General features: G+C 39.8%; 1 protein-coding gene across 9 annotated transcripts; it reads right to left on the reverse strand.

Annotated features, from left to right (window-relative positions):
• Positions 1-1,876: 1,876 nt before the first annotated feature.
• Positions 1,877-60,608, reverse strand: USP28 (ubiquitin specific peptidase 28). Of its 9 annotated transcripts, XM_079930022.1 has the most exons (28): positions 51,622-59,663; positions 50,369-50,430; positions 50,124-50,206; positions 48,936-49,010; positions 47,137-47,214; positions 45,992-46,124; positions 39,060-39,165; positions 37,984-38,143; positions 32,528-32,614; positions 31,682-31,819; positions 30,668-30,741; positions 29,052-29,131; positions 27,639-27,787; positions 25,767-25,894; positions 22,895-22,990; positions 19,700-19,879; positions 17,462-17,679; positions 16,198-16,268; positions 14,575-14,803; positions 12,516-12,710; positions 11,783-11,922; positions 11,436-11,621; positions 9,475-9,653; positions 9,294-9,372; positions 8,407-8,486; positions 7,718-7,841; positions 6,073-6,268; positions 1,877-4,940 (listed from the first exon to the last, which is right to left on the reverse strand). In XM_079930022.1, the coding sequence occupies exons 5-28, from the start codon at positions 47,203-47,205 to the stop codon at positions 4,765-4,767; spliced, it is 3,273 nt and encodes a 1,090-aa protein (XP_079786148.1). In that variant the 5' UTR covers positions 47,206-47,214; positions 48,936-49,010; positions 50,124-50,206; positions 50,369-50,430; positions 51,622-59,663; the 3' UTR covers positions 1,877-4,764. The 9 variants fall into 9 exon arrangements, with proteins under 9 accessions (XP_079786148.1, XP_079786147.1, XP_079786152.1 ...); XM_079930021.1 differs by lacking the exon at positions 51,622-59,663 and having other exon boundaries at positions 48,936-49,028; positions 50,143-50,206; XM_079930026.1 differs by lacking the exons at positions 48,936-49,010; positions 50,124-50,206; positions 50,369-50,430; positions 51,622-59,663 and adding exons at positions 10,338-10,433; positions 60,391-60,608.
• Between the last annotated feature and the right edge of the window lie 340 nt (positions 60,609-60,948).

The following is a 60,948-nucleotide window of genomic DNA, read 5'->3' on the forward strand; positions in this document are numbered from 1 at the left end:
AAAAAAACAACTCTGGGATCAGATGGCTTCAACAATGAATTCTGCCAGAAATTAAGGAATCCTATCTTATACAAACTCTTTCAGAGCATAGAAATTGAGAGAACATCCCAACTCATGCAATAAGGCCAGAATAATCTACAGCAAAACTTTGATAAGAACATTACAAGAAAAGAAAATTAAAGGCCAATCTCTCTCATGAATATACACGCAAAAGTCCTAAATAGAATATGAAAAAATTCCATATGCATATAAAAAATATATCACAATCAAATTCAGTTTCTTCTGGCAACATGGTTGGTTTAAAATTACTAAATGTAATTCACACATGAACAGAGTAAAGGAAAAGACCCATGTAATCATTTCAATAGATAAAGAAAAAGCATTTGATAAATTTCAACACCCATTCATAATTTTAAAAAAACTCAAACTCAGAATAAAAGGAATCTTTCTTTATCTAATAAACGGAATTTATAAAAAGCCTACAGTATGGTGAAATACTGAAAACATTCTCCCTGATATGGGGGGGGGGATAATGACACCCACTATCACCACTTCTATTCAGCATTATACCAGAGGTCCTAGTGTGACCAGTCAAGAAAAAGAAACGTTGTAAGGACTTGAAATAATAGTCATCATTCACAGATAACATAGTATATACAGAAGACCTAAAAAAAACCTGATAAACTATTGGAATTAATAAACTTACAGGCTTGATATAAAAACATCCATTTGTTTCCAGATGTCAGCAACAAACAATTAAAAATGGAATTTAAAAAAATCACAGCATTTACAATAGGTTGAAAAACATCAAAGATCCAGGAATAAATCTTATGAAAGAGGTGGAAGACCTTTATACAGGAACTGAGGAAAACCTAAATAAACAGTATACACAATGTTCATAGATCAGATGTCAATTCTCTTCAAATTATCTATAGTCACTATAAACCACATCAAAATCCCTGGAGATTTGTGTATGCATGTGTGAAATTGACAAACTGATTCTAAAGTTTATATGGAAATATAAAAAAATCAAGAATAGCCAAGATGATATTGAAGATGTCCCAAACTGGACAATTTATTGTACCAGATATCAAGACTTATAAAGCTACACTAATTAGGACAATGTGATATTGGTACAAGCAGACCAACAGGCCGATAGAACAGACAAAAGAGCCCAGAAGCAGAACCCTACGTAGACACCTTATGACAAAGGCATAGCACTGGGAAACACAAAATGTTTTCAATAAATGGTGAGGGTCAGTCCACTAAATGTGAAGGGTAAAACAGTGAAACTTCTGGAAGATAACACAGAATATCTTTATGACCTTGGAAATAATTTCCTCAATAGGGCACAGTAGCACTAACCATGAAGGAAAAGACTGATAAACTAGACAACCTTAACATTAAAAACTTGTTTTCACCCAAAGACATCAAATGAAAGGCCAGAGTGGGAGAAGATATAGGCAATGCATATAACCAAAAAAGCTTCCATAACTGGACTATATTTTCAAAAAACTCCTATAAATCACTAAGGAAAAGAAAAAAAAAAGTGGGCAAAAGACTTATATACGTATTTCAAAAAACAGAATAGCCAAAGGCCAATAAGTATATTAAGAGATGCTGGACATCCTTAGGACACAGATGTGGACAAAGGAATGTTGCCTGCCATCCCAGGAAAAAAAGGAATGTTGCCTACCATCAAGCCATCAGCCACTGCAGCCAGCCCTGATGGTGCACCCTGAGGGGAATTCAGGACAGAGAAAAACAGGATACTGGCCCTAGATAGTTAAAGTACATATCTAAGGAATCATTTCAATGAGGCTCGCATCTTCTCATAGGTAGAAAAGCACTAAAATCATTAACTTGAAATGTCTGGTGTTTTTGAGATTAGTAGCAGTCTTTTAATGTTCAACTACATGTTTTTCCCTCCCTTACCTCTTTGGAACAGTTCCTCAGAGCTATCTGAGAGGATGCCTCCAGGGCCACAGTCCTCAGTAAGGTCCCTAAATAAAACATAACTTGCAACTTGTAGGTTGTGCATTTTTCTTCAGCTGACACAGGGAAGTGCAAATCAAAATGATATCATCACATGTCTACCAGAATGGCTATATTAAAAATACTGACAAAATCAAATCTTAACAAGGATATGGGGCAACTGGAACTCTTATAAACTGCTGGTAGGAGTTTAAATTGGTATAACTGCTTCGGAAAACTGTTTGGTAGAACCTAATAAAGATACATCTACCTATTCCTATGACCCATATATTCTAAGGACCCAGTAATTCCACTCAGAATTACATACCAACAGAAACGCATTCTTGGGCGCATCAAAAGACATGTACATGAACGTTCCTGGTAGCATTATGGGTAGCAACCAAAAACTGGAAACACTCAAATGACAATTAGCATAATAAATTGTAAGGTATATTCATTCAATGAAATATAATAAACCGAGCAAGGAAAATGAGTAAACTACAGCTGCAGTTAATTCTCCCTTCTATCCTACCCCTGCTACATCCCAGCCCTTCATTCAACCCTTGCCTCTTCTTCATTCATTATTTAAATTGTTCTATGTATCCACTTCACACCTCTTTCTTGAAGTGGGTAGGATAACAATGAGTTTATATGCTCCATACTTCTTGAAAGAGCTAATTAACAAATCCAAATGGAAAAGGATTGCCAATTCCAGTTAACCAGGGAAAGGCTAAACCCAGTCTCCAGGGAATTTATGCTGAGGTCAAGTACCCTGCCCAAACTCTTGAAATCACTTCTGGTTAAGGGTCACACTGGTTCTTTCTCCCACCCCACCCCCAACATCCCTTCCCCTCATCCTTCTTTTTCACAACCCTTTAAATAAGTAAAGCCACTCTTAGCTTGAGACAGTTTGCTGACCCTGAAAGAAACTAAGCTGTACCTAAGGCAGCACCAGTACCCGCCATGGTGGTCTGAGTGGATCCAACACTACAGATGTACAGCTGTTCCTTTCTTCACCAACTACAGGTTCTCAAAAGCTCATCAGGAAATAACTAATGTGGAAAGGTACAAAGCAAAAGATTTTACAAGACTCCCAAGGGCAGTCAAGCAGTTGTTAATATAGCACAGGCTATGAAGTGAGACACACCAAGGGTTAGTGTCCTGGCTCCACTACTTAGGACACCTATGACCTTGGACAAACCACAGTCCCCATTTTCATCCCAGGGTTGTTATATAACTGTGCACAGTAATCAGTAATGACAGGTATTTAAAAGCAGAAGGCAAATGGTGCTACTGCCTAGAATTTTAAATAGTAAAAGGTAATCAATGGGTAAGAAAAGTGATTAATTTCCCATGAAACAGATCTTTGCAGTGAGCTTTAAAACACAAAAGCACCCCTGAATATCTGTAAAAGACGGCCTAACCATTAATTTAACCAAAATATAAGAATTTGGTTTCAAGAAAATAATTTTTTTGCCTTCTAAATCAGAAAAATTACAAAGTGGATACACTTACATGCAATACAACTAGCAAATGAGATGAAAAGAGATCAGTCACCACTAGGTGCTGCTCAAGAAGTGACCACTGCCTTTCATCCCCATCAAGCTTCTCAATGCTCTAATCTGCATTTCTCTTTTCAAGAAGAAAAACTGAAACGTGAGAAACGCTTATTGAGTCCATCCATTTCCAAAACAGAAAATATATATTTAAATAAAGGCCATACTGCATACCAAAGGTAAAACAAATACTTTTATTGCACATTTATAAAATCTGCATTGTTGTAGTAAGTGTTTTTCCCTCCCACGATTCCCTCATTAATCTTAAAATTTGGATACCCAATTTGGAGCCTTTTAAAAATTATCAAGAGGGGATATTTCTCTCTCTACATATACATATATATATAGATTTTTTTTTTCTTTTTACAAACCCACATCCCTTATTTTTTAGAAGCAAAAAAGGGGAGGGGCATCAAAATGTTCTTCTGGGCCAGCAGCAGCCTTAGACATGGGTTTTGACAATTTTCAGACACTAGAAATTTTTACCTAAATGGTTAACTATGAAAACGTGATCTTTAGTCAAGTTTCACAATGTTGTTACTCCGTCTGACGTCCTTAATGCCTTCCTTTCTTTCACTCAGGACTGAGTATGAGGTTTTCTGGTTTATTTAAAAATATAAAGTAAAAGAGAGAGAAGAAAGGAAGGAGAGGCAGCTTTCTTTTGACTTTTGAACATCTTACTGCCACATGCATGACCTTATGTTCTACCCACGTGTGAAAGGGTAGTGGTTCATCAACAACCTATCTTGTCATCTCCTGTCAAGAGCCAGGCAAGGTGTATGCTTCTCCTCTCTTGCAGTTAAGAATTTTTTAATGTCATCTGTATTTGATAAAATAACTAGTAGCTGTTCATATGGTTCAGGTTCTGATGAATCACCCTTCTACTCTGCTGTCAAAAACACTTATGCCTGAAGGATAATTTTAAAAGTGTCAAGAGGCTTAGAAAAGCCCAAGCACGCCTGTAGGTACAAGAGGCATTTCAGGTCTTCTGCCATAAATCAATACCTTAATACACTGGTTCCTGCCTTTTTTAGTGAAATCGCTTTTATGATTCTGTACCTAAAAAGTGCAATTTTATTTTCAATCCTTCTTTACATACACAGTATGGTTGGGGTCTGGATCTGAATCTTACTTTTCCACCTAATCCCCTTCCCAAGGTAAACACTGTGACAACAGACTTCTGTGCAACAGGCAGTCAACCAAAGACCAGGATGGGATTTGAACACGTGGGGGCTTATTTCACTGTCACAGTTGACACCCCTTGAATTGACTCCATGACAGCTGCAAACCTGCTACAAAGGTCATAGGGCGAATTGGGTCGAATAGTCGGAGGCTCCTTTAAGACAATGATTTCTGCAGAAGGATCTAGAAGTCTGGGTAGAAACTCCCCTAAGCACAGCTGCAGATTTTCTGTGGAGGAAAAATGGATGGTTACTATACAGCTAAATAAATCTCTGAGTAAAAACTAAGTCTGCAATGATAGGAGACGGTCTTTCATACAGCCATCACCCAACCTGAAAGGTTAAAGCATTGTTCTGGTCAGCTAATGACAAATGATGATTCCTTCAGGCCAAACCAGTAGCAAAGACCTATTTGCCAAATATACCAAAGTTTTAGGTCACTGTTTTAAGCCATGTGACGTGTGGCAGAATAACACTATATATTCACTTCATTATGGACACGTCTTCCAATCAATCATCCTTTAAAATTTGAGAAAGTACCATAAATATAATGTACCGTAAATATACTATTGCCGTAAATAAAATGCTGCTCTTTTCCTTCAAGTAATTAAAATATACTAGTGTGTACACGGCATTATGTAAAGCTATGTATCACACATGGTCTAAGTAAAAACTGAAGACATTAAAACAAAATCATAGCTACTAATTATTATAGAATTTTTCAATAAATATTATGAACTTTAACAAGTCAACAGAATATCTCTACATCAGTGAGAAACTAACAAAGAGGATTCGTATTAGGATACGTAGCAACTTTCTAAATCTATCAAACTCACCTAAAAATACCTAGTTTTAGGCTCCCTCTCCAAAATGCTTTGGACATGCACAGACGTTCCATTTACTAATTTGTTAACCTTGAAGGCATCATAGTTAATAATATGTTTATGTCTTGCAACTTCAAGTCACAGGAAAATTTGATTACGGCACCAACAGGTAATCAAGCTGCATAAATAGATTTTTATTTTTAAACTATAAAATTAAAGTTCAGATTTCGGCAGACGAAAAAGTAAGAGCAGTCTGACATTCCTGGAGAGCAGTGACTTATTTCAAACAGAGCTGGCTGGCTGGCTGTGGAGGTGATTCAGCAGCCCCAGAGGAGGTAAGGGGAGGCTAAGAAGGACAGGGGTGCAGGCTCCCATTCCTTGTTTCAATAGAGTAGATGTACTTTTGACTCTTGTATATTCTAGGGGATTCCAGTGCCTTAAAATGGTTTGACAACCGGTACTACAAACTGAGTCCACTGCAACTTCTAGAATTCTCAAGGGCCTTAGAAATTACTGGAAGTAGCAACAACAGCACACCTGCAATATCTTGCCCGAGGTAAGAGCACCAGTGGTTTCTCATGATCTCAATGGCATCCAAGTCATCCTTGGAGATGTCGTTATTAATGATAAGGTGAATGCAGGGAATGATCAACTCATTCATCACATTAATACCCTCTGTTACAGAGTGCTCATCATTTGTTTCAAAGAGAGAAGCCGCTTTGGCATTCAGCTCCTATAGATAAAAAACAGAGTGAACAAAAATAAAAGTCTGAAAGAGAATATCTATTTTAGAAGAGCCTAAACAAGTACTTCCCAAACTCCACTGTACACTGGAAATGCCTGGGGATCTTTAAAAAGTACCGATGCCCCAACCCAAGCAAGCTGACTGACTGGTATTTGGGTGACCTGGGCGCTGGGATTTTTTTTTTTTAATGCTCCCAAGGTGACCCGAATGCAGCAAAGTCTCTGACCCAGTGGCCTAAACTTACAAGTCAAGGTCATATTTAACACCCGCTTCTATCAAAAGGCCTATTCAATGGTTCTCAATCTTCACTGAACATCAGAATCACCTGCAGAAGGCAAGCTGGTGCCCAGGCGCCTCCCTAGGAGACTGGTTTAACTGTCTGGGGAGACGCCTGGGTCCCAACCTTCTGAAAGCTCCTTAGGCGATTCTGACACACACTGGAGGTTGAGAGCCAGAGGTGGAAAGACTCTAAATCCCTAGTACTGTCTCCCTGTGGCAGCTGAGTGGGATGTTCAAAATGTAATCTGTATTTGGTGATTTAAAAAATAAAATCATGTCTTTACTAAAATTTGGGTCCATCAAATCTACAAGGCCCTTTTTTCAGCTTCAAAGTGCCCTGCCATACCTATAACTGATGCAGGAACCGAAGTCTAATCAGAAAATGAAGCTTCTGAGATAAATACATGTCATGACTTAATCTCCTCCACTTGGTATTAACAGAAGCAGTGGGAGAAATGCTGGCCTGACTCCTCCCGTGAAGGGTGATCCTGCCGGGTGTCAGAGAGGCTAAAGGCAAGCACGTGGGTCTGGGAAAGCCGCCTCTGTAGTTTCTGAAGGACAAGCACCTGCAGGAACCCCTGGGGAGGCAGAGGGGACATGGGTCTCCTTCCCACGTGGCGGCCAAATGCAAAATAGGTCAGGATAGATCTCCAGTGGTGTATGACGAGGATATTAACAGAATGGCAGGACCGATCCTGATGGTTCATACCTTTTAAAAAAAAACTGGAATCTCTTTAGAAGTCACTAAAATGCTCATCTACTAGCTTAGCAGGGAACACAGGAAAAACACACATTTCTTACATGTTTACTCTGGGCCAGACACCAAGTAAACAGCTGAATAAGAAGAGGATCTGTGCTCAGGAACTCACAATCTAGTAGACAGGCCATGTGATAAAAGCTATCATGCAGTACATAGAAAGGGCACCGAAATGGGGATAAGTGATTCTCACCTAACTTCTACCAGGGGTGGAAGAAGAATGACATTCACTGAAGTAACTTAAAATAATTTGTTTCCATGTAAAACTACTCTTCAGAGTTTGGAAAAATCTAAAACCTGTTGGAGATTTTTTTTAAGTTGTATTTCTTCACGGCTTCAAGGAGCAGAGGTAAACACAATAGATAATTAAAAAGTCGTAAGGCTTTACAATCAGTACAAACCAGAAGGCATTTTCTTCGGTATAAAGCGATCACCGACTCTTTCACGCCCCGCCGGGGCCCCTTCATCAGCAGAGCGGCATTGCTCTGGTAGGCGTACACCAGGTAGGAAAGCGCCTCTTGGTACCTTAGAAAGCGGTAGATAAAAAACAGCTCAGTGCTCCTTCCCCGAATCCAGGGCTTAGTCCCCACTGTTCCCTAATACAAGAATGCAACTGGCTGAAATGATGGAAAAGTCTTAATGATGGAGGCAGCATGGAGCACTGGGAAAAGCCTGAGGGCCAAAGACCACAGCCAGTCTCAGCTCCTCTGCAAACTGGCCGAGAAACCCAAGGCAAATCATGGAACTTCCCCGGGCTTCTGTTTCTCCCAACTCTAAAACAAAGAAGTGGACGAGAGGCTCACTAAGGTCCACACCAACTCTTAAAATTCACTTTCTGAGTTCATTTTCATTTATCACAAAGAAAACCTGGCCATTATATCTCTCAACTAAGAAATCTATCATTATGTAAAGGATGAAAAAACATGTGTGATGTTCAGAGCAAAAGTGAAGTGAAACACTGGAAAAAGGTAGAGGCACAGGGTACATGTGAGAAGGGGGGTGAAGGTGCTGTGACCTTCTGAATTCCTGGTAGGCATCAATAAATAAGTGTCCTGACCAGTAATCTCAGTGACATAAGAGGCCAACTTACTTTCCTTTCTGATAGAGTTCCAGGCCTGTCAGGAGATACACAGACACCTTTCGAAACAAACTGTAATCTTCATGCCACTTCTGAAAAGGAATGACAGCCATTCATGATTATGACCACGACTACTTGTACCCTTTCCGCCACAGTAAACTTCAAACTCAGTACAAATACTCATTGAGCACATGTGGCCAGGCACAAAAACAGGAGACACAAAGGCTTTCAGATAATAAAGTATTCGACATTTAGAATTAACGTCTACCGCCGACCTTAATTTTCCATGTCTTGCTCCTTCCACCAAGGAACAGAAATACTCATTTCATATGAGCTTTAGAATTTAGGATCTTAATTTCCAACACCCACGTCAAAGTCATTCAGTTCTGGTATAAATGAACGGCCTCCCGAGTTCTGACAAAACCATCCAGATGACGGAAGACGGAGGGACACGGCCATTCCAACCTCACAGAACAACACTAAGCTCAGTGGGGGTGGTGACATACTTTAGGTGGCACAGGACAGTGTCTTTCCTACAACACGATGCCTTTTTTGAAAATCTGTAGTCATGCATGCATTTTAATGTGTAAAAATCTAATTTCAGATATAGAAATGTTAGAGAACTAAATTATTTAAAGCAAACCAAAGCCATGAATTCAAGAATTTTACTGCCCAGAACAGGGCTAAAGTGGGTATTTAAGAGAAATGAAGTGCTGATTCAGTCTAACAGAACAATGGAATAAAGAAACTGGCCATTCTAAGGGTAAGAAAAGATCATTCATTCATTCTCACCCAGCTTTCTTTGGGGGGTGGGCGGCGGGTGGTCAGTCTGTGATAATATAAAATTGTTGGTTTGGCCTTAATGTGTTTGCTTTGTAGACGTAAAGAGAAGATCTCACCTTGTACTCCTCCATATTCATGTCATCTGGACCAATCTCCTTCAATTTCGCTTGAGCCACCTTCATAATACTGATTGACCTGTGAACGAAGTTCAGAAAGCAATGAAAGCTCCCCCTTCAGAGGAGTTAGTCAAGCCAGACCCAGAAGGAAGGGTGGTTCACCGAAGTAGCCCCTCCTCACCTTTCATCATAGCTAAGATTTTTGTCTGCAAATTGTTCCAGAAGGGTCCGCTCTACTACCCTTTTCGGCGCTTCATTCTGGAAGAAGTAGACAAGCACATGCTGAAGTCGAGGATCACTGTGAGAGGTGGGGGTCTCTTTGGCGAGCTGATAGAGCCTGGAGTACTCTTCATGGAATGCCTGTTGAAGACAGAACTGTGGTTAGAAAAGCGCACACTGTGACCTTCTACACACAGAAACTGACGCCTAAGCGCTACAGAGGTTTTCATCACTCTAAGAAGACTTTTGAGAAGTCCTTACTGAGACATGACAGAGGCAACTATGGAATCTGAAAGTTTCTTTCATTTCATAAGGATAAAACTCCTCTGGCACCAAAGACATACTCACAAGAAACTCATCTTCCTCATCAAGTTCTCAGAAAAACAAATATTTAGTTTTAATTGTTTCAGGCATATCCTTGAGTACCAAGGACCTGAAATTTAAAAACCGACATGAATGCAATTTCTTCAAGTACCTTAAATTTTATTCAAGTACCTTAAAAAGCATGGCCTTCATTCTTATATTATGGCCCCCAAATTACAAAGGCAAGGTCCCATTCACAGCTTTATGAACAGATGGCTCCTAAGAACAACAAGAAGCCCTCCAGGCCAGGTGTAACACAGAACACCAAAGCCGCGTCAGTGCCAAGAGAGGAGAAGCCATCAGTGCTGTGAGATGGCTGGGTCGTTAGCTGGGCAGGAAAGGAAGTTCTATGTTTTACTTCGATGAAAACCTTTTAATCCCATTTTTTAGCATCTAAGGAAATTACTGCCCCGTGTTATGATACCTGTGGCATAAGGATGAGAATTCAAAAAACAGAGATACCTTAATAAGCCCTGCTTCAGACCCATCTCGGTCAAAGGTCTGACGGGCTTTAGCTATGGCCAGGATGACCCCTTGCATGGCAGGGCTCAGCATCACCTACCACAGGAGGGCACAAAACAGAGAGAAAAAGGAGAGAAGAAAGGTTCAAAAGAAGACTGTATGAAGGAAAGGTGAACAGACCGCTGCAGGGAAGCATGGCAGCGTGCTCCGTGGCTGGAACCCACTGCGAGGCAAGGCTCACACACCGGGTCCTACACACATTCACAGCCCTGGCCCTCTGCACAATGTCAAGACTTTGCCCAAGACAAGCTATTCCTACATATTCTCTCTAATTTAGCCAATGGATAAAGATGTATGTCTAAAAATACCTGCGCTGTGGCGCTGCTACAGAATCGAGTTAAATTACAACTCTCGGAGGGGAAGCGTCTGAGGCGAGAGTTCCAACTGAGTTCTATAATTTGGGTGTATATCCTAAATACACCAGTATTTTGGAGTTTTACTAGGATGAAGAGCACATTTTAAACAGTCTGGAAACTAGGGGATACACAAATAACACTTTACAAAGTGAAACTCTTACAATGATTAAAAAAATGCCCCACAGGAAAAAACAGAAACCTGAGGACAGGATTCCCAACAGTTAGTGTGTGGTGACAACTGTACAGGCGGCAGACAATGAACCACCTGGGATTCTACAGCTTCTCCCTAAAGCTTCAGAATTAAAAACACCTTCAAGTCACATCCGTTTTTTTGCTCACTGGACAACTGAAAACTTTATATTTGGAGGAGACACAATGGACTAACATGACCAAAGACAAAGACTCCTAAAGGCAATTTCTTTGCTCATAATACCAAACAAAAAACTAAATTCTGCCTTTCTGAGCCCTCTGGACTCTGCAGCGGCCCTCATAAGGACAGGTCTGGGTAGATATATACTGGCAGCAGTGTACAGTGGTAACTGAGATAGGCCCTCTCGCCCATTATTTGCGTCAATGAGAAAACAGTAACTATTGCCAAACACCTCACACAACTATATTCAGTCACGTGAGAAGGAAATACAAGACTGACGACAGACAGCTAAACCCTGACTCATCTCTGTACCTCCTCATCATATCCATCTGCATCAGATCTAACCAGAATCCTTCCCACACTGGGAATCTCGACTTCAGAGACCTCAGCATTAGGCTGGGCAGCAGACTCTGCGTCATGAGCCTGTGCGGGCTGCTCGGGCTGCTCTGCAAGGTCTGTTTCCGGGGACATGGGCTTCTGGGGTTCAGCTTCCTTAAGCTGTGGCAGCAGAATGGAGAGAAAGAGTAAGAAAAAAACAGAAGAAATAAAGAGGGATTGGTTAAATGCAGCAGGCACAGGATAACAGAAATGCGAGAAACTGTGGTCGTTATTGCCAAGAGCCCACCCCTCTTGCACTTGGGCTTCTAAGCCATTCTCACCTCACTCAACGCTGCTTCCACACCACTCTTCTCGTAGGCGCGTGCCGTGTTTGCAATAGCCTGGGCGGTCTGCTCCTTCACGATCACGGCATGCTCGGAGGACAAGCAGCGAGCCCCGTGGGAAGAGGCGACTGAAGACTCTGATAAAGAACCACACAAAGGAATTAGCATCTGATGAGAAGTAACCTCTAGAACACTCTGTAAACGGCAAGCAGGATTGATACAAAGTTTCATGTGCAAACCTTCTAACAAACCTTTTTAAAAAAACCTATGCAAATTTCCCCTAGAAACTAGTGACTAAAAGAAATGGCTATTTTAGCAAGAAGCCACTGATGATGCTGTAAAGTTTAATGTGCTCCTGATGCTGTCATATTTCTTTATGCCAAGAAGCCTTCCTACAAACAACCATCTGTTAGGAAGATCACCTGTGGAGAATAGTTTTCATAAAATCTACCTATTAATCCTACGTAGTTTCTCCTGCAACCTGGGAAATAAGCAAAAAACTAAACAGAGTGAAAGTACAGGCAGCTAGTCTTTCTGCTCTTACTTCTGCTCAGCAGAAATGACAGTCTAGAGCCACAGGCTAGGCCGTCAGGTTGTGCAACACCAACTCTATCTGAACTCCAGTGGGCAGACCGTGGCACGGCTCACTCAGATGAAGTGCACGGGACTGGCTACGGGAGTGCAGCATGAATCCCACCAGATCACCGGCATAGATGCCCTTCTCAGGTACCTTGCGATGAAGAGAAATCCTGTGATGCTGAGCTGGTGGAAGACTCCATTTGAGGGATTTTGCAAGACTGCTCTTCTTCCCACTCCTCTACTTCCTGCTCAAACCTCCAGTTATCTTCCTGAATGTAATGCTTCAGTTCAACAGAGAGGGCTTCCACTTCTCCTGACATCTGATCTAATTCATTCGGGGCCGCCTCTGAGGAAGAACAAAGACGGAGTTTAAACGAAGTTCCACCAAGCAAAAGGTCTCAAGGAATCCAAAGGTCCTTTCTAGAAAGAAAGAAAATAAGACACTTTGCCTTTTTTTCTTACTCCTAATGAAAAATACATACACACGTACATAATCCATCTGAAGTACTGACAATATCAGGCCAACAGTCACAGCACCCCAGTAACAGGGCCTGGCATATTAGTAGGCAGGCACACTGAATATCTGTTAAACGAATCAATCGACGATCATGACTAAGGATTTGGAATAGAGGCCAATCAGTGACAAAGTAGCAAGAACAAACCAAACATTTCTTGGAAATTGAGAAAATCATTAGATCCAATGGATATTTCAAGGTAGATAGTGTTATCAGTGTAACCAATGCTCCTATTACTGATAAGAATATCCATCTCAAGACGGTTAGAGATGAATTCCAAGACATTTATACCTCCTTAAGTTTCACACAATCAAGTGCTGTAAGAAAGCAAACTGATACAAAGGTTAGATGGTCAGTAATACCTGGTTCACTAAAGGCTATGATGAAAAATGGCAAGGATAGCAAGGACATATTAAATCTCATCTCTAACCCTGTGACCAAAACAAAACATAAAAACCTACAGCAGAATAGCACATCCATGTACTGGTTGCTATTAACTAGTCTTTTCACTAAGCAAATGACAGTTTCCACTTTTTGTCTGTTTCTGTAATATAAAAATGAGCCATACGTGTAACAACAAGGCTCCTAGATACCACCAACAGCCAGCACAATTATTTGTACAGTAACTCCCACGAGCAGCTGTTCCTGCTTTCACACTGCAAACATGCAATTACGAAGATCAGTTACCATTAAGTGATCATTCTCTCCATCGCTTATCCCTCAAGCACACGCTAACAAATCAGAAAGATCATTTGCTGCCCGGACAAAATGCCTTATGTGTTTTCTTACTTATGCAACACAGTGAAGTTTGAACGCTAAAAGAAGATGCCTTCCATGATCTCAGATGTGAAAGGAAGAAAGAAAGAGAGAGTAATATAAATGGAAAACAGCACAGAACCTGGAATCAGAATATTTCCTGGCTATAAGACTCCAGACAAGTGCAGAACCTCAGCTGGAAAATGTGGGTGATAAGAATTCCTGCCCTGCCTACCTCCCTTTTAGAGTTATAAGTTATTAGAGAAATAAAGTTTGAAAGTGTGCAATAAGGAGTAAAGTACCAACATAAATGATAATTATGATTGCTCTTAGCATTAACAGCAGTATTATGAGAAGTATGAAACTGTTCAGGCAAATCCACCTGTAACATCTAGCTATTCTCCAAAGGGTGTAAAAATATGTGTGCAAGAATGTCACTAAAAGAAAAAAAAAACTAGAGGCAACTGAAAAGTCTGTCAATGGGAGGCTGGTCTAACAGATTATATACATATTCCATGCAATGGAATTATTATGCAGTTGTTAAAAAGAATAAGTTGGTTCTATTTATAAAAATATACAGATCACTAAGAAAAACAATTAATGAAAAAGAGGCAGAACAGAATGGAAAAATATCCCCTTTGGGGGGAAAAATTGGGTGTGGGAGAGATACCGATAAATAAAATCTAGCCTCTGCATAGAACACTTCTTGAAGACTACACATGAAACCTAAGAATGGATACTCGTTGGGCTCGAGGACGGAAGTAGGAGAGCAAATATATTTTTCCTTTTTAGTCTCCTTTATACTATTTGTATTTTTTAAATACATTATTACTTTATAATAAATCTGAGTTAAAATTTTTATTTTAAACGACAAGATTGTTCCCTTCCCTGAGCAGTACAGATTTCCCCCACCCCTGGCTTCTGTTAAGGTGTTTTTACCTGCACTGAAGTGGGGTAGCTTGTCATTAATGTACATCAGGCAGTAAGCACTAACATTTCTCAGGCCCCCATAGGAATCTCTTTCAAGTTCTTCCCAGGAAGACTCGGTAACAGAGATGTCGTTGTACTTGAGCCAGACTTGTCGGGGCTGATTATAGATATAGGCCCAGTAGTGTCCTGCATTTGCTTGTCCTTCATGAACAAGAACTGCATGCAAACGATAAGGCACCTGCAAATCACAAAGCATCAGGTTAAGCAAAATAATCTGACAAGACTTAGATTACTAAAATTCAAAAGTATACGCAACCATCAGACATCAGAAAACTGCCTGTTTATACATGTGTTTGATGTTAGGTTCACATCAAAACATCTTGTTGATTCAAGATGAACTAACAAAAACACAGCCTTGGAATCTCCTAATTACGTCTTGGTTCCTGAACCTTTAAAATCGGACAATTGAACCAGATGACCTCGTTGAGGCCTCTTTCAACTCTAAACTCCTATGATTATACATCTAAAACGAAAGATAACTGAGACCTATTTATCCCCTGAGTTCCAAACTCAGTTTATCTAAAAACAGAATCACCGTGACTACTCATGTTGAGAAGATGTTTACCACACTTGGTACCTACAACAACTTTAGCAGCTATCTTGTTCTATGCCTATTTTATTTGTTAACAAAATCTAAGTTAGCATATTTCATTATTAGTCGGTCTCGTGGTCTCTATATTTCTTCTTGCAAGTTATCATCCACTTATCTGGGGGTGAAGACCCTTTTAACGACATACTTGTTTGTTTCAACATGTGAAAAGCCTTTTTTTCCCCCAATATGGGGAAAATAGAGCAATGCTTAAGTGCCAAGTAAGTACTGGTGAAAGAAAGTCAGCCATCGAACCAAAGTGAACTTACATTTAATCAGTACCTTGACATGTTTTTACTGGTGGTGAAATTTTTTAAATAATAGAAGAGAGAAAATGGGGAACAGCCAAGATTTACATGATGCATTCCTGCTGTGCAACACAACTGTGCCTCCACGCGACCCTAGAAACAGAGCTCTCCTCCCGCGGCCTATCGTTCACACAGAAGCCAGTGGAGGGCGTGCCCCTAACTGGGGCCTCTTTCCCCTCTCTGCCCAGAATGTTACTCTAAACAAAAACATATGTGGAAACTAAAATTTCTGCCCTGCCTACCTCCCTTTTGGAACTACTAGAGATATAAAGCTTGAAAGCACGCTGCTAAACAAAGGATCACTAAGGACCATGGTACTTTGGAAAGGATGGGGAACCAGTCCCTGGTCAGGTTTCCCCCACTGCACTACTTAAATTAACCATTTTATGAGAAGTTTTTATTAATATTTAATGACAAACTTTTCAAATACATGAAAAAAATACCATGTGGCAGAATCAAAACAAATACATTTTAGGTTCTGTTGGTGACAGAAGATACATTGCTTTTTTTTAGCCTAAAATATAGAATAATAGCTATTTCTTTCCTAAAGTTATTTTTATATCTCAGGGAAGTTTCCATTCAGTTTCAAAGAAAACCATCAACTTTTCTTTTTGTATCTACCATTAGCACCATTAGAACATGCCTTGACTACCTTCCCATCAATTTTCATTCTACCTGACGGAGGAGAGGATCACAGTACATCTGCTCAATAGTCTGGGTAGTGCTTGCAATACAGTTCTTTAAATCTGTTAAGAAAAAGAATACTTAGTTAAAATGGTTTCATTACACGTCACCCAGGCAGCTTTAGCTCTGCAAAGAGTACTGCTTCTCTGCACCTGGGGTTCTGACCAGTTCAACTTCACTCTATGAACCACGAAGAACGACGCAGTTTTTTTTTTGTTTTTGTTTTTGTTTTGCGGTACGTGGGCCTCTCACTGCTCTGGCTTCTCCTGCTGCAGAGCACAGGTTCCGGACGCGCAGGCTCAGCGGCCATGGCTCACGGGCCCAGCCGCTCCGCGGCACGTGGGATCTTCCCTGACCGGGGCACGAACCCGTGTCCCCTGCATCGGCAGGGAGACTCTCAACCACGGCGCCACCAGGGAAGCCCAGGACGCAGTTTTAAAGTAGGTGGAGCTTTAGGTTACAAAGGCTTTTAGTTTAATATAACTACATTAAGATTTTTTAAAAATCACCTCTTATAATTCACACCAGAATTTCTTAGAGAGAAAACAGTTTCTAGAAAAAGACCTTAATGGGGCACTTGGGTGTACAATATATGTCCCAGGGACAGGACGTGAAAGGAGAAGGCACAACAAAAGGCAGGGCCAGGTTTCTATGAATAAGAACCTGGGAGGAATCTAGATTTGTATTATTTCTTTATTTACTGCTCCCTAGATAAAAGGAGAAAGAAGGGGAGGAGGGGAAGTCTGAGCAACAAGACAACGAGGCCACAGGATTTTCGGAACAGAATCTGAGCAATACGATTTTACACTGCGTGCATTACTCACATATCCTTTGCTTCATTAACCTTCAATAAAGCATACTTCATGTGGAAAAGACTTTAAAAGTGGTAATTCAGGAAAACAAAATTCTAAGTTTGGGTCAACTGAAGCCAGAGTTCAGATAAACTATGGGAAAAGAAAATCAGCAGACGCAGAAAATTCTCAGCCAAAGCTAAGTGTCATGAGCGTCCAAGCTACCCAGGATTTCCCAGAAATTCTGAGGAGGGAATCCAGGGGGGGGGAATCTTTTCATGGTTGTAAAACAGATGTGTGTGACCCAATCTCACAGGGAACAAAAAGTACCAGAGAGGTCACAATCCCCAAAATTCAACAGTATACATGGCAATGGCAGGACATGTACCCAAGGTGCCTAACTTCCACATATTCAAACAAACAGAAAAGGCAAAGAGTAACTGGGAAGTGTTGAAAGAGCCAACCTTGTATATCTTGTTCAATCTCGCTCCTCCACCTCTGAAGGCAGGCCTTAACAAAGTTTATCTCCTCATCTGTGACCGTTCGAGGAGCTGGGTGTGAGGGCATTTCCATGGAAGATCGGGAAGGTGTAAGTGGCTGATTCGCCACCTTAGACTTGTGTAGAGAACCTTCAGAAGAAAAGGTACTTTCAGCATCTTGAGACGTGCTCTCTTTACTTGTACTGAAGGAAGATAAAAAACATGCTCAGATGATGATTTCCAAAATACGCCTTGGCCTAAATTAATGCACTTTCTAAAGCAAGCTGCTACGTGGAGAAGTACACCTATAACTTAGTGAGCGTTTACTCTTCAGAGTTACTGAGCCAAACCTTTCCTTTACATGCATCATCTCATTTAACACAACTTGCTCATGAGGCAGGTACTATGACCATCCCTATTTTACCAACTACAAACCTAAGATTTAGAGAAATAAAGCAACGTATCCAAGTTCACCCAGCTAGTAAATGACAGAGAGGGATTTACACCCAGATCCGCCTGGGTTTAAGAGTCTATGCCTCCTGCTCTCTAACCACTTGCCTTTTCTTGAAGAAAGGATGAGAAGGAACATGGAGAAGAGAAGATTGGGACTGGAATAATCAAGGAATCAACTATAGTGTTTCCAAGATGCAACTGACTAAAGTGAGATGGATAGACAGATGCAGGAACAAAATACACAGAGGAAGAATAGTATCAGCTCAACATCCAACTCACAGGAATGCAAATAGGTGGCCCCCTGGGAGAGCACAGGGTGCAGGACTTACAGGCAGACAATCTCAGCTCTACCGCGCCTTAGCCAAATACCCAAGGAAAAGTTAGTAGCCTCAGGCAAGTAATCTAATACCTCAGCTATGAAATGTGGGATGTTAACTTCTTTACATCGTTGTTGTAAACCAAGAATAAAGTATGTAAAGTAAATGTTAATTTATCTACTAATTAACTAATGCCAAACAAACTGCACATAGACAAACCAGCAGGAATACAAACTAAGCCTGTGACTGTACTTAGGTTTCTGTTTCACACCAAAACTGAAGAATATAAACTTCCTACCTCTGACTTAAAAGCAACCCTCTCTCCCTTTCCCACCTGCCTTTCTCCCATACACAGAGTAATGGAGAAAACCTCTTTTCCCTAAGGACCCATACAGATGGAAAAATAAGCCCAACATAAGCAAACGAGCAGACATCTCAATCTCAGAAAAGATCACACACACACAGAGCACTTTAAAATCTAATATAGGCAGTCCTATTTTATGTTATTAAACAGATTAAACCACTTTTAAAAAATTAAAACCGTTTATATTTTACAAAGGACATAAAAACATTCTACAAAAGCCCAAAGAAATACGCATAGGTAGAGAATAAAAGTAAAAGAACCCCCCACCCCTTGCCTCATGCCGTCCCCTGGAGATAATCACTCCTACCATTTGGTATGTTCTATCCACATAGGCACTTCTGCACACACATCAATGAATGAGTATTAATACGTGTGTGTGCGGCGGGGGGAGCTGGAAGAATGATTATTTTGTTTTGTTTTTTTAACATCAGAGTCTAACCTTTTCTATAGGTTCTAGTGTTTTGTTACCCAGGACCCACACATCAAATTTGATCCGCGCTGGCCCCAGTGGCTCCTCCAGGCCACAGAGGGTGCTGTACACGGCTGAGCCGCAAGAGAATCAAGGGCTCACGTGACGCGGCCTCCCTGTCTCTTTACTGGATAAACCCCTCTAGGCTGTCCTCTTCGATTTCCAGCCAGTTCTTGTCCTTATCTTAATTTTCTATTTGTGAGTAAGTCCCCCTTCCCTTGATGTTTACTTAGTCATGCACACTTCTTCAGCAAACGAGAGAAAATGAGATGTTTTAGAAGTTCAGGGGCTGAGGTTTCCTCTGAGGAAGGCCTTTTGTGGCACCTAGCTTATAGCAAGCTCAAAGCAAGCTGGGCCTGCTGGAGAATGAACACTATTCCAAACAGCTCAAAACGCCTCTGAAATAATCCCAACTATCGTGTGGGCAAGACGAAGGCACCGGTGGGAATTATGAAAAATTCACCCAAGTGACAGTTGGCAAAATCCTTCCCTTTAAGACAAAGCGCTCACGGCCTTTGAGCTCTTACGGGGTGAGTGTTAATCAGGTGGAAAGATGGTGCACAGTTCAAATTAAACCAAAAAACCCATTACATACTATTTTTAAAACTTGTTTGCATTACCTTTCCTTGGATATCAGGTCAGAAGCCGGGCAGTGCTCAGAAGAAAGTGGTAACGTCATGCGTGCATCACTTTGAGATGCAGAGTTTTCTGAGGCAGGTTTTGTACTAGCAAATTCAATAACATATTTCAACATGTCCGGGAGTGGGAACCGAGCCGGGCCCGAGCCGTACTTCACATACCTAGGAGGCAGAGACAATGGTACTCTACTGCCAAGGCTGCCTTGTATTTCCAGGCTCGCTGACAAAAGATCTGTTATTTTCTGAAGAGTCAATGGAAAGGCTTATTCCTAAATGCCACACAATATTTAATACGTTAATCTATAGAGCAAAAAGTTCTCTAACTACAACAGTGAAAACTGACAATCACCTAAATTTTTACACCTGGCAAAAAGCATTTAAAATGGGCTCTAGTCAAAGCCACGCCAGTGACGCTTCCTCTTGATTCATATCACATTTAGGCTCTTGTCATAAAAGTAAATTCTGTTTCTTAAAGCAAAAGGGATACATTATCATTACTCAAATCTGAAAATAATGCTGGTGAACTAGTATCCAACGGTTTCTTCTCTGCTGCCCTTTAGATCAAGTACTCTGCAATCAGGAAAAATGAGAGAGAGAAATCTGGAAATGGGAAGCAGGTATTGACAAAGGTCAGAGATAAGAAAACGCAAATCTTTCTTCTGCCTGAGTCCTACGTACCCTATTATTCACATACTCATTCAACAGGCCAGGCCAGGAATAAATTATTGAAGATTTCTTTGGGATTAGTAAATAATAAATGCCTTCAATATGTAACCAAAATAACTAATTAATTATTTTAATAATACCCAATGTTCAGCCATTACTAGCACATGCTACACTCAGTAAAGAGATTTACTTCAGTGAATTCTACAGCTCACTGCAGAAGACAGTCTAAATGGTACGTAATTAAGCTGACTCATTGGTACAGACAAACTATAATCCTGGGATTCCATTTATAAAAGGATAGAGTCACTTCACACTTCTCTAAAGAAAGTGAAAAAAGAAACAGGCATAAAACTAGGAAGAAGGAAAATTGTCTGTTTCTATATCAAAAAGGGCATTATGAAATAAAAAAAAATATAATGCGACTCAAAATCAACCACGTTAGAGGGTATGCAGCAAAGACACTTCAGCTACTCTAATTGAAAGGAGAATTAGAATGATTTCTCCTGTGGACCTGCCTGCCACAGAGAGTTACAGCTTTCACTGAAAAGGATATTAAATATGTAAAACTAGAAGAACTTTGAAGAACTGTTCCATTCCTTACATTCCTATTTCCTTGGCTTAATTGCAGCTATCAGTTTACCTAAACTCAGCTGGTCTTTCAAGATATACTTTCTCCATGAAGTCTCCCCTCCATATGCCATGCCCCCAAATGCCAAAGGAAGATCTCCCCTCTCTGAACTCCTACAGTACGTGAACTAAACCTCTTGTCTATCCCATAGACATGGTTAACATGTCTTCTTAAGCTTTCAGTGTTTGTTGAAAGAAGTTATTAATACAGCACTGGCTTGGACCAAAAGAAACATCTTCTTACTGGCACTGCAGCATTGATAATCTCATAAGATTTTAAGTCATTCTTTTACATCTGTAACTCTTCTCAGGTTTGCTGCATTTCAACGTGATACTTCTACAAAATTTCAGGAAAAAATTTTCTCTAAGAAACTTATCTTCAATTTTATGACAATCATTTTTCTGTTCTTCTTCTGAATTCCTCTAGGCCAACTACTTCATACAATGCAGCACTTGTATTAATTTAGTAGAATCAGAGCAAAAGTAGTTTCAAAGAAGATGTCTACACTGTACACAAGAAATCTCATTTTTAATATTAGAGTACCTTATAGAAGAAATGGTGAACATTTTTATTTTTTTAAATAGTAAAAGTCATGCATGCACCTGGTAAGAAAACAATTACAAAAATGTGTACAACAAACCACAAAAGCCATCCACCCCCATCTCACTTCTACCACCTAATGGTATCCATTAATAGTGTCTTGTATAGATTCCCAGGATTATGTCACACACAGACAAGCAATTTTTAAAAAAATTACCCAAGTAAAATTATCTGAAATTTTAAGTCACTTTATTTTAAAAAGAAAGTAGTATCATACTATAGAAAATGCTCCTGTACACTATTTTAAAATCTAAATAAGCCAGAATGCCTTGCTGGTTACTGGAAAATTGAGCATTGTCGAGCTATAATGCATCACGTATATCTGGTTGTATAAACACAGAACTTTCCAATCTTACAAAGTATCACTAAAATCTTAAAAGTAAAATATTGCCACAGGTATAAAGTCCCATAAGTCACTTCCAGGAGTATGTGAGGAATCAATCCCCAGCTTAAGTCTGTATTTAGACAACTAGATGATGGATCATAATACCTCTTGGATAAGTTCTTCCTACGTGAGAGAGAGGGAGCTGGAGAGGGGCACCTATAGGTACAGGGTCTTTCTCGGGCTGGTATGGAAGGTTCTGCCCGTCAGGGAAATTACTGAGCTAGCAATGAAGTGGGTAGAGGTGGGGTGGTAGCAGCAAAAATGCTAAGTAGATAAAGGGGGAAAAGCCACTGACAGTGTACTTATGATTTCCTTCCTGCACATTAAATCAATGGGCTCTCTTCTACTAGAGAGAAATGACAATGACTCCTCCTTAGGAAGTCACGTGGCAAGTCCACAGAAACAGTCCTTGAAGAACAGAAGAACAAAAAGGGAAAGATCCCTCCACAGGAGAAAGGACTTGGTATGTGTCACAAATACAAGCCTTCAGTTTGAGTCAGCACCACTCTAGAGAGAACACCATTGTTTTACCTTCCCCAGGCACCTCAAAACCGCTTTCCCAAGACAAAGCGATTAGAGTTTTGTGGCAGTCACCTCTCCTGTGTTTGTGAAAAAGATGGCAAGGAGAGCAGAAAAAGTAAAGAGCTGTGAAATCAGAACTTGGGTGCCCTTCAGTACGCTGCCAATTGTGTGACTTGGGACACTAATGTTCCCTGGGACTACTACTGCACATCTTAAAGACAGTTTCACACGTAGAAACACATTTTTCTTATCTATTTTATAAAATAACATTAGTTAATACTTATAACTCTGAATTTTTAGATAAAAGCAAATTATCCGATTTGAATATCCTACTCTATCTTTCACATTTCTAAGGACAAAGCTGTCTATGACTTACCTTTCCAGTTTTTGCTGCAGAACTTTTATTTCCTCTTTCAACTTTCGAATACACTCTCTTTTACTTCGAACAAGCTCTTTGCTCCTGTACATGTACCTAAGCAAATAATAATCCCACAAACACAATTTACATTTAAAAACATTAATGACACAAAGTTTCAGCAAACTTGGGATACAAGGAAACTGTCTTAATCAGACAAAGGATATCTATGAAAACACAGAGCTAACATCATATTTAATGGTGAAAGACTGAAAGCTTTCCCCTAGTATCAGGAACAATCCAAGAATGCCCACTCTTGCCTCTTCTATTCAATGTTTTACTGGAGGCATAGCCAGTGCAGTAAGGTAAAAAAAAGAAGTAAAAGTCATACAGATAGAAAAGGAAGAAGTAAAGCTGCCTTTAGTTGCAGATAACATGATCATCTACATAGGAAAAGTCAAGGAATCTATGAAAATGCATCAGAACTAATAAGTGAATTTCTTAGTAAGGTCAAAAGATGCAAAGTCAATTTAAAAAGAAAGGGGAAAAAAATCTATTGCATTTCTGTATACTTGTAAAGAGCAAACAAAAAGTAAAGTTTTTTAAAAAGCCTTATAATAACATCAAAAGCAATAATTATTTAGGGATAAACAATCGGATATGTTCAAGAACTGTACACAAAAAATTATAAATCACTGTTGAGAGAAATTAGCAAAGACTCAAGTAAATGGAGCTATATCATATTCATAGATTGAAGGACTAAAAATTGTTAAGATGTCAATTTCCCCAAATTGATCTATAGGTTCAACACAGTCCCAATCAAAATCCTAATAGCTATTAGGGGTTTTGACAAGCTGCTTCTAATATTTAGATAGAAATGGATCAGAATAGCCCAAACAATTTTTTAAAAAGAATAGCAAAGTGGGAGGTTTACACTATCTGATGTCAAGATTTACAATAAAATCACAGTAGTCAGGTGGTTTGTGACCACCTAGAAGGGTGGAATAGGGAGGGTGGGAGAGAGGGAGACGCAAGAGGGAAGAGATATGGGAACATATGTATATGTATAACTGATTCACTTTGTTATAAAGCAGAAACTAACACACCATTGTAAAGCAATTATATTCCAATAAAGATGTTAAAAAAAAATCACAGTAGTCAAGACAATGTAGCACTGGCATAAGATTATACAATAGACAGAATAAAACCTCCAGAAAAAGGCCTACAAATACAAGTTCAACTAATTTTTGAAAAAAGTACCAAGGTAATTCAATGGGGGAAAAGAGTCTTTTCAGCAAATGATGCTGGAATAATTGGACATCCGCATGCCGCCTTACGCACCCTGCAAAAAAAATCCCCTTACCTCATACCATATATGAAAATGAACTCTAAATGGGTCATAGACATAAACATAAGAGTTAAAATTACAAAATTTCTGGAAAAATATCGAAGAAAACCTTTGTGACCTTGGGTTGGCAGATTTCTTAATTAGAACACAAAACCCCACAAACTATAAAAGGGCACTTGATACATTAGACTTCATCAAAACCAAAAACCCCTACTCTTCTAAAAATACCAGTAAAGAAATGGAAGAGACAAGTAGAGTTAGAAAATATTTGGATTTGTATCTAAAATATATAAAGAACTCTTACAACTCAGTATGAACACAACCAACCAAATTAAAAAGTGGACAAAAGATATGAACAGACACTTCACCTAAGAAAAATATACAAATGACCATTAATTAAGCACATGAAAATATGGTCAACATTGTTAGTTATCAGGGAACTATAAATCAAAAGAAAAATAAAATCCTACAAACCCAAGAGAATGGCTAAAACTTAAAAGACCGATAATTCCAAGTATTGTTGAGGATTTGGAGCAAATGTTAACTCTCATACACTGCTGATAGGAACGCAAAACTGTACAGCCACTTTAGAAAAGTTTGGTAATTTCTTATAAAGTTAAAAATATACTTTTCATACAACAGCAATCTCACTCCCAGGTATTTTACCCAGAAGCACTAAAAACCACACCAAGACTTCTATGTGAAAGTTCACAGCAGCTTTATTCATAATAGCCTAAAACTGGATACATATGAAATGTCCATCAACTAGTTGATGGAAAAAATATTGTGGTACCTCCATACAATGTAATACTACTCAATAACATTAAGAAAGAAATCACTGATATATGCAACAACATGGATGAATTCCAAATACATTATTCTAAGTGAAAGATGACGGCCACAAGAGGGCTCATACTGAATATTAATGTCCCTAATTATGACATTCTAAAAATGACAAAAGTACAGGGCCAGAAAACAAGTGGTTGCCTGAAGGTGGAGGGAAGGGACTGACTGCAAAGGGGCACGAGGGAACCTCCTGGGCGATGGAAATGTTCTATATCTATATCACCTTCCGGGTGATGGTGATATTACTTGGCTGTATACATTCGTTGAAATTCATCAGCTGTACACCTAAGAATGGTAACATTTCTTTGTATGTGAACTATATGTCAATAAAACAGACTTTAAGAAGATTAAAATTCTATAATGTAAGTCTGTCTAGGATTTTTTTCTTTTTTCAGGAATACAAACAGTATTAAATGAGAAAGAAATACACAGCAGCTACTCCAGATACTGTTCACCAGACAGCAGGGCTTTCACCTGAAGCCTAGCTACTCAAATTGTGGTCCAGAGATCAGAAGCATCAAACAGCATTGCCCTGAGAGCTTCTTAGAAATGCAAACTCTTAGGTCGCAACCTAGATCCACTGAATCCAAATATGTATATTATCAAGAGCTGCAGGTGAGTCCTATGTACAATACACTCAGTATATGCTCACTGCTACTGCTACAACACATTAAGAAGACAATCAACCACAGAACTCACCTGTCCATATAAATGATCTGAGGAAATTCCAGTTTGTTGTGAATTTTCTCTGGCTGACCAAGGGACTGATTGAACTCAAATCTTGAGAGTTCAAAGGTCAACACTGGAGGTAGTTTTGTAAACCAACGCTATGTCAGGCGTAGAAATGCGGGAGAGAAAAGTTAATTTTAGGAAATAGCAACAGCCAGATTTAAACTATCCCTCACCAGACTTTCTTCCTTTGGTAAATCAAACTCATACTAGAGTTCTTTTTTTTTTACTCCAAACAGTAAAATGACCACTTAGAATCATGCCTTCTTAGAGAATATGGTTAAACACTTCTCAAGACTCCAAATTTACAAGCCAGTGAACAACATTTCAACTCAACTATCATCCTCAGATATGACGACCCTTAAATATGTGAACTTCACCAAGAATCTACACATCATTCACTGCACCATCAGTATTCAAGAGGTTTAAAACCTGGAGAAAATGGCTAGCCTAACCAAAGAATTAGAAATTGTCCAGAAAGATTAATATGTGTACATATACTATATACTATTTATTTACAGTCTATTAACCATAATTTGAATCCCCTTTATTTCTAAAAAGGAAACTTGAAATAGCTTCATGATTATGAGTTCTGAAGTTTCTGAGAAAATCTCTGGATTCCAAGAATTTACAGATCTCACAAAGGACTTAGTCAAATCAACCTATAATGTTGCCTTGAGTTTCAAGAACAGAAAGCACTAAAATATAAAGAAGATCTCAACTGTCACTGATAGTAGATGAGGAAGAAGCTAAACCCGGAAAGGCATTTCTGTTCAATTCACCTGTATGCCAGAGGTCTGTATGAACAGCTTTAAAATGTTCCCTTTACCAAAGATGCAAATAGCTATATTCCCTCCACATACCCTTGTCAGCATGAGGAGAATCCAGACAGCCTGTCTGGCCACCTCAGAGCTATACCTAAATATGCACAATTTTCTTTTTTTTTTTTTTAATAGAGAGGTCCCATTCTTGAATAGAGGTCTCCAGAGGTCTAAGTCGCTAATGAACACTCCTTGCCTTTTGTAAGAGCAAGCATCAGCTCTGCACAGATGGCACAGATGATATGCCTCCCAATCAGGAATTAATACTTTCCTTGGAAAGCTAGGGAGGCAGTAGCTCTCTCCCAGTTCCAACACTGCTCTACAGCTAATACACTTTTAACAAGGCTCAAGTCAGGCTCCCTATTTAATTCAAGAAAGATTTTCTTTCTCTTATAAGTAATTACTGAGTTGGACTCATATAAGGCACAATTCTGTTCAAAATGTATGATGAAAGGAGAATAATGCAAGCTGTGTGGTGTTGGCAATTATGCTACAATGTAACTAATTCTTAACGGGAACTTTGAGATATTAATTACCCTTGCTTGTAATTCCCCCTTTCTTTCCAACCCACAAAAATAAATAAATGAATCTTACATTTAAAAAATTTTAAAGCAAAGGCAGAATTTACAACTGAGAAAAGTAAACACTATAATAGGGAAAATATTCTAAATGGCATACCATAGGAGTTAATCACTGTACTTTTACCCTCCGAAAATATGGAGGCAGTGGTTCTCCCTACTCAGGTACAGGTAGGCTTCAACAGAAAGAGAGAAACTTGATCATACTTAAAACGTCAGAAGCAGCATACAACCTTTATACGATTAACTCAAATTCATACAAGAATTTATTCATCAAACACTAAGACTCACTAACTCTTATCAACTCATGAGAGACTTCAGACTAGTTCAAGTCCTGTTAGTGTAAAGTTATTTAATATGTGATGTGAAAACATTTTGCCCAAAAGCTCAGTCCTATTTAACTGGCTTTGTCTTGGCAAAGCAAATAAAAATATCCAACTCACCTCTTGTCCATATTTCACTGAATGATCGGAAGGAAGCAGCTCAATGTCACCCTCCACCATGGCCCCTTCCAAACATTCGTCTAAGTTGCGATAACCATTTACCTGAAGGGGATACTGGCCGAAGGTCTCATTGTTACAAAAGGGCTTCCCTAGGCAAAGAAACAGATTGCTTTTTAAAAGACATCACTACTGCTATCGAAAGCTTTTTTCCTGGCACCACACAGACAGTATCTTCTTAATTCAGCAACTTGCTGAGAACTGGTTACAAGTATACTTAGCCGGGATGGCTACCTCTAATGAACCAGCGGATCCAGGCATAGATCATTAACAACTGCTAACATCACAAAAAGAAAGACAACCAACTATGCCTCCTAGTCAAAGACTGTCCCACCACCTGTGAGTTAGTCTTGACTAATTAAAAAGCCTTACCTGAATCTGGTCAAACTCTAGATCCAACTATCAAGTTACAAAAAGAGGAGCAAAGAGGAACATGTTAAACTATATCACAGATACGCAAGCAGCAAAATTTTATTCTGTAGAGAATATAAGAGAACAAACAACCTAATTTCTTAAAAAATGTATTTCAAGGAAGAAAGAATGGATGGAAGGGACAGTCTGCAGATTTTGAAAAGAACTTAAAAGACCAATCATAAATGAACCACATTTGCATCCTGATTAAAACAAACTGTAAAAAAGTATACATATGGGGAAGTGTATTTATTTTTACATATGTAAAATTATATATTTATATACACATGAAATTGTAAAACGAATTGGGCGTTTGAACACTTGACTAGTTATATGATATCAAGAAATGCTGTTTTTTGGGAGTGACGGTGGATTGGATTTTTTTTTTTTTGGCCACACGGCATGGCATGCAGAATCTTAGTTCCCTGACCAGGGATTGAATCGATGCCCCCTGCAGTGGAAGCACAGAGTCTTAACCTCTGGACCACCAGGGAAGTCCCTGGATTAGACTGTTTTACAAAGCCTATCAGAGGGGTAAAAGAAGACAGGTGTTAGATGGAGAATGACTGGCCATGTGTCCAACATGCAGCTTAGATAAGCCCCTAGAGTAGACACACTTTTGGCAGCCTGACTCAATGAAACCTTGAGATTAGATAAAACAACAGAGAAAACTGATTAACATCAGTGTGTGTCTGACATTAATACCAGATTTAGGCTGTGCAAATATTACACAATTCAATATAGCAACTCTGAGACGAACACTGTGCCCGTTTTACAGATGAAGAGACTGAGGATCCAGGATCTCATGTAATTTGTCCACGATCACACACATACTAAGAGGCAGAACCAGTATTCAGACCTGCATTTGTCTGACTCTCAAGCCATTTCACAGTAATACAGATGTGGTCACAAGTCTAGAATTAACATTTAGAGCAGAGAATTTACCTTCATGAATCCCTTCAGTGAGGAAAGTACCGTAGAATAGCTGCACCATTGGATTTTCAGATTTGTTCCTGGGATTGCTGCTTTTAAAACAAGGAAACAATTCTGTATCATTTGGATCAGATAAGCAATACATTAAGCCAAACCAGCATTCAAAAGCAAAAATAATACATTTTCATCAACCCTCAAAGATCTAAGTATGCTCTAAAATAAGTAACGGATTAGTTCAGTTCAAGAACTCATTGAATAGCCAGGGCATGGAAGCAACCTAAGTTTCCATCGACAGATGAATGGATAAAGAAGATGTGACACATATATAGAATGGAATATTACTCACCCATAAAAAGAAATGAAATTGAGTTATTTGCAGTGAGGTGGATGGACCTAGAGTCTGTCATACAGTGAAGCAAGTCAGAAAGAGAAAAACAAATACCATATGGTAACACATTATATATGGAATCTAAAGAAAAAAATAAAATGGTTCTGAAGAACCGAGGGGCAGGACAGGAATAAAGATGCAGATGTAGGGAATGGACTTGAGGACACGGGGAGGGGGAAGGGTAAGATGGGACGAAGTGACAGAGTGGCATGGACTTATATATACTACCAAAATAGATAGCTAGTGGGAAGCAGCCGCATAGCACAGGGAGATCAGCTTGGTGCTTTGTGACCACCTAGAGGGGTGGGATAGGGAGGGTGGGAGGGAGACGCAAGAGGCAAGAGATATGGGGATATATGTATATGTATAGCTGATTCACTTTGTTATAAAGCAGAAACTAGCACACCATTGTAAAGCCATTATACTCCAATAAAGATGTTAAAGAAAATGAAAAAACAAAAAAACCCCTCATTAAACAAGTATATACCCAGCACTGTACCAAATTCTGGAGACACAAAGGCAATACAGGCATGATCCCTGGCCTTACAGAACTGCAAGTCTAACAGGGGAGTCATACATGCAAATACATGTGTGTGTATACATTCAATATATACATCTATATCCAGTGACAGAAATATATAAGGTATAGAAGTCATATAAAGGTAAGAATGAACCCTCTTGTTCAGTTTTCCAAATGAATATGAAAATGTTTTCCTGGTGGCACAATAGAGATGGAACGAAAACAGCCTATTTCTATAAGCCTATCTTAAATTAACTATGTAAGATGCTATTTGTAAAGCTGTTTTATGAGTTTAAAAAAAAAACTTAGGAAGCAAGTATCTCTGCATCTGTATTTGGCAAGGGCTATTTATATTCTTTGCTTTGAATTTTACTTCTGTCAGTGATTGAAATAATTAAATTAAATGTATTCATATTATACCTCCATTCTTACATCAAGGATTGATTTCTATCTTTCAATACTTTTACAGCACAGGTGATGACTTTTAAAAAGTTAACAGTTATGACCCTTTTAGAAAAAAAGTTACAGATTAATATGATTATCTACAGGGGGAAAACCAAGGGCAAGGGGGATAAACAATGACAAATATGAGTGGTTACCCCACAGGGTTTGGTAAAAATCAGCAATTTCTAATTGAGAAGAAGAATTTCCCCCCAAATCATAATTCTCACTGGCCCGCTGTGAGTAGGAAGGATGTACAAACAAATCCTCAACACTCACTTAACATTAACAGCTAGCTGGAATGCGTCTTCTAGCCAATCCAGGAGCTTGTGTGTGAATTCACTCACATCTTGCTGTAACAGACGCACAAATTGCATGAGTTAGACCCAACAGTATACTTAGGGAAATGAAAATATGCCCTTATCCCACCAATGGTTAAGATTCTATTACTACAAAGGACTTCTTTTTTAGGTCCAAATGTCGTGAAGATACAAGGAACATTGGAACCCAGCTGCTGCAGACAACACACAAGACCCATTGGGCGATTTCTGATTAGAAGGAAATGGGAACACTACCCCTTCCAGCCACATCTATTTGTAACAAACTAACAAAATCTTCCAGTTAGGCCTTGAAAAAAAGGTCCAAAGAACAGACTGAAGTTCTCTAGAACAATATGAGATCTGAATGGAGAAAGGAAACCTTTATGAAATGTTTTGAGAATTTTGTAGAACTGCAGGACCTTTAGACAAATAGATAAAAAATGTAATTTTATGAAGAAGAAGCTGCTCTAATAGTGATAGCTTTGATCTGAATAAGAGGTAGGGAAAGGAACGTACTAGAGTCTAGAAGAGAAAGACTGCTCAGAAAAGCTACTGAACTCAGGTTTAGATCGTTTTAAAAATAGGATTTCTATTTGGGCCATCCCAAGACAAAGGTGCAGACAAAGGACAGACTTTCCTTTTCTCGGTGACCCTCTGCCATGATTTACTGAGATATTTTCCAATCTCCTCCTTTCTACTTCAACAGCCCCTGGAAAATTCTATTCTTTCTACTATTTTTTCTTCTTTCCTTTAAAACAGCCAGCCTCCCCCACACAACACGTACATGCACACACTTTTTTTTACTTGTTCCTTAGGCATTACAAAGGGCAAAAGCAGGCACCCGGAGTCCTGCATAGTCACGTTCGTAGCTTATTACACAGCTGAAACAAGGCAACATCACAGTAGTAGTAACAAGGCATCATTGCAAACTCCAGAGTCGAGGGAAAGAAGGAGGACTATGGGCTTCCTGTACCTGCTGCTCCTCAGGCGATCGGAATGCTCCCTTTAAGAGGTCCAGGGCTGCTGAAGGGTCTACAAACTTGCGATTTGATCCCATCATCAGAGCAAACAAATACTGAAGCTCCTGCATAAACACGATATTTCTCTTTTCCTGCAGGAAAGATAGCGATGTGTACTCTTATGACCTCATATTTGGAAAATTTGAACACATAAAGAAAAAAGTGGTCAACAATCTCTAATTTATATTTACAAAGTTCTAGATTGGAATCAGGTCTCAAACTGTTACAGGTACTCTGATAAAGTCTGTGTAGGGGACTGCCCTAAACTCGAGAATATCTATGTAGAAGCCAGAGAGAGAATAGTGTCAGAAAGCAAAAGTGTTTATTTTCTAAAACCGCTGCCATCCCTCCTTTTGGGAAAGGCATCACCAAGGGAAATCCTGGGAAGGGTTAGATCTCAGCAGGAGGCTATATCCTTTGGCAAGAGTGGACTAAAGACTCTTCTAAGAAGGCCCAGGCCTCCCGGCATGATGTCATCCACTCGCATCCCTCAGCGCAAGCGACTAAAGGAGCCTGGAGAAGGCGCAGACAGACAGGGGTTTCTAAATCTCCCACCCAGAGGCAGAAAAGCTGAGGCCATCAGGGTGACCTGCCCCTTTCTTAGAACTGTTTTCCTAATTTTATTCCTGCTTAACTTTACATTATTTCTTGTCACAAAGAAAGAAAAAGAGCCATTTGGAAATGAAAACAAATGTTGCACAAGCCAAAGAGCATCACAGTAACCAGCTTTAACCAAAATTAAAAGGCCTTTGGGAAGAATGGGACTAAACAACAGTGAAGATTCCTTGACACCAATTTACCGTGTGACTTGGACAATTTTCAAGTACGTTCTGTGGTAGGCTATAGCTGAGGACAAGTCTTCGGAATTCAGGCAATTGAAACAGAGACTGAAATAAAGAAATGGATTAATAGCCTTTCTTTCAAAATAACTGCAGCAAAAAAATATTTTTTACCTTAAAAGTATGTATAACTGTCAACCTAGTAATTCTACTATGTCTAAGGAAATAATAATGGCTACACATAAAAATTTCGCCAAAAGGATGTTAATCCTTTTTAGGAAAAAACTAGAAAAAACCTAATGGCTAGCAGGAAAAGATTAAATAAACTACAGTACATCTGTATAACGGATTATTATATAGTCATTAAAATAATACTGTAGAAACAATGCTTTCATAGAAGGACAACTACACAGTAAAAATGAGTGATCAAGAGCTACATGTATCAACACAGATGTATCTCAGAAATATTCTGTGTGAGAAAAAGGTGTAGAAAGATAGAGTATTATATTGTTCATAAGAAGTTTAATCATATAAAACAACATGATACACTGTTTAGGGTTACATACACCTGTGGTTGTATCTGTGTGAAGGGGGTGGTGGTATGACGGGCGATGGGTACAATGGGGACTTAACAGTACAGGGATTTGAAACATTTCTTTCTAAAGCTTTACTATTCTCCACTCTTTGCCTTAAATACTGTATTTTAAGAAATTTTAACAGATATCTCTGGCTAGCAGAATTAGGGAAAGGAATTCCTTTTTACTGTTTGTAAATCATACATTTTTCCAACTACGAATATCTTTTGAAAGTTAATGTTTTAAAAAATCTCTTTATGGGCTTCCCTGGTGGCGCAGTGGTTGGGAGTCCCCCTGCCCATGCAGGGGACATGGGTTTGTGCCCCGGTCTGGGAGGATCCCACATGACGCAGAGTGGCTGCTGGGTCCGTGAGCCATGGCCGCTGAGCCTGCGCATCCGGAGCCTATGCTCCGCAATGGGAGAGGCCACAACAGTGAGAGGCCCGCGAACAGCAAAAAAAAAAAAAAAAAAAACCCCTTGTATGAATATAACTCCTCATCCCAACATAATCCTCAGATGAAAAGCCCTCCAGCCCACAGACTGGAACTCTTGAAGCAGCATCCTGGGTGGACTATAAGCCTCCGACTTCCCCCACTCCACGGCAAGCTCTACCGGGATTCAGCCAATAGGAGGAGTGTACACCTGGACTGGGAACTTACGTCGGGTTAGGATGTGATACCAAAGTTCTATCTGGAGCCGGGGCTGGGATGCTCAGCTCTACAAGCAGCCCCATCTCTTCTCTTCCCACCTCCCATGTCTACCTAGCGCATCTCCATTCCTCCTGGTTTCATCCCTACTCGGCTGACTATCCCGTAACATGTTCCAGCACTTCTGGTCTACCTTGAGAAAACTGGCCTTACGTTCTCAAGTCCCTTCACTCCACTTCCTCACCTTCACCAAAATCTGGCTTTTCCCAAAGATGCTATTATTCTTAAAAACTACAACAGTGTGAGCTGATGTTACTCATTTCCCAAACCAATATCAACTTGATCCTCCAACATCTGCTTCTTCTCCTGTAGTCTCTGTATCACTAATTACATCCTCCTCCTCCAGGCATCAAAGTTTAGAACTTCAGAATAATCGTTGACTCCTTTCCCTTTATCAACCATTTACATCCAGTAAGAAGTCCCTTGCACTCTGCCTCTGGGGCGCTATTTTATTCATAACCACCTCCTCTCTCAGTCCCTATCACCTGCTCTAATCAAACTCCCATCACTGCTCACCTGGATCACGGCACATCGTCTCCCTGCCTCTAGAACCTCCTCTGTATCAGCCCACTCTCCACACAGCTCCTTCTAACTATCTTTCTAATGTAACCAAAATAAAGCACCTGATTCACTGAAGACTGCCATATGCTGAGAGCTCTGCCATCCTTACTCGGTGACTTTGGTCAGTACCCAATCCACAGGACATCCTGTCAGCTCTGCCTTGGGAATAAATCAAGATTTCAACCTCTTCTCTATTTCCACGGCTACCAGCCTGGTCCAGGGCAGCACGGCCTCTCAGTGATGACTGCAGCGGCCCCCTTCATAGGTCTCTCCACTTGTATCCGCGCCCCTCCATTCTGCTCTCCTCACAGTGGCCCGAGGGAGCCTTTTAAAACTCGAGTCAGAGTCCATTACTCCTCTGCTCAGAACCCTCATGACTCCCCATCTCACTCAGAGCAAAAGACAAGTTACCTCTCCAGCCCCACCTCCAGTGATCCTTGCTTCCGCTCCTAGCATTCCTGCCACTCAGGACTCTGATGTCCTGTGAACACGCCAAGCTCACTCCCACCTTGTGGCCATTGTTTGGTGCTTCCCCTTCTATATGGAATGCTCTCCCCCGACAGTCGCCTGGCTCACTCCCTCGCCTGCTGCGTCCAGGGCAACTGCTCCAATCTCATCCCCTCACGCGGCCTAACCTAACATCGTAGTTTATGTTGGAACCTGCTCCTGTCCCTCCTGCGGCAATTCCAATCTCCCATACCCTGCTCTCTTTTCTATCACACTGACCAGAGTTTAACATACTATATAAACATCTATGTAGTTAACTAGTTAGTTTTTCAACTATTTATTGATTCCTATTTCAACTATTTATTTTCTATTTATTGTTCCTTGTCTGTCTTGCCTCACAAGAATCTAAATCCCTCAGGGCAAGTCTCTGTCTTGGTTTGGTTCACTCCTATATCTCAAGGGCTTAGAACAGTGCTAGGCACACAGCAGGAGTCCAATTCACATTTTCTGAGGGAACACAGGTACTTTTGTTCAGCCGAGGGACCCCCCCCCGGCTCCCATGAGCATCTTACGTCTCATGACCTATTCCTCCACTCCATCTCTACATACCCAGGATATGTCAATACTGGAAACACTGCCGCTTCTCAGATCACAAATTCAGAAAAACCTCCTCTTGAACCATAACCTGTCTTCTGGCTCATTTGTTCAATGACCCACAGGACACCTGTGCTTTGACGTCATCAGGAACCCAAGCAAACAGACCTCTTTCCTGTCCTCCCTTTCTGTCTTCATTTCTCCCTCTCCCCAGCTTTGATTCCGTGGTCTCTACCCATCTTTCATTAAATTCTCAAACTGCTCTTTTTTTTTGAAACAATCTCTTAGTTTTTATTTATTTATGTATTTATTTATTTGGTTGCACTAGGTCTTAGTTGCAGCATGTAGGCTCCTTAGCTATGGTATGCGAACTCCTAGTTGCAGCATGCATGTGGGATCTAGTTCCCCAGACCAGGGATTGAACCCGGACCCCCTGCTTTGGGAGCGCGGAGTCTCATCCACTGCGCTGTGCCACCAGGAAAGTCCCTCAAACTGCTCTTTTGTCCTTTCACCATACCCAGCAAATCCTCCAACTTAAATGAATTTAATTTTCCACTTAAGCGTTTTGGAGAACGGCTAAGAGAAGAAGTCCCGATCAAACAGGACATGTGGGTACCACTATACATTTAAGGTCTACAACCTCAAGGAGACCTTCACATTTTCAGACATCCTACCACTGTATTCTGGCGCCAACTGGTTTCCCGCTGTTTACAACAACCATTTAAACTTTCACTCCCTTTAAAACCTGATTCTGTCACTCTTGCACTCTGCCTCAAAAAATGGCTGCTTATTTCAGAGGAAAAAACGACTACTAGGAACTATTTCCACTTTAACTGGCAGTCATCATTTCCTCCTTGTCCTCTCCCCTGTTACCCTCTTGCCCTCTTGCTGTCGGAGGCCAAGCCCTCCCCACACGCCCTGCTCTCTGTCCTGTCCTCCCATGCTTTCTCAGAAGCCTTTCTCAGTCATCCCCTCCATAGGCTCGCTCCTTTCACCATCTCTCACAGGAGGGAAGTGAATCCAGGGAAGGGTCTCGGTCTCAATCTCAATCTCTCCCTCTCTCTCAAAAGGAAAGAACTGACTCGTGTCCCTCATTCCCCAAGACCTTCCTACATCCTATTCTTAATGCAGAGGCCAGTGAGCCTCTTAAAATGGAAGTAGGATCGCAGCACTTGTCTGCTCCAAACCTTCCAATACTTTCCCACCTCACGTGATTCCTGAACCCTCATCGTGACTCCACGCTCCCCCTCCCCCGCCCCGCCTCCACCACCTCCCTGCACTCACAGCTGTCTGTTCCCCCTCCTCGGTCACTCAATTCCAGCCTTCTCCCTATTTCTCAGCTCCTGACCTGAGTCTCTGAACTTGCTGTTCCCTGTCTGCAGTGTCCTCTATATAATTATATGAAACATTCTTCATGGAACTACATGGCTCATTCCCTCGCCTAAGTCAGGCCTCTACTCAGATGCCCGCCTTAGCAGAAAGGCCATATGTAACCCCCCTATATAAACAGCACCCCTTCCCTCTCTAGCTGAACCCGTTCTAGCCCCTCTTGCCCCCATTCATTCATCTTTATAGCACTTACTGCCATCTGATATATATTTTGTTTCCTGTCGGTCCCACTCTTTTCCAAGTAAACTCCATGGGAGTTAGGGCTTTGTTTTATCCACTGCTGTTTCCCCAGTGCTAAAACAGTCCAGGCACAGAGTAAGCTGAAGGAACCCATGGATTTTATGTGTGTAAACGGAGGGTTCCATTTTTGGCTAAGCAGCTGGGTCGGTGTCAAGTACTGTGAAGGAGAAGCCGGCAGGGCAGGATCAAGTGCTACACTGCAGCCACGTTAAGTTTAAGAGGCAACACGCTCCCCAGGGGAATTCATCCTCTAGCTTGGGTTTATCACCATCTACATGCTACTGATTCCCAGAACTATATCTGCAGCCCAGATCTTTTTACTGAACAACAGATTCACATAGATAACTGCCTACACGGTATCTCCACGTGGACCCTCAAACTCAGCATGTATAAAACGAACTGAAATCCCGCGTTTAACACTCACGCAAATTATTCCTCCTCCAGTGTTAAATGGCACTATCGTCCACCTGGTACCTCAAGCTAGAAACCTTGCAGTCTTTCTCAGCCCCTCCTGCACATATCCCTACCCGGTTGTTTATCAAATCCTATAGATCTGATCTCCTAAATACCTCGTGAATGCTTTGACTCCTCCCTTCCATGGCTTATGCCACTTCTCTGTTCCAGGCCACCATCATTTCCTTCCTGCCTGGTCATTTATGATAGCCTCCCAAAGACTGATTTCTCCTTATTAGCTCTTGCTCTGCTGTAATACAGCATTCACCAAAACACCTCCTCAACCTATTTATAACCACAGAAGATTCTGTTTTCAGTACTGACCAAGTTAGACACAAGAGCATCTAGGTCGAAAACACAAGAAAGCAACCAAAACACAATAATGCCATGGGGAAAACCCTCCAGTTTTATTTATCTGTTTCCTTTTTTTTAAAGCTATGTTTCTCACATTTCAGTTTAATAAATTACAAAATCGTTTCCAGAAGACACAGTTGTCTCTTAATACCATACCTGAATAACAGCACTAAACCAACATGTATTGCCAACATTTTTCAGCCCAACGGGCCAACCATCAACTCGCCTCCAGTCATTGGGATTGGGATTTTCTCCCCAGACTTCACAGCGTTTTCTCTTTGAGCGTTTAGTTTCTGCAGAGGTTGCCTCGTGCATCCTATATTGTGCCAACGTATCACACATCAAAAAAGAAAAGAGTTAAACAACAATCTACTGTATGGAGGATGCAGGTAAGCTTTCACAGGTAACTCAAAATGCCAGATACACTATTTACTGGGTAACCACTGGCTATATAATAACTATAAGGTTGCAACATAAGTGAAAAGGTTTAAACATCGAGTTGTTAATCCTGCCATAACAGAGATTATTACTAACAAGGGCCCTGATGGAACTGAGTTGAGACTCAAGACTATTTATGGCTACCATATTAAAAGTTTTACATTTCAACAATAGTGCCTTATCTCAGCCCTTGCCATTGAAAGAGGCAAGAGAGACACTCTGCTAAAGATGAGAGCCTCGAAATTGCTTAGCACACAAACCATGGCCCTATGTTTCCCTGAAAGAAACAACCTGGCAGTATGAGGGGATAAACGTGTCTGGAAACTGACTGGGCACCACTGGAACTGGGTATCTGTGAACAATACCAGACAAGCACCAAATCAGTACCAATTCAAAACATATATCCTCCTAGTCCTAGGGGAGCTGAGTGATAACTTTCATTTTCAATAGCCAACAACAAAACATTCAAAGTTTACAAAGGCTCAAAGTTAATAAAGAGAATACATATTTATCGGATATTTGCCCTAGGCAGTTTTTTCCCACGAGCAAATGTGAACTACAAAACCTTGCAGGCTTCTACTCAAAGACCACAGGCTGCAATAAGACCCTTATCATATTTAGCTTCTTCAAAAGTGAACCAAAGAGTAAGTAAGCGAATGTGAATTTAAATTTTCTCATAAAAGAGATTTCATTTAGGTGCAATTAAAGAAGCTTGGCAGAACTGTTTCACAGAGATACTGCCTTTGACCTACACACTAATGTGCAGAGCAAAGACTATAAATTAAATCAATAACCTGTTAAGATCTCTTCCATCAGCTTGAATTTTGGGGGACTCCAGCAGACTCAAAGCAATGGCGGCCTGAAGATCATCTTTGTTATCATGAGTAAGGTCTATTACTTCTGTAAGATAAATAGAAATTTAATTAGTCTACATGCAGGAAACATTGCCTTTCTGTTTGTATTGTAGGAAAAAAGGTAAAAGCATTCACAAAATTAGATACACTCCCTAACTCTCAATACAATGGCTCTTCTGTGTAAAAACAACTTTATTACTCTATGCTAGAATCAAATGAATAACTTACAGCTACACTGTAACCTTATGATTAGCTAACAGTACAGTAATAACAAGCTGCTAAAATGCAATGAGTCAAATACCCCCTTTTGCAGCCTTACTTCACAGAGTCAGAAATATATCCCGTACCTGTAGGTTAAACAGTCTCTTTACTTACCATTGTAAACTATCAGCTAAAAGTTGAACATTCAAAGAATGGATACTTTCAATCTCACACAAACTATTCTAGAGAACAGAGGATATACTCCTCAACTCATTTTACGAAGTCAGCATAACACCTTCGTATATCACAAACCAATCAAGAACAGTAAGAGAGAGGAAAAATGACAAACTCACGCATGATCACAGATGCAAAGAGCCTGAACAAAAGCAAACAGAATCCTGCTAACACACCAAAAAAGATTATATATTAAGACCAAGCTGAGTTCACTGTAGGAAGGAAATACTGAGTTAATGTTAGAAAATAGACCAGTAAAATCCACTATCTTAACAGTTAAAGGAAAAAATGATCATCTCAATAGATACAGAAAAAGTATTTTATAACATTCAACCTCCATTAAGGAATAAAAACTCCAGGCCAAGTAGAAAGAGAAAAGAGTATTTTTAGACTGAGAAAGAATATCCACGGAAAGCCCACAGCAAACTTTACACTTAATCGTGAAATGTTACATGCATTTCCTTTAAAACCAAGACTAAGACAAAGATGTCTGTTGTTGAGGGCTTTTATTCACCATGGTTCTGAAAGTTCCAGGCAGTGTGATAACAAAATAAAATAAATTTTTAAAAATAATAAAGATTGCAAAATAAGAAACAAATCTGTCATAATTCACAGATAATGATCACCTACAAGGGAAACCCAAAATAATCTATAGAAAACAGTTATAATTAATAAGAGATGGTTAACACCATTGTAAAGCAATTATACTCCAATAAAGATGTAAAAAAAAATAAGAGATGGTTAGATAAAAGATCAATGAACAAAAGTTGAATGAATTTCTATATATGAGCAATGAAATACTTAATTTATAAAGGAAAAAAACCACAAAGAACACAAAACAAAAAATCAAGACCTTGTGCTACTGGCATAAGAACTAACATATGGATCGATGGAACAGAATGAGTGGGACTGAACTGACAGTCCAGGAATAAACCTCACAGTTATAGTCAACTGATTTTCAACACAGGTACCAAGACAATTCAATAGGGCAAGAGTGGCTTTTAACCCCTCCTTCCCATCATTTACAACAAGGAACTCAAAAGTGGATCAAGCCCTCAAGATAAGAGCTAAAACTACAAAACTCTTAGAAGTAAACAGGTATAACTTCATGACCTTGGATTAGACAATGGCATCTTCGAGATGACAATCAAAGCACAAGCAGTGAAAGAAAAGATTGGTAAATCTGACATCGTCAAATAAAAATCTTTGGGCTTCAAAGGACACCATCAGGATAGTGAAAAGACAGCCCACAGAATGAAAGAAAAATTTTGCAAACCATGTATCTAGTAAGGAACCTATATACAGACTACATAAACTCCTGCAACTGAATAATAAAAAGACAAACAGCCCAACTTTAAAAATAGGAAAAGAATTTCATTAGACATTTCACCAAAGAAGATACACAAATGGCCAATCAGCACATGAAAAGATGCTCCACACCATTAGCCATTAAGGAAATGCAAATCAAAGCCACAATGAGATTATCATTTCACACCCACTTGGATGGCTAACTAACAAATGTTGGTGAAGACGTAGAGAAGTTAGAACCCTGTGTAGTGCTGGTGGGAATGTAAAATGGCGCAGCTGTTGTGGAAGTTAGAAGAATGGAGGCTGGCAGTTCTTCAAAAAGTTAAACATAAAAAGTTTCATGACATTGATTTCTTGGATATGACATCAAAAGCACCAACAAACAAAAACAAAAATCAACAAATGGGACTAAATCAAACTTAAAAACTTTAAAGCATGAAAGGACACAATCAACAGAGTCAAAAGGCAACCTACGGAATAGGAGAAAATAATTGCCAATCATGTATCTGATAAAGGGTTAATATCCAGAGTATATAAACAACAACAAAAAATCAACTAATCTGATTTTAAAATGGGCACAAGGCTTGAAGAGACATTTCTCCAAAGACGATATAATATGGATAACAGACATATGAAAACATGCTCAATGTCACTAATCATCAGAGAAAATGCAAATTAAAACCACTATGTGATAATGCCTCACATCCATTAGAATGGCTATCAAAAAACAAAAACCAGAAAATAACAAGTATTGGCGAGGATGTGGAGAAATTGGAACCCTTTTGCACTGTTGGCAGGATTATAAAATAGTGCAAATGCTACGGGAAACAGTGTGGAGGTTCCCACACTTTTTAAAAAATTAAAAGTGGAACTACCATATCATCGAGCAATCTCACTTCAGGGGATATATCCAAAATGAAAAACCAGGGTCTCAAAGAGCTTTTTGCACATCCACGTTCAAATGGCACTATTCACAAAAGCCAAGAGGTGGAAGCAACCCAAATATCCATTGATGGATAAATGGATAAACAAAATTTGGTATATACATACGATGGAATATTATTCAACCTTAAATAGGAAGGAAATTCTAACGTGCTACAATCTGAATGAACTTTGAAGACATTATGCTAAGTGAAATAAGCCAGCTACTAAAGAACAAATACTGTATGATTCCACTTACATAAGGTACTGAGAGTAGTCAAAATCATAGAAAACAGAAAGTAGAATGGTGGTTGCTAGGAGCTGGGGGATGGGGTAATGGGGAGTTACTGTTTAATGGGTAGAGAGTTTCAGTCCTGCAAGACAAAAAAAGAGTTCTGGAGATGAATGGTGGTGATGGTTGCACAATGACATGAATGTACATAATACCACTGAACTTAAAGATGGTTATGACAGTAACTTTTATGTGATGTGCATTTTACCATAATTTAAAAAATTGAAAAGAAAAAAAAAAGGAAATCCTGTCACATGCCATTGCATGGATGAATATTGAGGACATTATGTTAGGTGAAATAAGCTAGTCACAAAAAAATAAATCCTGTATGATTCCACTTATATGAGGTCCCTAAGGTAGTCAGATTCACAGAAACAGAAAGTAGAAGGCTGTTACTGGGGGCGGGGAGGGAGAAAAGGGTTGTTTAATGGGAATAAAGTTTCAGATTTATAAGATGAAAAAGTTCTAGAGATCTTTTATACAATAATGTGAATATACTTAACACTACTGAACTGTACACTTAAAAATGGTTAAAATGTGGGACTTCCCTAGCGGTTCCGTGGTTAAGACTCTGCTTCCACTGAAGCGGGCAGGGTTCAATCCCTGCTCAGGGAACTAAGACCCAGCATGACACGTGGTGTGGCCAATAAATAAATAAATTAATTAATTAAAATTGATGCCCCCCCCAAAATATCCATGATGAAAAAATTTTTTTAAAGATTAAAATGTAAATTTTATGTTAATGTGTTTTTTAACTACAATTAAAAAAAAGAATTCCAACTAATAAATTATTAAGTAATGATAGATAAAATACTACCATTTTGAAATCTCCAGTAAAATAAAGAATCTAAGCAATAATCACCAATGGTGGCTGGAAATACTAGGTGGGGAATTTTATGATAAATTAATCAAACTAACAATCTGAACACACTAACAATTTTAACAACACAAAAAGACGGGGACCAGACATTATTTACTTCTTGATACAACAAAATAGAAGAAATACACACAACACTACCTATGACTTTATCATGCCAGATAAGCATCTAAATTAATAGGAAACACAGAGGACATAAAAATCCACTAAAGGATACCACAGGAATGCAATCATGTGGTATCATGCAAATCCTGTCAAATAAAATCCTGAAACAAAGGACTTTATTTCTTCAAACATTAAACTGCAAGAAAAAAAGAGAGGGGGACTATATAGATAAAAGGGATCTTAAAAAACCATTTCAAACATACTTTAATGTTTTCATTTTATGTGGATCATTATTCTCACAAACCAATTACAAACATATTGTTAGTGAGACAATCAGGGAAATTTCTACACTGGTATTTGATGAGATTAAGAAATTGTTATTAATTTTTAGGTGTGATAATATTGTTGCAGTTATGAAAAAGGAGTCCTGTTTTAGAATTTTTTTTTTAAGTTAAACACAGAATTGTTATATGACCTAGCAATTCCACTCCTAGGTATATATCCCAAAGAATTAAAAACAGATACTCAATGAAATAGAATGGAAAATATGAAAATCTGATATAACACAGAGCTAATACTGTAAATCAGTGGGTAAGTATAGCCTTTTCAATAAAAGGTCCTGAACCAACTGAATAGCTGGAGGAAGTGAGGGGGTGGATCGAACTATGTTTCTATCTTATGGCTTACCAAGATAATCCATTTCAGATGAATTAAAGATTTAAATGTGAAAAGCAAAACATTACAGTTTTAGAAGAAAATATAACAGAATATCCTATAACTTCACAGTGTAGGAGTTCTTAAACAAAAAACACAAACCATAGCAGAAGATTAATAAATGAAAGCTATTTGTTAGTTCGTCACCATAGTGTAAAAACACAAGTCATCAATAAGGAGACGATATCTGCAACACCCAAGTCCAGAAAAATGGGTTAATATCAAGAATATAAGGTCATTATCAATAAGAATATCAAGAATCAATAAAAAGAGGCAAACAAACAGACAAACCGGCAGAAGACATGAAAAGAAACTTCACATGAGGAAACATGAATAGTCAAAAGGGAAAAGATGTTCAATCTCATTATTTAATTTTTAAAAATTCTAATTAAAAACAAGATTATCATTTCATATCAAAAAGACAGGCAACAATTTTACAATCTAACAAATTTGAGAGCAAGAGTTACTCTCAAACCCTGTTAGTGGGAGTATAAATATGTAAAAAAATCACTTTGGGGACTTCCCTGGTGGCACAGTGGCTAAGGCTCCGCACTCCCAATGCAGGGGGCCCAGGTTCGATCCCCGGCCAGGGAAACAGATCCCACATGCATGCCGCAACTAAGAGGTTGTGTGCCACAACTAAGGAGCCCGCCTGCCGCAACTAAAGGAGCCCACAGGCTGCAACTAAGGAGCCTACATGCCGCGACTGAGACACGGCACAACCAAATAAATATTTTTTTAAAAAATCACTTTGGAAAATAATGTCACTAATAATAGCTACTAAGTTGAAGATGAGCACATCTTAATACTCACCAATTACACTGCTAGGCATATACACTAAAGAAACTCTTGCATACATGCACAAGAAACATAAATCAAAAAAGCTCACAGCAGCCTTGTTTACAACAGCAAAAAAAATTCAAAACAACCCCAAAGTCAATCAACAAATATATCAATTCTGTTGTATATTCTGACCAAGAAATACTACACATCAGTCAAAAGAAATAACTACAGGTACAACCAACATGGATGCGTCTAGAAAAGAAAAATGTGGATTGAAAAAGTCACTACGTGCACCGAAAGACATACACAAGAATATTCACAGCAGCATTATTCAGAATAGTTCAAAATTGCCAACAGCTCAAATATCCATTAACACCACCTTGCGCAGCTGATAGATCCCTCCTCCTGGAAGCCTCTTTGGCCTCCATAGCACCACTCTCCTGGTCTTCCTCCTACTCCCCTGCCCCCCGCCCAGACATCTCAACACTGGAAGATCTACTGCTGAGTCACTGAACCTTTCCTGTTTTCTATACCCACTCCCTTGGAGAGCTCATCCCTTCTCATAACTTTAAGTACCATTTACAGGTTTATGATTCCAGGTTTTATCCACCTCCAGCCCAGATCTCTCCCTTGAACTGCACAATTGGACCTCCACTGCCTTTTTGATATTCCACCTGGATGTCTAACAGGCATCTCAAACTTAATATTGCCAAAACCGATCTCCTCATTTTCCACCCCAAATCTGCTCCATCTGCAATTATTCCCACGTCAGTTAAGTGCAGCTCCATCCTTTCAGCTCCTTAGGAAACAAACCTGGAGTCATCTTTAACCCCTCTCTCTTTCACAACTCTCAGATCCTTTGTAAGCAAATCATGTAGAGCAAGCACTTGTCACCCTTCCACTACTGCATCCTGGCCCACACCGCCTTCATCTGCAATAGCTTCCTGAGTCGTCCTGGGCTCCCTGCTCTGCCCCACGCTCGCTATTCCCTCCCACACATTCTGTTCTCAACAGAGCAGCCAGAATGATCTTTAGCCAAAGGAAACCCGTTTACAGCATTCCTCTGCACCAAACTCTCCAATGGCTAGTCCTCTTAAGTCAGAGTAAATGCCAAGCAGCTATGAAGGCTCTGCAAGATCTGCCTCCCATTTGTTCCCTCAATGGCCTCATCTCTCACAGGGCAGCAATTCCTGTTTCTTTTGTTCATCTCCAGTGCCTAAAAGAGTGCTTGGCACATAATAGGGGTTCATTAAATAAGTGCTGAATGAATGGAACCATTTAAGCGCTGAGAATTGTGCCTGGCGCCTAGTAATGGCTCAGTAATTAGTCATTATTACTACTATTTCCGAAGGGTTGATGCGATGGAAAGGACACTCACGTAAACTCATCTCTTACTCTCCGCTAGTTCAGAGCGGGACCAAGCCAGGATATACCTACTTGCTAATTCTTCTTTGTTGGCAGCACTGCCCGCTACTTCAGATGGTTCTGTAGCAGCAGTCTCCTGGCTGGGCTCTTTAACTCTTTCATCAGTGAGAAGGCTGACTGCCTGGGTGATGTCACCATTACTGGCCTGAGGGGAGGAAAAAAATAGAAATTTCAAAAGTAAAGCATCACAGCATTTAAAATAAGCAGCAAGTTAGTCTGGGGGTTATAACTCTTACTACCCTGGTGACATACTGAATAAGTCTAGGCATAATTCTAGGGTATAAAGGAGGAAACAGAGTACAGTGGAGGATAGTAGGTCTATTATGCTTAAAGCACTGCCATTAAACTCCTAGTTACAGGAAGGGAGTTGCCATGCTCTGATTTCCCACAACATGCAAACGAGAATGAAATCTCACTGCTTTGGATACTGTGCCGCCTGATTTCACAGAATTACGGCATGATGTATCAAGAAGGGGGCTGGCGATTAACACAGAGATTCTAAGTGAAGTCAGCCCCTACGGTAAAGGTGCCAAACAGTTATCATATTCTATAGTGATGAAGTGATGACCACACTTCTATTTCATCTTAACTTTTTAAACTTTTCTTAGGAAAAAATTCTAACATACACAACAGGAGAGGGAATGTATAATTGAACCCCATGTGCCCATCACTCAGCTTCGATAATTACCGAGCCCTGGTCAGTCTTATTTTACCTATTCTGCCTCTCCTCCCCCAGATACTCTGAAGCAAACTCTAAGTGTCTTATCATCTCATCAGTCAACATTTCAGAATGTATCTTTTTAATATATTTTAAAATATAACCCATAATGCTATCCTCACACAAATAACCAGTTCAAATTTCCCTGACTCAAATACTTTTTAGTTCGAATCAGGATCCAAAAAAGGTCCATACGGTGCAGTTAGTTGACAGGTACCTTAAATCTCTGTAGGTTTCCCCCCGCACTATGAGTCTCTCCCCTCCTCAACTTTTTCCTGCTCTTATAATTTACATGTTGAAGATACTGGGTCATTTGACCTTTAGAACTTCCGTCCTATACGTATGCACATTCATCTTGGCATAAATATAGCTTGAACTGACATAACTATGATATGAACAACAGCTTTAAAACCTGCTGAAGAGAGGCCTTGAGACTAACCTTCAGAGCTTCGTGAAGAAAAGAAGGGTCCTGAATGCCTGTGATCTCCCTCAGTTGATTTAACAGCATTTGGCAGCTCTGTATTTGAGAAACAGAAAGAACACACACACGTGTCAATCGGAAAGTAAACCTGGACACGTTTAAAGAATAGACACCGGCATCTTGGGTAAACAGGCTTGAGACTTGCATTGTTTACTTTAAAAAACCAACAAGCTCCAAGGAACAAGGTACTTGACTGTCAGACACATTCTGAAATGCCAAATGTATTGCTCTTTTAAAAGCTTAATCATGGAAAATGCTTTTGGCATTTGTGGACGAAACATGAGTAAATAGCAAAACTACAAATACATAAAACATTTAAATGTAATATTCCAGCTTTAATGGATGCTTCAAGTGCCTCAGGTTTCTCTCTGTGAGCAGTACGTAAGTAGGTCATTATGAGGAGTCCAGGGAATTTGCATGGATGTGAAGATGTGCTATTTTAAGCTTCACTGCACATGCCATTTGTGTGTGTCATTTTTCACTGACATTAAGTTTCCAATCATGTAATTAACAAACGATACCACCAATGTTACATTTGAAACTTTAGGTTTGATTGCTTAAAAAAATGTATAGATAAAGCTAGAATTTTCTGAATTATAAATACCATTGCAGAGGGAATAAAGTATGGAATGTTTTCTCTTCATTAATCTGAATCATGGAAAAACCTTTCTTATTAACTTCCAGCTACAAGATCAGTTTATAACCCTTTTCAGCCTTAAAGTCTTCAACTGACAAGTTAACACAGACAAGTTAACACAAAACACCTATTTACAAGTAAGCTTTTCAACAATTTAAACAATTGGCTGGCCCAAGTGAAGACACAGTGATCTTACAGATGAATACTGAAAACGAAATAGCTCAAATTTAATCCAGCGAGAAGAAATCTAATTTATTCTTAACATTGTACTAGAATGAAGCCCCAATTCAATACTTGATGCTTGACCATTAACTGTCTTTCAGTTAGTACTATGTCTCCAAGAGGCAGTAGGCAGTCTAGTTCACTGCCAGCTGTAACAGAAACAGTATCCTCTGTTCTTCAACAGCTGAGGGCCCAATGCAACACTCAAGCAGCACACCACTAGAAATAACGAACTGAAACACCCCTGTACAGTCCTTGGAAAAGCATCAACAGTCTTTCTGTTCTAGTCACAGGTCATCGTCATAGGCTAGAAATGGAACCCTACCCTGCTGAGCCCAGCAGCCCTGGAGGCTGTGAGTCTGTCAAAGGCAGTCACCGCCTGGGCACTGCTAGAGTGACTCTCACACTAAGAGGTATCCAGATTTAACCTTGGAAAACACTGAAAACACAGCATATGATTTTTAGAAAAATAAAGTATTAAAAAGTTTGTTTCCAAATAAATTCTAATTCCACTGATCGTATTGTGTAAGTGTGTGAATCTATATAGGTCAATCATAACCAATTTTCTAAAAAATCCAAATCAATGTACCCAAAAAAGGGTGGAATAAAAGGAAGAGGAAATGGGTAGCATATCAGCCCTGCACTGGAACCAAGAAGGTAAGAGTGGGATAGACAATCACATCTTCACCTCAAATTACTCTGTGTACCAACTGATGCAGGAGTCACAGAAGACAATCCCGGTTAAAATAATAGCTCACACCCACTGCTTACTTTTAGCCAGGTGCTGTTCAAAACACTTCATATGTATTAACTCATTTAACCCTCATAACAAACCTGTGAGATAGACACTGCGCCCATTTGACAGAAAACTGAGGCATAGAGATGTTAAGTAACTTACACAAAGTTATTGCTAGTAAGGGGTGGAGCTGGGATTTGACCCCAGGCTGCCTGACTCCAGAGTCTGCACTCTAACCTCTATGCCATGCTGTATCTGAGAAAACAAAGAAAACAGGCAAGAATACCTATTTAATGCAAAACAATGCAAACATTTTATTCTTATATTTTGACCTTGATCTCTGCATCTTAACAAGTTTCCTATTTTAGCTGCCCTTATATAATCACAATTTTGATTACTTAGTAGTACAATCAGTCCCAAATAAGCTACCATCAGGAAGTAGAGAGGTAAACACTATAATGGACAGAATCTAAGGTGCCATCAGTTATAAAAAGCACCATTATTTTATGCACCACCAAAGACAAAAACGGCTGCCACTTAAATGCCTTCATGACAGTGAAGTGTGACGAAGTCCTTCATGACAGTCCTAGGAGACACATGAACTGGTCACATCAGCTTCTTGTAGCTCCAAAATGTCTCATTTATGTTGAGAAATAGAGCAATTCACCCTACTTCCAGGTGCACTGCCTGGCATGCAATAGATAATTCTTTGGCATATTTCTCAGCAAAAACAAAAAAAAGCTTAAAACACCTATAGTATCTTCCTTTCTGAGGTCCCATAATGCACTTGATTGTAGCTTTGCAAGAAAATTTGAAACTGCAATCATTCCTCCAATGACAAATATTTTACTTCACATGAAATCAAATCTGTACCCTGCTGTTCTATTTCTATGCCTTTCTTCATAGTTTTTTCGATCTTTTTAAAGCCCTTTTAAATGGCAAGTAAACTAACCCCGCGGTACCAAGAGTGCATATAACCCGACTGCCATGACGGCAGGATTAGCTATGACTAAGCCCACACATGTGCAGACTATGGTAACTACACCACATGTGCTGCTTGGGTGATAGTAAATGTAAGGACCATCTCAATTTCAGAGATCTCAGAATGCCAAGTAAATGCTAATCAATGAAAGACGGTATGGAAATGATAAATAATTTACTAACCATTACATTTGGCTGTGGGTTAAAGTCCCACTCCTCTGTCTCCACTTTGTAACAGGTAGCAGTGGACATTAACACATCTAGAATAATACACTCAGGAAAGGAAAATAAACTCTTCGTTTCCCTTTTTTAAAAGCTATTGGGCAGAGATGACAGCTACATAAAATCATTTTGTACAGTGTCAAGAACGACATTATATTCATCTTACCTCCTTCAAGAACTCTGGTCCCTCACTATCCTCTCCCCCTCCCATGTTGAGGGAACGAATAAGCCTGCAAAGGAATAGGACTTACTGGCTTTATCTGGAAACCATGTGGTTTCCTAACTGTTTTAAGTGAAATTCCTGCCTCTGTAAAGGCAAGAATCACACAACACACTAGCTGATTTGAATTAGCCATAGGACAGTGCTATTAACAACTGTGACTAACACTTACTGAACGCCTTTCTGTCAGGAACCTTAGATGCCTCACACACACATGAAATCCTTGGAACAACCCTAAAAAAGTTAAGAATCATTATCTTCATTGTGCAAATTAGAAAACTAAGGTTTACAAAACCTATTTTGTCACCAAGTGTCTTGAATTAAAAGATTAATCAAAAATAACTTAAGAGTCTGAATAACAAGTTTCACAAGGATTAAGCTATGCTAGTGATACACATGAACAACTGCTATGACATGACTCAGTTTTATAAATATTCAGGTAAACCTAAATTCTCACACAGACAACGCAATCAGTACTATATATGACATGTTAATTTTACCACAACAGACAAGCTAAGCTCATTAGGATCCTACGGTATTACTAACTCACAGTTTCTTCTGGAACTTTACAGGAAGCTGATTTAAATATTAACTTCACCCTAACTATGATGCTACACATAAAGTACACACCCAACATGAGACAAGACAAAGCCTGTGCTCCAGTCATAATGAGGTCAAATAACTGGCAAGAGCCAACATGTTTGCACTTCCCTATAGCTAAATACACATTATTTTCATAAAACAAAGAGTACTCTCTTTTCTTGCCCAGAGGCAGTGAAAAAAGACAGGCACACAGAAATCTCTAGAAAGAAGGAACTCAAGCTTTCCGACCTCAACTACTCCGTGGTTTTGGTGCAGAACTTCTCAGGACTGAGGTTTTCTTAAAGCAAAGACAATAACTCACCTTCTAGTAAGCAATAAACAGGATTAGTCACCCAGTGAAACATTAAACTATGAAGTTTTATAGTCCTAATCCTACTGCAACTAAACTAAAACTCTTTGATCAGCAAATTAGTGAGATTACTAATCTCACAATCTTCAAATACCCAGTTTAGCACTGTGATGCTATAGTTATTTCTTATTATAATTTCTAGATTATTCCATTCCTTCAAACAGGGATGCTATTTTCATCATTCTCATGCACACATTTCCTGATCTCAACTGTCTCTTTTTACAAAGCCATTTCTAAATTTAAAACTAAGTACATAATTGATAAATGTTACTTTACTCCAAAGAACTACCAAGGTGTGCCTAATAAAATTCCCTCCAAAGTTAAAGATCTGGTTTTCTAATTTTAAAATAAAACTTAAATACCCAAGGAAAGCAAAGGAATAACTTTAGGAGTCAAAGAAAATATACAGCAGCAACTCCAGAAACCCAACTTATACAACAGGGTCTTAACAACAGTCTGAGACTGTCACTAACCTTTCCAACTTCCACGAAACAAGGAACAAGTCCACAAAAGCCCTGGTATTTTTTCAGTTTTTCTCCCAGCAACAACTCCATGTTGGTCCAATTTACTCATAACGTAGAAATCTAAAGTGCCTTATGACTCTACAATTGACAAATAGCATTTCTTTAGTGGATGAAACTAAATCTCCCAAAATGGGCTACTTGATAACTTATTTTAATGGTGCAAAAAATTAGGTACATGATGAAAATCACTGTTTCAGTTCATCAACTGGCTTAAAGTTTTTAAAAAGCATTAAAAGTTTTTAAAAGTTAGCTAATTCTAAATGGTATAGTGGGGTTTAAACTAAAATTAAAAGCAAGAAAAAAAAAGAACTGATCATTATTTACTCAAATTTTTTCATCTTTTTTTTTTTTCACATTCACTGAGTAGGAAATTCTAACAGCACAAAAAGATATAAAATGAAAGGGAAATTTCCCTCTTCCTCCCATCCAGTCCCATTTCCCAGGAGTAATCACTATTAATAGTTTCTGACATATCTTTCCAGAAATGGTCTATGCACACAAATATATTCTTTCATACTATATATCATGTCTTGCACCTTGTTTTTTTCTTACTTTTGAATACATTAAGACAATATTTTTTTCACTTCTTTAAATACATATGTGCCCCAACTAAATACAAGAAACGAGGCCAGGAAACTGTTACAATAAGGTCTTATGAAATGTATCTTCAAAAATTAAAGAAAATGTCATTCAGCAATCTACAGCTAAGGTTTATTGAGAAACTAAGAAAATATGGGAAAAGATATAAGAAATCAAGTTTACATGGTTATAATTTTAGAAATCTAACAGTAAAATTTTAAATTATTATTAGATGGGCCTCAGTGTGTAGTTTCCATTTAAGGTAAATAACAGGGACCAGAGAGGTGATGTGGGATTGGATTATGAAGGGTTCTAAATGTCAGGATGAGTTTAGACTTGATCTAATGAACAATAAAAAATTATTACAGGTTCCTCAGCAGGGAAGAAATATGAGGGGTAAAAAAGGTACTTTAAGGGGATTCATCTAGCACATGTCAACAACTAGTTTAAAGTGGGATGAGACTAGGGAAAGAAAGCTTAACCATGAGTTATAGGGGTACTGAATAAACCAAGTGTGATGACAGAGGTAGGAAGCTGGCAGGAGAAATGGAAAGGTAGAGTATACTCTGCACATCTCAAAGAATGAAGAGATAAAGCTTAGCCAAATATTTGAAAATGGATGCCTAAGAAAACATGACTGATGAAGACATGAAAGGAAACAAGTGAAAACCAACCAATGTAATATGCCACACTAACAGAATGAAGGGGATAAAAACACAGTTATCTTGGTCGATGCAGAAAAAATCCAACACCCTTTGATGATAAAAACAATCAGGAAACTAGGAAGAGAAGGTCATTTCCTCAACGTGATAAAGAGCCTTTATTTAAAAAAACTCGCAGTTAACATCATTCACAATGGTGAAGGACTGAAAGAGTTCCCCCTAAAATCAGTATGAATACAAAGAAGCCCACTTTCACCAATGTTATTCAACATTATACTAGAGGTTCTAGCCAGAGCAATTAGGCAAGAAAAATAAATAAAAGACACCCATACTGGAAAGGAGAAAGTAAAACTATCTCTATTCACAGATGACATGATATGTAAAATTCCAGAGAATCCACAAAAAAGTCACTAGAGCTAATAAATAAATTCAGCAAAGTTGCAGAGTACAGGATCAACAGGCAAAAATCAGTTGTGTTTCTATACAGCAGCAATGAACAATCTGAAAGGGAAATTTAGAAAACAATTACACTTACAATAATATCCAAAAGTATAAAATACCTAGGAATAAATTTAACCAAGAAGGTGAAAGACTTGTACACTAAAAACTACATAACACTGAGAAAGAACTTAAAGGAAACCTTAATAAATGGAAAAACATCCAAGTTCATGGATTGGAAGACTGTATCAGTCAGAGTTCTCCAGAAAAACAGAACCAATAGGGCACATGTGTGTGCAAGCACATGAAGAGACCCTGTATTCCTAGTTTCCTGTGCGTATGAATTAAGAAATTTATTATTAGAAATTGGCTCTAGGGATTATGGAAGCTGAGAAGTCCCAAGATCTGCAGTTGGCAAGTTGGAGAACCAGCCAAGGGTGTCATTCCAGTCAGATCTGGAAAGCCTGAAAACCAGGAGAGCTGATGATATAAGTTCCAGTCTGAGGGCAGGAGAAGACCTGCACCCAGTCAGGTGGGTAAAGTTTCCTCTTACTCAGCCTTTTTGTTCTATTCAGGTTTTCAACTGAAGGGGTAAGGCCCACAGACACTAGGGAGGGCAATCAGCCTTACTCAGCCTACCAATTCAAACGCTGATGTCATCCAGAAGCACCCTCGAAGACATACCCAGAATAATGTTTGACTAAATGTCTGGGCACCTTCTGGTCTAGTCAAGCTGACACATAAAACGAATCATTACAAAGATTTAATACTGTTAAGATATCAATACTACCCAAAGTGATCTACAAATTCAGTGTAATCCCTATCAAAATTCCAATGACCTTTTTTGCAGAAATGGAAAAGCTGATCCTCAAATTCATATGGAATTTCAATGGACCCTGAAGAGCCAAAACAATACTGAAAAAGAACAAAGTTAGAGGACTCACACTTTAAGATTTCAAAACCTACTACAAAACTACAGTAATCGTGCCAGTGTAGTACTGGCATAAGGACAGGCATATGGACAAATGAATAAGAAGTGGGAGTCCAGAAAAAAACTATACATCTATGGTCAACTGATTCTTGACAAGGGTGTCAAAACCATTTGATGGGGAAAAAATATTCTCTTCAAAAAATGGTACTGGGGGTGCTGTAGGGATAAGATTGATGGTGTTTAAGAGTACAAACTTGTAACAAGTACTAAAATAGTCACAGAGATTTAATGTACAGTTTATTGAATGTAGACAATAATATTGCACTATATTATATGATAAATATCATTACAGGAGCAAACATATGATAATATACAAATTTTCCAAAGTAACATGATGTACACCTTAAATTTACACACACCACAAACAAAAATGGTGCTAGGACAACTAGATATCCATTTCCAAAAGAGTAAAGTTTGACCCCTACTTCACACAATATTCAAAAACTTACTCAAAATGGATTAACAACCTAAATATAAGAGCTAAAACTATAAAACTCTTAGAAGAAAGTTAAAGGTAAATCTTCATTATCTTGAATTTGGCAATGGATTCTTTTTATATTATACCAAAAGCACAAGCAACAGAAGAAAAAATAGGTAAGTGGCACTTCATCAAAATTAAAAACTTTTGTGCATCCAAGGACGTTATCAAGAAAGTGAAATGACAACCTACAGGATAGGAGAAAATATTTTCGAATCATAAATCTGATAAGGGTCTAGCATCCAGATTATATTAAAATTCTTACAATTCAAACCACCAAAGACAAACAAACCCAATTCAAAAAGGAGCAGAGGACCTGAACAGCCATTTCTCCAAAGAAGAGATACAAATGGCCAATAAGCATAAGAAAAGATGCTTAACAACATTAGCCATTGGGAAAATGCAAATCAAAACTAAATGAGGAAGTGAGAGAGTGGCATGGACTTATATATACTACCAAATGTAAAACAGATAGCTAGTGGGAAGCAGCCACATAGCACAGGGAGATCAGCTCAGTGCTTTGTGACCACCTAGAGGGGTGGGAGGGAGACACAAGAGGGAGGAGATATGGGGATATATGTATATGTACCGAGCTGATTCACTTTGTTATAAAGCAGAAGCTAACACACCATTGTAAAGCAATTATACTCCAATAAAGATGTTAAAAAAAAAAAAAGCAAAAATGTACAATAACAAGTGTTTGGGGAGGATGTGGAGAAACTGGAACCCTTGTGCATTGCTGGTGGGAATGTAAAACGGTACAGCTGCTGTGGAAAAGTGTGGCAGTTCCTCAAAATATTAAACATAGAATTACCCTATAATCCAGCAAGTCTACTTTTAGGTATATATCCAAAATAATTGGAAGCAGGTACTCAAAATATTCGTACGTGAATGTTCACAGAAGGACTATTCATAAAAAACAAAAGGTAGGAACAACTCAAATGTCCACCAATGGGAAAACAGACAAGATGTAATAGATACATAGAGTTGAATATTAGCCATTATTGAAAGGAATGAAGTACTGATACATGCTATAACTTGGATGAACCTCGAAAACATTAAACTAAGTCAAAGAAGCCAGACACAAAAGGTCACGTACTATACAATTCCATTTACATGAAACATCCAGAACAGGTAAATGCAGAGACAGAAAGCAGACTGGTGTTGCCAGGGGGAGCGGGAATACGGAGTGACAGCTTAGTGGGTTTTCTTTTGGGGTGTTAAAAATATTTTGGAACTAGACAGAAGTGGTGGTTGTGCAATACTGTGAATATACTAAATGTACACTTTAAAATAGTTTTATATGAATTTATTCAACTGAATAAAAAGGGAAAGCTTTGCACAATCGCGCGCACGCACGTACACACACACACACACACACACACACACACACACACACAAGAAGAAAAAAGACAGCAGGAAAGTACTAACCTGGGCTGGAATACTGAAAAAGGACATATTTGTTTAGGGCATCTCAAGTCTAACCTGACTAGCAACCATCACGCAGCAGCTGCCAGCACCTATTCCCGCAGTAATTTGCCTTTGAATGTCTGGTATTTTGACCTCCCTTTTTATTATAAAGCCTTGATGGTGGAAATAGCACTAAGTAGCCCAGATTCTTAGCACACATTAGCCTCTAGGCAAATTTCAACTTTCTTGAGCATCAATTTCCACACCTGGAAACTAAAGTATACCATAAGCCTTGACAGCACTGGTGTGACTATGAAGTGAAGTAATGCATACAGTAATTGTTACTAAAATGAAAAAATGATTTTTAAATGTAAACTATTGTGACCTGCCCATCTAACAAAACTCATCTAGAGGTTGTAGTAAAAATACTGATATCCTAGGAGAAAACTGCCTGTGCCAGGGTTTTGGTTTTAGCACTTCCTAGCTGTGTCACTTTGCAAATTCTACTTCCTAGTCGCACTAAGTTTTACTTCATAGGGTTGCTACATGGAGTCAATGAGAATAAATGTTAAAGTGCTTCATAAACTGTCAAAAAGTCTGGAAGCAGGACAAGTACAAGGTGGCTACACCACACCCAAAATTTCTACATTTCTAACAAACTCCTAGGTGATGTGGATGCTGCTGGTCCATGGACCATGTTCTGAGTCGCAAGGGAGCAGAAGTCAGTGAAGGTGCCTGGGGGTTAGGTTCGGATAAGGAAGATGTAAGAAAACTTAGGCATGTGAGGAGAGACATCTAAATCAGGGTTTCTTAAGCTCAAAATTATTGACATTTTGGGCCAGACAGCTTTTTGTTTAGGGGGGACTCTCCTGTACACTGTAGGATGTTTAGCAGCATCCCGGGCTTCTACTGGGGCATTCTCCCCCAGTAGTCACAGTCAAAAAGGTCTCTAGACACCAGTGATTTAGATTCATCTCTAAGAAATGAAGGGAGAAGGGAAGGGTATCTCTTCCACTGAGAGAAAAAGGGATGCTGAAGAGGGGGGGAAAAAACCCCAAATATGAGACAGAGAGCTCTTAAGGTATCAGCAAGCTCAGTTAAGTAGAAAGGAAGGTTATCTATTTAGAAAGAGTGCAGGGAGGACTGAAAGTTTAAAACATCAGGAAGAGAGTTCTAGAGAGTAATAGAAAGGATCTGACCCAAAACAATGCGTCCACTGACTAAGAAGTAGGATCAGGGATTTCCTGGGCTCCGTGGAGTCAGAAGTGCCTGGGTTCAATCCTGGCTGTACCATTGACTAGCTTGGTGACCTTCGGCAAATTATTTAACAAGAAAATTTCCTGGAGTTGTCATAAGTACTAAGATAATATATGTTAAATTCGTAGCACAGAGTGTGGCATACAGTACATGATCAATTAATGTTATCTACTACTATTATCAGCGTCATTATTTTCCTTGAAAAATGTTTCAATTGGCTATTGCTTTAAATTTCTTGGATGAAACAAAATACATGGAAGATCTTGCCTGGTGAGGTGTTACTTGCCAATGTGTTTTATAAATTTACTAAAAGTACTGTGTGAATAGGAACTGTTTGTAGCTGGAGGCATGAGAGTTGTGGAAGCCAACCAAGCACTGACTTATTGATGTTCCAAAAATCACAATTAATGAGACAAGGTAAAAGAGGGTGTAAAGGGCTTCCCTGGTGGCGCAGTGGTTGAGAGTCCGCCTGCCGATGCATGGGACACGGGTTCGTGCCCCGGTCCGGGTGGATCCCACATGCCGCGGAGCGGCTGGGCCCGTGAGCCACAGCCGCTGAGCCTGCGCGTCCGGAGCCTGTGCTCCGCAACGGGAGAGGCCACAACAGTGAGAGGCCCGCGTACCGCAAAAAAAAAGAGGGTGTAAAGCCAAAAAATCAAAAGAAAGCATTAAATTTTCACGGAAACTGACAGGTTTTCACAGGGCTTCAGTTAGCAGAACGTGTGATGAGCCCTAGTTTAGCTGCCAAGGACCACAGGTTTCTAAGAGCCAACCTGACCTCAAGTTGTAAACTACAATAACAGTAAACAATGCTGCTGGCTTTCATCTAAGTCAAGAATTGATTGAAATAGTACCCTCTTTTAGACTCGAGTACGTACTGAGAACATATTTCAAGAGTACTACGTTTTTCTTGCACTCGAATCTTGGACGGCTATAATGGGTTCTGCCTGTTCCATGTACAAATGACCAATAATGGAAGGGAAGCATTCTAGGTTTTAAATAGATTTAGTGTCAGGGGAGGAGAGCTCCCCTCAATTACAGCAATGAAAGATCCTTTAAGGGCAATGTAGAATGCTTCAGAGAATTCAAAATAGAGTCCACTCTAACATGAAATTTATGAAGATTAGGAAGAAGATATTAAAATCTTTCCTCTGAGATGTGAAAGGTAATTTCCTCATATAAGACTCCTTCAGCCTAGCCTGCTAACTTCAAGCATTTTACATTAGCAAAAACAAAAAGGGCAAACATTATCAAGCATTCCAAGCTTATCATCTGTCTGTATGGGGCGAATCACTGAGAAGAACAGTAAATGTCATCACTCTGCAGGTTGCCAGGAATCAGGGTCCTCCAGCTAGCCACAGCCACTGGAGTTCCAAATCTTTCCAAAAATAGCTATGACTTATATACAAGTGTTCATCAAACACCTCACATACGAACTCTTAAACAGAGAGTGCTGAGACAATGGTCACCTATCAAACTGCGGCAGAGGTAAATGCAGTTGCTGCTGACCAAAAGGCACATGGTGTCAACCAACGAATTTAAATGACTTGCTCTCCCTTAAAATAGTCTCTTCTCCAAATCAACATGACTGTCTCAAAGCTAAGATTTTCCCACCTGTTTTTAACTCACTGTCCTAAAAACAAATAGAACTGATCTCTGAAACCAAAGAAAATCCTGACTCAGGTTCCAACAGGCATTGGTAAACACCTAACAATTTTTCTATTACAAATCAGCACATGAAACACCATCTGCCTACTTTCATTTTTGAGTCCACGACCCAGAGGTATCTTTTACTACAGGAGTTTAAAAAGTAAGTGCGGTCACTTTACACACTATTGGTCTCCCGAGTGCCTGAAGAGGAAAAACAAAAAGGCATAAAAGGTTTCTCACGTGGAAGTATCTGACAGCTCTGTACTGTAAATATTTTATGAAATTCCCCACTTCCAAACTCGCATTTAAATACGTGGTACAGGATTCCAATTCTGTCTTGAAACAGCTTAACACTTGATGGGTGACGGGTAGTCTTAAGTTATAACATTCCAAAGTAACATTAGAAGACTTTCTCAAATTGCCCACTTCCCAAGTTTTTTTTCGCACAGACATTAGCCGTTTGATTTTCTCTCAAACCAGTATTCTTTTACTCTCACCACCTTAGCCCAGAAATCCTCGTATTGATTTCAATCTTCTTAGATAATAGAAAAGGGAAAGCATTATCAGCATACCTTGTATTCATCGCGCTGTTCTGTTCCTCCCCCTTCCTTAAAAATCTAGAGTGATGAATGCAGTAATTGGGAATGCTGCTTTCTGCTTAAAAAAATAGGGGTGTGTGTGGAAGGCATGAAGTGGTAACAAGGACCCCTGGTCTTTCACACGGTGTAGATAAATCCTGGCTTTAACTTAGGTAACTTCGGTCTGCTTTAGACTCTTAGAACAGCACTGCCCTAAAACGGATTCGAAAACAAAAACAAAAAACAAAAACCACCAAAGCTGCCCCTTTCGGAAGTTTCTCACCCTTGGTCGGGGGCCAGGAGCGCTCTTCTTAGAGATCCCTGATGCAGACAGCCCACGTCCAGCCCTTTATATTTGATTTTCCAAATTAGCTAATCTCCCTCGAACTTCAGCCCGTCCCCGAACCCGAAGAGAGTCCTCAATCTCTGCCACCGAGCCTTGCAGAGACTTCACCCTCCTCCTCGAGCCCCGGGGCTCACCCCGGCCGGCGCGCCGCCCTCTCCCCAGCCGGGCCCGGGAGCCCTCCGCAGCCCCCTCCCGCCTGGCCCCGCGCCGGAGCCCCGCAGGCCCGCCCGCCCGCGCCCCGCGCCGCTCCCGCCCCGGCCCCGCACCCCCTACTCCCGCGGGACCCGGAGCCAGCCCCCCCGGCTCCCGCCCGCCGCCGCGGGGCCCACCGAGCCGTGGCGGTCGGCTGCTCCGGCCGCGTCGTCCTGCTGCAGCTCCGCAGTCATGGCCGAGGCGCCCCTCCGCAGGTCACCCGCCTCCCGCCGCCGCGGCCAGCCCAGCCTCGCCGGAGGAGGAGGAGGAGGAGGAGGAGGAAGAGAAGAAGGAGGAGGAGGTGGAGGAGGTGGTCCTGCCTCCGCCCTCCACCCCGCTAGGGCCCCGCCTCCACCCCGCCGCGCGCCGGCGGCTCAGCCCACACGCTCCGCCCCCGGCCTGCGCGCGCACGCCAAGCGCGCGGCCGAGGGCCGAGCCGCTCTTTACGTGCTCCCGCATACGCCGGCATATGACCCGGCGCCGGTCACGTGACCCAGGCCCCGCCCGCGCCTAACGGTCAGCGTCTGCCCCCGAGCGGTGTGTTCTGGGCGGTTGACGCCCAGGAAGTGGTGGTGTGGGTTGTGGACACTGTTTTCGCAAGTCTCCTTCTCTGCCGTCGTCCCTCAAACCTGCTCATTTCTAGGACTCACCACCGGCTCAAGACTCCTCACAGACGAGTTCAGGCTGCTCCGCAT

The sequence above is a fragment of the Stenella coeruleoalba genome, assembly GCF_951394435.1.
Source record: "Stenella coeruleoalba genome assembly, chromosome: 8".
NCBI classification, from domain to species: domain Eukaryota; kingdom Metazoa; phylum Chordata; class Mammalia; order Artiodactyla; family Delphinidae; genus Stenella; species Stenella coeruleoalba.

What these genes read in the sequence shown, in the direction of transcription:
- USP28 (XM_079930026.1), bottom strand. Translation starts at nt 60,447, where the DNA reads ATGACTGCGGAGCTGCAGCAGGACGACGCGGCCGGAGCAGCCGACCGC. An exon ending in GACCTGATATCCAAGGAAAG is followed by an intron (nt 17,680 to 19,699) that starts GTAATGCAAACA and finishes ATCTTCCTTCAG; the next exon opens with TACAAGTAAAGAGAGCACGT. An exon ending in GATTGAACAAGATATACAAG is followed by an intron (nt 16,269 to 17,461) that starts GTTGGCTCTTTC and finishes TTTTCTTAACAG; the next exon opens with ATTTAAAGAACTGTATTGCA.